Source organism: Nymphaea colorata, chromosome 5 (genome assembly GCF_008831285.2).
Source record: "Nymphaea colorata isolate Beijing-Zhang1983 chromosome 5, ASM883128v2, whole genome shotgun sequence".
Lineage (NCBI taxonomy): Eukaryota > Viridiplantae > Streptophyta > Magnoliopsida > Nymphaeales > Nymphaeaceae > Nymphaea > Nymphaea colorata.
The window spans coordinates 2,549,122-2,610,069 of NC_045142.1; the positions used below are offsets into that span (position 1 = coordinate 2,549,122).

General features: G+C 38.7%; 12 protein-coding genes across 14 annotated transcripts; 5 read left to right on the forward strand and 7 right to left on the reverse strand.

Annotated features, from left to right (window-relative positions):
* Positions 1–1,986: 1,986 nt before the first annotated feature.
* LOC116254636 (copper transporter 6-like) lies at positions 1,987–2,671 on the reverse strand. Its single transcript, XM_031630156.2, has one exon. It carries the CDS (start codon positions 2,615–2,617, stop codon positions 2,132–2,134), a length of 486 nt encoding a protein of 161 aa, XP_031486016.1. The 5' UTR covers positions 2,618–2,671; the 3' UTR covers positions 1,987–2,131.
* Positions 2,672–4,954: 2,283 nt separating this feature from the next.
* On the reverse strand, positions 4,955–14,546 carry LOC116254440 (succinate--CoA ligase [ADP-forming] subunit alpha, mitochondrial). Its single transcript, XM_031629834.2, has 7 exons — positions 14,124–14,546; positions 10,950–11,159; positions 9,942–10,112; positions 9,741–9,864; positions 7,729–7,790; positions 7,328–7,409; positions 4,955–5,314 (listed from the first exon to the last, which is right to left on the reverse strand). Exons 1-7 carry the CDS (start codon positions 14,397–14,399, stop codon positions 5,175–5,177), a joined length of 1,065 nt encoding a protein of 354 aa, XP_031485694.1. The 5' UTR covers positions 14,400–14,546; the 3' UTR covers positions 4,955–5,174.
* A 2,265-nt stretch (positions 14,547–16,811) lies between these two features.
* Positions 16,812–17,502, reverse strand: LOC116254441 (copper transporter 6-like). Its single transcript, XM_031629835.1, has one exon. It carries the CDS (start codon positions 17,486–17,488, stop codon positions 17,060–17,062), a length of 429 nt encoding a protein of 142 aa, XP_031485695.1. The 5' UTR covers positions 17,489–17,502; the 3' UTR covers positions 16,812–17,059.
* A 2,418-nt stretch (positions 17,503–19,920) lies between these two features.
* On the reverse strand, positions 19,921–20,289 carry LOC116254372 (copper transporter 6-like). The gene has a single exon (XM_031629749.1). The coding sequence runs from the start codon at positions 20,287–20,289 to the stop codon at positions 19,921–19,923; it is 369 nt and encodes a 122-aa protein (XP_031485609.1).
* A 4,510-nt stretch (positions 20,290–24,799) lies between these two features.
* LOC116255074 (copper transporter 6-like) lies at positions 24,800–25,498 on the reverse strand. Its single transcript, XM_031630819.1, has one exon. It carries the CDS (start codon positions 25,479–25,481, stop codon positions 25,053–25,055), a length of 429 nt encoding a protein of 142 aa, XP_031486679.1. The 5' UTR covers positions 25,482–25,498; the 3' UTR covers positions 24,800–25,052.
* Positions 25,499–33,633: 8,135 nt separating this feature from the next.
* Positions 33,634–34,510, reverse strand: LOC116254982 (17.8 kDa class I heat shock protein-like). Its single transcript, XM_031630668.2, has one exon. It carries the CDS (start codon positions 34,363–34,365, stop codon positions 33,874–33,876), a length of 492 nt encoding a protein of 163 aa, XP_031486528.1. The 5' UTR covers positions 34,366–34,510; the 3' UTR covers positions 33,634–33,873.
* Positions 34,511–38,276: 3,766 nt separating this feature from the next.
* On the forward strand, positions 38,277–40,294 carry LOC116254981 (UDP-glycosyltransferase 76B1-like). Its single transcript, XM_031630666.2, has 2 exons — positions 38,277–39,021; positions 39,252–40,294. Exons 1-2 carry the CDS (start codon positions 38,550–38,552, stop codon positions 40,151–40,153), a joined length of 1,374 nt encoding a protein of 457 aa, XP_031486526.1. The 5' UTR covers positions 38,277–38,549; the 3' UTR covers positions 40,154–40,294.
* A 292-nt stretch (positions 40,295–40,586) lies between these two features.
* LOC116255019 (UDP-glycosyltransferase 76F1-like) lies at positions 40,587–41,435 on the forward strand. Its single transcript, XM_031630719.2, has 2 exons — positions 40,587–41,168; positions 41,308–41,435. The coding sequence occupies exons 1-2, from the start codon at positions 40,703–40,705 to the stop codon at positions 41,355–41,357; spliced, it is 516 nt and encodes a 171-aa protein (XP_031486579.1). The 5' UTR covers positions 40,587–40,702; the 3' UTR covers positions 41,358–41,435.
* A 45-nt stretch (positions 41,436–41,480) lies between these two features.
* LOC116255018 (UDP-glycosyltransferase 76B1-like) lies at positions 41,481–43,542 on the forward strand. The gene is made up of 2 exons (XM_031630718.2): positions 41,481–41,946; positions 42,512–43,542. Exons 1-2 carry the CDS (start codon positions 41,481–41,483, stop codon positions 43,408–43,410), a joined length of 1,365 nt encoding a protein of 454 aa, XP_031486578.1. The 3' UTR covers positions 43,411–43,542.
* A 1,056-nt stretch (positions 43,543–44,598) lies between these two features.
* On the forward strand, positions 44,599–49,957 carry LOC116254373 (UDP-glycosyltransferase 76F1-like). 3 transcript variants are annotated; one of them, XM_050077708.1, is made up of 3 exons: positions 44,599–44,687; positions 45,270–45,751; positions 49,708–49,957. In XM_050077708.1, exons 1-3 carry the CDS (start codon positions 44,614–44,616, stop codon positions 49,869–49,871), a joined length of 720 nt encoding a protein of 239 aa, XP_049933665.1. In that variant the 5' UTR covers positions 44,599–44,613; the 3' UTR covers positions 49,872–49,957. The 3 variants fall into 3 exon arrangements, with proteins under 3 accessions (XP_049933665.1, XP_049933666.1, XP_049933667.1); XM_050077709.1 differs by lacking the exon at positions 49,708–49,957 and adding an exon at positions 47,173–47,237; XM_050077710.1 differs by lacking the exon at positions 49,708–49,957 and adding an exon at positions 45,920–45,939.
* A 3,191-nt stretch (positions 49,958–53,148) lies between these two features.
* LOC116253878 (UDP-glycosyltransferase 76B1-like) lies at positions 53,149–56,226 on the forward strand. Its single transcript, XM_031628854.2, has 2 exons — positions 53,149–53,783; positions 55,204–56,226. The coding sequence occupies exons 1-2, from the start codon at positions 53,318–53,320 to the stop codon at positions 56,100–56,102; spliced, it is 1,365 nt and encodes a 454-aa protein (XP_031484714.1). The 5' UTR covers positions 53,149–53,317; the 3' UTR covers positions 56,103–56,226.
* A 292-nt stretch (positions 56,227–56,518) lies between these two features.
* On the reverse strand, positions 56,519–59,305 carry LOC116254374 (7-deoxyloganetic acid glucosyltransferase-like). Its single transcript, XM_031629750.2, has 3 exons — positions 58,793–59,305; positions 57,168–57,864; positions 56,519–56,860 (listed from the first exon to the last, which is right to left on the reverse strand). Exons 1-3 carry the CDS (start codon positions 59,235–59,237, stop codon positions 56,599–56,601), a joined length of 1,404 nt encoding a protein of 467 aa, XP_031485610.2. The 5' UTR covers positions 59,238–59,305; the 3' UTR covers positions 56,519–56,598.
* Positions 59,306–60,948: the final 1,643 nt, after the last annotated feature.

Genomic DNA, 60,948 nt, shown 5'->3' on the forward strand with positions numbered 1-60,948 from the left:
CTGTCATCTCATGGAAAATGAGGTCTTTTGGCTTGTTGGCAATGGTCAGTTTCACATGCTTATGCCTCAAATTTTTTTTTGGGAAAACTATAAAGGCGCCTAATGGTTGGGTGAATAACAATTAACAACTGCTTAACTTTTGAAAGTTAATAAATTATTAGCCGCTTATAGAAGTTTTCGAAGAGCCGCCTACTAAAAACAAACGTAAACTTTAGTATAAAATACCAAAAACGCACCTTTTGAAATTCAAATTTATCTTTGATCAACCAAGAGAATAGTGATTCTTGATTATGAGAGGTATCTTTATCAGTTTATATAAAAATATAATTTTCTTTTAGAAGACTGCTGTTGGAGGATCTTTAAAAAGTTGGGTACTTGTTAGCTTGCAAAGTTGGATGCTTATTTTGTAAACTTTTTCACAAATATGAGATAAAAATTTGCGTTAGCACAAGAAAATGAACCATCATATCAAACATTGGTTTGGTTTGAAACTACCATAAAGTACATAGTTATAGAAGTCCTACGAAGATATAATCCTTCAATTGACCTATGCCATTATTCAGATTCCAAGCCCTAGAAGTACGTCAATTCTGGTTCTTCGTAGAAGTTACGTTCAATATCAATTTAACATACATAAGATGAAGAAAAAAAAAAACTTTTACATGAAACCGTTGACCCCAAAAGAGATACACTATTCATAAGGACCAGGAAACAGAGAGATCAATCATTCAAAAGAAGAAAGAACCGACTTTTTGTTTCCAAATATATAGAAGTTCTTAACCCACGAATCGATCGAACTTGAAGTAACCATAAAGTAAGCAAGCTTAATTATCAATCATTCTCTGTCCAATCATCACCGTCTTCTCAAAGCCTACGAGTGACAAAATTATGAATCACTCCTAAGACTGCCCTATATAATGCCACCAAAAAAGAAACCTGCCATTCCTTTTTTACTCAATTAATGGCGCTGATCTTCTGCAACTCTGTTTTCTTTGGCCTTTTCTGGTCAAGCTACCGATTTTTAACCTCCTCGGAATATCATTTGGTGTAGTACAACATCTCTTTCTCTTTGCAGTACAACTACGACTTCTTCTATTCTGGTATGCCTTGCGAATGAATGCGACTTGGCCGATCCCTCACGCTTACGCTGCTATAACCACACAAACAGAACGCGCTCATCTTTATCCTCAACAAACAGATCATAAGAATAGGGTACCGACCGCCATGTCCCCTCCTAATTCTGCCTTTCTGTTTTTCCTTCCAAATCATCAGAACAGCATCTGGTTTGATACCACTTTACCTCACCAGTTCTAAGTGGGAGCTTCTTTCATCTTTTCCAATAATATTCGTAAGCCGTCACTGTTGTTTTATTGCAAATGACGGATGAAAATGAACTTCAGCATGTTTATAAACAATGTTTCGAGTTTTACCAAGTCCATCTTCTTGGAGAATCTTTTACACAAGGCGAACAACAAAACATAATTTTTATCGTTGATTCACTCTTTACTGTTGGGCAGACACTAAATCCGGCAGGTTAAACAAGAACAGGGAGGTCTTTTACCTGTAAGAGCGGGATCTCTTGTTATTCTGTATAGACTTTTAACTTGCTATTCACGGTCATCTTTCTAATAATGCGTGACGATTTTGGCCCGTAACACGCCACCCGTATGAATTTTGGCAGCATATTTCTGCGTCAATGTTCATGGTCAAGTTTGAACTTTGAACTCCGACAAGCCACAAGTTGGGTTCTCACAAGAAGGCCCACATGTCTATTCAATTCTGCTAATCAACCATGCTTTCCTTCTTACACAGCACAAGAAATTAAGAAAATTGGCTGACAACCAACGAATTCATGCTCTTGCATCTCACAAACTAGAACAGGAGATTGCAGAAAGAACACGAACATGAACATGAAAGAACAAATTAACTGCACAGACTACATGCTTTTCACAAGGAACTGTAGAAGAATTTATCTGAACACAGAGCAATCTGAACAGAGACTTATTTATTTTCTCCATGTATTAACGCACATATGGTTCATTACAAGCTCTGGAACACTGGGCCAAGGAAATGGCAGACGCATAAAATCCTAGAAAGAGGGAGAGGGTTCTTTTGTGCTGCGTTGGTACATCTAGCATTTTCCATGTGGGAGAACATCTGGTGGTTGCCCATCGTCGTCCCTGGTCCGTTTACAGACTCGGCTGCCAAAGATCAAGAACCCCACAGCGTGACCAGCGACGGCGACGAGCAGCACCCCAACGTTGAAGGACATGAGGGCGAGCATCACCAGGTAACTCAAGCCCACGCGCAGCGTGTATATGGCGGTCTGAAGAAGCCCGGTGACAGGGCTCGGCTTCCTCGGCCGGGCCAGGCCGCAGAAACAGAGCCACTCGATCAAGAGGGCGACGAGGAAGACGATGACCAATGAGGCGAGGTACTTGCCGAGGCTGCCGCCGGGCCAGCCGTCGAACAATATGAGGGCATCCTTCCCCCAGAAGAAGGTCATATGCATCATCATCTTGTGGTGCTGCATGTGCATGTCACCCCCGCCGGCAGGCGCCATCGTCATGTTATCCCCTCCTCCCATCATTCCGTTCATTCCGCCACCATGCTCCATTCTCTCTCCCTCTCTCTCTCTCCCTTCCCGTTTCTGAAGTGGCGGGCGTGGAATTTATTGACAGCCGCGGGACAGGGGAGAGGAAAGAAACCGCTATGGGACCAGCCTAGACCCGAAGCGGTTTATGAACGCCCCGCGCTGCAGGACCCACTCTCGCCTAGATCCCTTCGCCGTGGTGCCCGGTTTGTGGAACCGGAAGATACAACATAATTTACCATTAAAAATATCATATAAACTGTTGTTAGACTATAAACCATAAATAGTGCATCTACTGTATGATGTTTTTACCGATATTTCTAAACATTTTGTCATCATTGAGTTTAATATAGATAAGATGCCGAAGCATCTAGATCATTTTGAGCTCTATTCAATCACCACCAAGGTGCCATGCAATGTATCTTTCTTTCTTTCTCCCCTCTCTCTCTCTCTCTCTCTCTAATATATATATATATTATATGCAAATGGATGGCTTGATTAAACTTTATTTTAGTTTCACAAACTCTACAGTGGACAGACTAGCAGTCTGCCGAAGAGAAGAAAGCTGGTGTTGGAGGTGGAAGGGACGGAGAGGTAGGCAGTCCTCTCCTTGCCATTGAAGCGGGAGAGGAAGGAGAGAGATAGAGAGAAATTAGAGGATCAAGATTGGACGGTGCAGATTTGATGTTATGTTTTTTGATGTCACTAAAAAGCTCAATGTCACCATTCAGTTTTATTTATATGTATGTATTCAGTTTTTAGTGACACAGGAGGGAGAGAGAGAGAGAACACGCTTTTTCTCTTTTGATGTGAAAAGTAACTCGCGTTTATGAAGTTTCTTAACGTAGAAGTTGCTGTTTTGAAAAATGTGAAGCTACACGACCACCAAATTCTTCGTAGGTTCGTTATTTAGATATCTTTGTCCCGTAGTACTTGCATTCAGCTACTCTTCTTTTTTATTTTTCTTTTTTGTGCCCATTCATCCTTCACTTCAGCAATGTTAAATTAGCCCAAAAAACGAGGTTACTTGGCTTGATAGTGAAGAAAAAAAAAACCACTTTCATCCGTTAACGATAGACAAAATCCGCGAGTTCTTCGTAAGCGGGAGAGTTTGTTCTTCATTTTTGAATTAAACATACAAATTTAAAACTTAGGAAATGATACAAAAAAGTTGTCTTCTTTAACGTACAAATAAAATGTATAAGTAAAATTTTTTGGCAATTGATTCTTAACTCATCGTAAAAAAATAGAAATACGACAAAACACCTCATGCCTATAGCTCGCGTGTAGTTTTGTAAGACAACGTTGACAGAAAAAAAAAATTACAAATAACTTTTGTCTACTTAGTTTCAAAATCAATTTTTGTTGTCCTACTCAAGGTAAGGCTTGTCGTTCGATCAAATTTGATCGCCTCTACCACTTAATAAACTCAAGGATGGATTTGTTTGGGTCCTTCCAAAAAAAAGATGAAAAGTGCAGTACACATTTGAAAAAACTTCTAGGAGAAATTTCTTGATCCTTTTAAATGCCGAAGAGACCATCAACAATCTTTTGGGTATAAACAACTAAAAGTACATTCATCTTCGAATCTAATTTCGTGATCTTTGAAACTGGAGCATGAATATTCTTTCAGAGTACTTCATGAAAGGCAAATGCCTATCGCATTTGTTCAGCGTCTGGAGCTTAATTTACGAGTTCAACAAGGACGCTTTAAGGGCAAAAGAGAAACCAAACCGCTGGTCCTGTTTCTGAACCCAAACTCATTATAGTACCAAAGCAGTTAAATAAGTTTAAAAGCTTGTCAACTAATGGAGGTTTGACAAACCTTCACTAAATAAAACACCAGTAGGAAGTCCCTGAACCCCTTCAAGTTCAAATTAAAGGCCTTTATTCGCCCACCCAACAAAGTGTAAGCAGTAGCTGAAGTACTATGTATAAGTAACTTATTAAATAGGTGGTTTCGACAGGATATTATCTTCTTCTGATGTTTGATATTATGGCTTTTTGTTGATCCATTAAGTATACTAACGGCTAGGCCATCTATATTCTCATGCTCCATCAATTTAGTCAAGCTGAAGGAGAATGAAAAAGGATGGCTCAAAATTAGGATTTGGCTGTAAGTTTCATATCCATCTTTGTCCGCATCTTCCAAGGTCAGCATTACCTGTCTGAACACATAGGTAGCCATGCATATTTTCTCAGTAGAGACAAAGAGGATTCCACAACAATGTCAAACAAAAATAATATAAATAATAACCATGAAAGAAAGATGTCGGAACAAAATATAAGACGTAGAATAAAAGGATGTAGTGATACACAAATACCTGATTTGAAGCTTAAATGCTCACGAAGCCAAACATGTGGCAAACATAAAAAATTTTATTTTCTTCAATTTGATTTGGTTACAATGCAAAGGTTTCTCTCGCACATAATTCATAAGGGCTGATGAAATTGGAAATATCTCGAGATAATCCATCTGGTTTCTGCCTACAGGTTCTCAGAATTCCTCTGGTGTAAAAAACCAAAAAATTTATGATCCCTTCAGGGGAAATGTTCGCATAACAGGAGATGAATAATTCACCTACTCTACAAGTCCCCGTTGCTTGAACACATCAAGCATCGCAGCACCAATCTTAGCTGGGGATTCGACAACCGTCACACCTGCTTCTCTAAGGGTCTTGATCTTGTCTTGCGCTGTGCCTTTCCCACCAGATACAATTGCTGTGTCACAAAATATAGTGTCGCTTAGAGATCACAAAGATCAATTTGTCACTAGTAGTCATTACCAAGCACACACATTTAGTCTTTCTAAGTTTTCTCCTCCCCTTAATGATCTTGTTATGGAGTATAAAATACATCCAGTACCTATGCAGTTATACATGCTAAAAGTTCTGGAAAGTAGAAAGACATCAAGAAACTCCAAGTACTTTGTGCATCTCAACACCACAATAACGTAAAAGATATGTTTGATGGGTTTCTAGTTGATATAAGAACAGAACTGATATCCATTGCAGTACGAAATAATTAAGTGAAAACAAAGAAGCATATCCTTTAAATATCAAAGTTGTTCAGACCATGGACGTGAAAAAGGTTAAAAAGAAAAAAGAGTTTTTCTGCAAAGGAGTAATAAAAAAAAGGTCCATTAAATCAACTCCTTGACTTATGGGTAGTTAGATCAGATGCTAAACATATCCACATTTGACTGACTACTCTAGTAATTAATTAACACGGGTCCTGTCTTATCAAGGGTAACTAGCAACTTTATTAGTTGGACTTGTCTTTTTCTTGTATAATTATAAGCCTACTCATGGAAGTAAAAGTTAGTTTATAGAACCACAAACATCATTTTGATAATTTTAATAGACATAAGCTTATAATGAACATGACACATGAATCTAGCACCTGAAGTTATATATGTGAAAGGATGACTCAAGAGCATAATCACAGATAAACCCATCATGACAATGTCACTGAAAAATAAAACAAAAAAGGAAATTTACTGTGATATTTTGAAAACATTTCCAATTACAAATTATCAAACAATATTGCAGATTCCCATGATTTCCAGAAAAATGTCACCTATTTGAAACTATTTTGTTTATTTAACATTTTAACAATTATTTCAAGTCCTCACTTATGTTTTTGTAAGGAAATTCGTACAACAGTCATAATTTAGTAATTTTTTCCTACAATTTTTGTATATTTTTCAATTCTTTTGAATTTTCAAGTTTTCCCCAAGGAAGACAAACTTCCCCAAATAAGACCCATGAAAAATGTCGTACCCAATAACTATATTTTTGACTGTGCTTCAAAGGAAGCCCTTGAAGTATCCACACAATTTCAGGAGAAAATGAATTCTGTCCCCAAATATGGTAGCTAAATAGAACAACTGGCACATAGCCCTGAGAGAACAACACCAGGAACTCTGGACTCTGGAGTACACAACATGGTTGCTATTTCAATGTAGAGGCCATGTTTTCCAACTGAAGCATTCCATTTCATCCATTTGCTGATCCCATTATCTTGTGACTGAAAAATAGAAAAAAGGTTCCTATTTTGAGCTGCCTTTTTGGTTGCTATCTCTGTATTGGATATGTTTTAGGTTCTTCATAATTGCTGGCAGCTAACTTCATAAGCTATTACAAGAAAGAGGGAATCGTGAAATTTTACTTGTGCAGCTAACCATCAACTACATAACCTGACCTCTACATGGCCCTCATTATCATTATCATGCATAAAATGTCTAATCTTTACTTCAATGTGAATAATCTACGAACATCAATGTCCAGGAAGGGGTCCAACTTCCACTATCCTTGTCTACATTGAGAAGCATGCTCTGGATGATGATTGACAAACAGCAATAAGAACCATTCCTGCACTCTACTTTTTAGTGATATGCTTTCTTCTAAAAGCAGATTAAATGTATCATGGAAATTTCGATTGCAAGCAATTTTGTCTGCTGTATGCTTGCATAACCACCACATGTAGAGGTACATTTCACTCACCACCCAAAGACTTGGATAAAAACATGCAACAGTATTATGGCCAACGAAGCTTTTCAGCAGATATTTCTCCATCTTATCCTATTACAAAGGAGTTTGTCCAATAAGGTGAACCACAAGCAGGATCCACCATAACTAAGACCACCTTTATACACATTGTCATGTTGGATCACTGGCAAAGCCAACCTTGTAATATCAAAAGCGAGTCCTAGAAAACAAGATAATGTCTTACCTCCAGCATGACCCATGCGGCGACCTGGAGGTGCAGTAAGCCCAGCTATAAATGCAACAATGGGCTTCTCTGTTCCACTTTCCTGTAACAGGAGGCACAGAGAGTTATTTTTTATTCCTGCAGTCCATAATTTCCACTACAGACAATACAAAAAATGTAAATCAGAACAATAAAACCTAAAATTTTGGAGAAAATGGAATTGACGAAAAGGAACATAAAATAGACATCATTCTGCGAGAAATTGACAGTAAAAGGATACTTGGCAAGGTCAATCCACACTAATGTAGGCATGAAGAAGCAGATAGAAACAGTAAGGAACCAATAGATTTCGATACATGCTATATCAAAAGTATGAAATCCAAAATTACTAGATGATTTACTTTACAAATTAGCTCGATTACCTTGATCAGTGCAGCAGCATCTTCCTCAGCAGTTCCCCCAATCTCTCCTATCAAGACTATTCCTGGTTCAAATAATACTAGTGCTATTAGGAATCGTGTACCATATCTTTGAAACATGAAAAGCTCATAGATTATACAAGCTTCAAAGTTTTAAGTAGCCAAACATTTCCAAACAACAATAAATTGATGTTTCTAAACCAAAGCTGGTAAAACAGGACATATAGAAGCACCTTGCCTTTTAGTACATTCATCTTGTAAGTACACATAAAACTGAACCAAGAAAAACATAAATATGAGAGGGGGATGACATTAATATTGCAAATTAACTCTCACGAACTAAAAATGCAAAATATAAGGATCATTTCAAATGGTACCAGAAATGAAAAAGAAGACACACTAACAAGCAACAATCATGCGCAGCCTGTACCAACACAATATGATACTTGGACAAAACATGATCATTGGGTACTTAATTTTCATAGAGCCAATTTATGCCTTTAAAACTCTAGGAACCTAACACAGTACCATGCCCCACAGGTGATGTCCTCAATATTCCAGTTCAGGTTTGTGCACAATCCAGCTTTGATTCCAGATGGATTTTTTCATCTTGGTTGTTTTTCATTCTGTTCCAATTATCTCACCTTTTACAAGCCTCAAACACAAAACATGGAGATTCTAGCGATACCAAATGCTAGGAAGATGTCCTAGGCACAAGATGGGTACCCACTTCGCAATGGAAAGCATCAATATTTTCCTTCTAAAAAGGACACAAGTAATTTTAGTTAATTAGTTGCAAATTCACTGTCACAGAAAACGCATCATATTGGAAAAAACGTGTATAATACGCCAAAACACGGTCAGCCGTATAAAACATGAAAAAACGTGTCTTTTTTTAAAAAAATGCCAGACAAAAGAAAACGTTAAAAAAAGGAGTATTATATGCATTTTATGCGTTTTATGTGTATTTTTATGATTTTTTATTTTTTTATAATTTTCAGGATTTATTAAATGTTTTAAATTTTTGAAAAATTTGCCGAGATTTTCCCGTTTTATTCCTTAGATATACAACTTTGCCATATTATACCCGAGAAATTCCTCGCTGTATAATACCCATATATGTTTTTTGTGACAATGGTTGTAATGTATTCTAAAACTTATAGCAGGTATCTAACAGAGAACACATTAAAGCCATAACTATCAATACCATTCTCAAAAGGTACATATTTCTTGCCAAAAGAATTCTACTATTTGGATAAAATCATGACATACACTCTTTTTTGTAATACTTTGATTTTTTTGCAATCAGTTATCTTCTAAAAGTTCTAAGTTGGTTATTAACCACGATATTTTCAAAATATTGCCAACACTAATGACTATGCTTAAAATTTATTTAACTAATGTCTTCATAACTGTTTCATGCCTGCAAGGCTGTAACTTTATACAGCAGAACAAGTTGCAAAACATAACGTAATCAATCTCTTATTCTTTTAGTAACATCAGCATTTAAACTTTGTGTATCTACTGGCTTCTTCCTTAACATGGCCCACAGCACTGCTTCCACTTCTTTCCCCACAAGCATATTTCAGTCCAACACAAAACATGGGTCCAGAAATTGAGCCATAACCATAAAGTATGATTATGATTAATTCAAATAATTGTATTAAGTTCTCTAAGTTAGACTCACATAACTTGTCTAAATAAAGATCAAAGTACCAACCACAATAGCTGACAAGAAGAACCGGAATGCACAGGCAGGAGAGTCAACCACGACTACAGTCGATATCAATATGCCCAATGGACATACAATCTATTGATCGGATACAAAGGAACAGATTTAGCAATCAATTTTCTCATGGAAAATTTTCTTGGTGGGGAAAGCTATGTGTTTGGAACTTGGAAGGGAGACTAAAGCACAAGTATATTAAAACAAGATCATTACAAGTGTCATCCAATTTATGAAGCTGGACACGTTTGATGCAAGAGACAGAGGAAAGGAACCTGAAACATATTACCTTCAGTCTGAGGATCATCAATGAACTTTGTAATACAATCAACAAAGTTTGTTCCATTAAAAGGGTCTCCTCCTATACCAACACATGTTGATTGTCCTAGGCCCACAGCAGTTGTTTGGAAAACCTAACAATTGTATGCTAGAGCATATGAGTTACATAAAGTAATGAAAAATGTCATCGTTACATAAAATAAAACAATACCGCTTCATAAGTTAAGGTCCCAGATCGAGAAACAATGCCCACACGCCCTGGTTTGTGAATGTAGCCAGGCATAATTCCAATTTTGCACTCTCCAGGTTTGATAATACCAGGGCAATTTGGCCCAATTAATCTTGTTTTGGATTGTTTGTTCAAAGCAGCCTTCACACGGACCTGCCATTATTATAAACCTCTCAAGTTCCATCTGGAAAAATTCCAAATAGAATGAATAGCATGACAATCAAATCAATGTAAAGTTTTGTATCTTTCTCCAAAACAACCAAAAGAAACACCAATCGATTACCATCAGATTCAATTCAACATAGAAAATGCAAGAAATGTGGAAACCAGATAAAATAGATGGATTAAAGGTTTGATGGATGCACAAACCGTCAGTTCCTTTTTGAAGATAATTAAGTTCTCAACTTCAAGGCTCCTAGCAACAATGTGGCTATGCAACATAGAGAAGCTGAAAAGCTATAGACTATGTCACTATAATTGATGTGACATAGGCAATGTAATTATCTTTTACTCTTTTAGCCATAAATGCACCATGTAAGAACTATCTGCAATAAGTAAACCAGCAAAATACTCCAAAATGCACATAAATTTTAGAAAATATTTATCTAAAAAACTATCGCAAGTTACCTAAAGAATAAAACTCAAGAAACATGAACATTTAACTTCTGTTTTTATAGATGGAGGTGCAGAGATACTCCTCTATTTTTCCAGCACATGAGATAAGACAAGTTTTCTGTAAGAATGTTGTAATCCATGATAGAAGTGGAAAAGAAAACACTCACAAAGTATCTGAGAACCATTTCACAGAAGAAAATAAAAGCCACTTATCTAAATTAATTTAATAACTTACCAATAAATGCAAGAAAGAAGATCATGTCTCAGAAAAGCTATAGTTTATATAGGCTCAAAGTTGAAATGCTTCACTTGATTGCTCTGTAATTTGCAGAGTGCACGAGGAAGCAAGCCCGTTCATATACAGAATAAACTTACCATATCATGCTGAGGGATCCCTTCCGTGATGCAGACAACAAGATCCAACTCAGCTTCCATGGACTCCATAATAGCAGCTGCAGCAAATGGTGGGGGAACATAGATAACAGAAGCATTTGCCTTCGTCTCTGCTTTTGCTTCTGCAACAGTATTGAAAACAGGAAGCCCCAGGTGCTCTGTTCCGCCTTTTTTTGGTGTCACCCCACCAACCTGTTTAAGAAAAATAAAGAGAAAATATAAAAGTTCATAAGCTATGCAACCTTGTATCTCTATGTAAAAAAAAATAACATGATGCCACCCACAAACCAGTTTAAGAACATAGAGAGGAGAAATGATGTTAATAAACTAATTAATTTTGTCTCATTAAACCATAAATGCCCAAGGTGACTGACTTACAAGAAGGAAACTGATAATCTTCAAAGAACAACATTTGAACTATGAAATGGAGATTTGAAACCAATTATCCCTTTGAAAATGAATTTTCTTGTAAAATATACATAACACCACAATGTTGATGTCAAGTGGGATTAAAGATAAAATAGAATTTAATAATTTCAAGTTCATTTTTTATATAATAGACTCGACTTGACAAAGTGCAATTAAGACCTGTACAGCGACATTGCCAACAAATTGGCATTAAGAATAATAAAAGCATAGTCACTGGCAGACTGCCCCTTGGCACTTCTTCCAAATTGTTAGGCATCTTCAGCTAGAACTCGCACTTCACAGGAATGGTTCTGCATAAGCATTGCTTCAGACATGCAGAAATCTCTATTGGGATGAATAAGACTAGCAAATAAGAAGAACATGATATCAGATGCTATGCATATAAAACTACTTTTCTAATTTTTTTTCCTATTAATCTGTAGTTTCCCAGCTTATATTTCACCTAGTTAATTGGAGATATCGTTCTTTGATTTTCCAACAGAGAATGAGAACAGGAGACAAAGGAGAGCTTACTGGTGTCTAAGAGAGAAAGTTGGATCATTTCCTTTTCCTTTCAATTTTAAAATTATAGGGTTCTAACTTCCAAATTAATTTTTAGAATTTTCTTTTATATTCCACCTTATTTTCTATTTTCTACAGCAGCATTTCTATTTTAAATTTTTCAGCCGTGGAAACCTTTTCTTTTAGAGCATTATAACACATCCATTCTTTCGCCAACCCATACAAGCAGCCTTGGGAGTGTTTGGTAATAGTGTTTGTACTTCAAAAATGAGTACGTTCATGAAACACTGCATTCCAAGGAACACAACTTCTTGCTATCGAACATCCCCTATAAGGGCATCTTTTTGTTTCCCCCAGAAGCTAGAGGCGGCATTAGTTTATCGTGAATAAATTTTTCTGGACATGATTCATCTGACTAAAAATCCACAAAGAAACTTCTTGAAGCTGAATAACCCATTCGAGAATTTCTTTAGTTCTAACCATAATGTCAATAGAGTGAATGAATCATCTGTTACTTTAAATTTCTGTTTTGATACAAAAAACCTGGTTGCAATACATCATGTTTGCAATCGATAGACATCTTTCATTGTTCTAACCATGAAATAGACAAAATAAATCACAAAACTAAATTATGTTCCTATTGTATGCATTTATAGAACCAACCACCTTCTTTTATGTGTACGTAAAACGAAAGAAGTCATCACAACTACATTTTCATGTGTTCAACAACATATAGTAGGAAAGATATCACAACTTTCACCTGGGGGACTAGCAATCCCAACCATCAAAAGCACTCTATAATAAAAAAGCTAACCTAGGTAGGTTGGTAACGCTATCAAAATTGGCCTGAGCCAATTCATTCAAATCGAATGAGTGGCTTAACCAAACCAGCTTGATTCCATGGCTGATTCAGGAGTGCCATGTGTCACGTTTCAACCAGTTTTCACCTACATAATATTTTTTCACATAAAATTCCATTTATTTTTTAATACTTTGGCTGATTTACAACCAAATTAATCCCTTGAATGACAAATTGGAGCAGCCTTGCCAATTTGATTCCTGAACCGATTTTTAATGCATTAGTTTAACGAAAGAATGCCTTGAAGACACTCTCCATCATGTTCTAGTTAGTAATTCCAGTCGAGAAAGGATGTTGCCTCCACCATTCTGACAATCCCTTGAGAACATCTTAACTGTTAAGAATCAAGTACTTAATCTTTACAATTGTAAGAGGTTTTCAGAAGGACTAGCTAAAGAGATCTGAGTTTCATGGCTGCAAATTAAATAAGCAATTATAAAAATACCTTTTATTCTATGAGTAGTAAAAAAAATAGAGTTGTTAATATTTAAATATTAAAATCATATTTATACATTAAGGGGGATTTTTAAAATTGTTTCTCTAATTTGATAAGGATTTCACATTTATACAATTGGTTTTATAATGTTTTAAAATTCATAGGGTAAAACTGATTTTCGTGAAATTTGAAGTTGCTCTCGTGAAGAGTTTAACATTTTGGTCGAGAAATCTCTGTTCCTTGTGTGAATTTGGCTCACTCGGTACGTCCAACTTGTAGCCAAAGAAAAACCAAGTCCATAAATTTGTGTATGCACAAAACTCCAATCAGTCAGCCTTCGAAAGGGATACATAGGTAGGTACAACTATGACGCTTCTAAAGGTTATTAAGCACGGGAAAAGAGTGCAGACCATAGAATGCATAAAAGAAAGACGACATACAAGAACCAGCTTGCCAAAAGAATCTGCAATACACGAATTACCTACTCCCGGAAAATAATTAACAAGCTCTCCTTTGGCCTATCCCCTAGAAACGAGAAATTTTGTTGCCATGCTTTTCTGAAGTGTTCTAATCTGAACTTTTATATTCCCGCAACTATCATGAATAGACAATAATGGAGACAGCTTTAAGCGCGAGCAAATAACACCAATAAGTTTACAAAGTAGAACACGCCACTGTCACAGCTGAAACCAATGCGGGTTCATCCAATTCATGCACAAATTGATATCCTAAAGCCCAAAATGACTCAGTCGGTTCACGTTCACTTGGATGCAAAATTCATCACACTATAAAAATCGAACTTCAAAGAGAAAACATCTTGCCACAGGTTGCAACCAAAATATAAGATCGAGATGAAAACATAAAGAATCAAACACAATCAAGAAGGCCATGACGAGAAAGAGAGAGAGAGAAAAAAGATGCATCGCCTCACCATCTTGGTGCCATACTCGATGGCTTGCTCGGTGTGAAACGTGCCATTCTTGCCGGTGATGCCCTGGCAGATGACGCGGGTGTTCTTGTCCACGAAGACGGCTGGAGGCGGAGACGGAGCGGCAGAAAAATGTCTGTTTTGGTGACGACCGACGGCGGAGGCCGCGAGACCTAGGGTTTCTTCGGATCCTGCTCCTCCTCTTCTGCAAAGTCCCGTTCCAAACCTCGACGCCGACGCCAACCCTAACCCTACAAGCCTGCTACACTGCCGCGCCATCTATCTCCCTCCACCCTCTCTCTCTCCCTGAAAGGTTCCGCGTAGTTGGGAACGGAGAAGAAGAGGAAAGCGAGGAGAAGGCCAACAGTGGAGAAGATGGAAAACCGGGAACGCTTCAAAGCCGCCAATGTTGTCTCGATCCGTGTTTGGTTAAAGTCAAAAATGTGGCAGGAAAAGTCTGATCCCAAGGAAATGGGAAAGAAGGCGTTTGGAAAGTTCACGATTTTGTTCCACAATTAAATATCCAGAACTTATCGAGGAATTCGAGATAAACTGGGATATTTGGAGAATCAGAGAGAAATGCTCCAAGAATGAACCTTCAATGTGATATAAAAACATATGCTTATATAACAAAAATATGCTCTAATTTATACTTCTTCCATTTAAGAACTTATTCTCTTATACAATTAGAAGTGGTCAAATGAGGCTTTTTTGTTTAGTTTTATTTGTGGTAAACCACCCTAGATTGCAAGCCTTTGTCATTTGCATGTAAGCTACAAAAATTCTCAAAATTAAAGAAAAATGAGAGGAAAATATAAAATCTTAAAAGCAAAATAAGAAGAAGGGAAAAATTAAAATTCAAGAAAAAAATTAAGTTTAAAAATATAAATGGTTCAGTTTTAAAATATAACCAGTCATACCATATAACTGTACCCACGTACTCGTGTCGCTGTACCCACATATCAACAAATCACACCTACCCCTACCGGTGTGATTGAATAATTGACAATTATTCATTCAAAACTTAGGCACATTAAAGAAAACTTTATAAGGTTCCAAGCCATCGAAATGACCCCACAAGACATTGGGGAAATGTCAATATTTCTTGCTGTTTGATTTGTAAGAAAAAAAAATATAGAACTCAGAGTCTTATCATTTGTCTTATAAAACAAAAGAATTTCAACCACAGTTATATCTGTTTCCATCTTAGATGGCAACTTATGGGCTTTCAGCTAGAAAGTACATTCTAAAAATTTCGCCAGCTATCAAACACACTCCTTGGTAGTAAAAACCTTTTTACTTGCTTTAAATTGGATAATATTTTTGGCTTGCAAAGGAGGTTGATGAGCATGAAAGTTAGTCCCAGAAAAATGTTAATAGTCTTAGAATGCTTGTGCTATATATATATATATATATATATATATATATATATATATATATGAAGCATAATGCTTACTTTGTGGTGTAGACTTCCTGTGATAATGAAGCATCAAGTTCTTCATTTGAGCCATTTTTTCACAATAGAAATTGTCAGGCTTAAATTCAAATTTTATTGGGAAAAAAAAAAGGTAAAATAAAGTAATAGTTTCTCTCTCTTACCCTTTTCTTTTTTGTGGTGATGAGTTTGTGATTGCCACCATGAATTGGTTTTATACAATGATTTCTAATGTAAGCTAGTGTCGAAATATGGTGTTAAAGTAAAGCAGAATCGGCTTGAAGCATTCAAATATGGACAAAGTAAATCAAGGTGGATGAATTGACTTTCTTCTGAATAAGTGAATTCAAAGTATAAATAGTCATTTTGAGCGCTTATATGTTCTTAGGAACTCATGTAAAAACCAGGATTCCAAAACTTTCTTGTTATCTAAACAAAAACCAAGTTTTGAAAAGTGAAAAACTAGTTTTTGCCTTGTCATATAAACCGGCAAACGCGGTTTTGAAAACTCCTTAAAAATCAGGTTTTAATAAAACCAGGTTTTGAGAAAACCAAGTTTTTGAGGGTGTCATCCAAACTCCCCTAAGCAATGACAAAACTCACTTTCTAAAAATGTGAACGCTTGTCTCTTCAAAAATATAGAACAAGTGCCTCAAGAAACCTGTTTTTAATGTAAAGCATGCTTTCTTTCTTTCTTTTTAGAAAGATACTAGTTTTGATGAGAAATAATTTCATCAACAAAATTTCGGCTCCTAGCCAAGCAACGAGAGAGAGTTGAATGAATGGTACTTGATGTCTCGGTTTCCTTCGAAATAAATAATCTTCAAAAAATTCGCCTTGTATATGCCAACAAGTAACAAAATGTGCACTGTAAGGAGGATTCTCTCCTCCTTATCACAAAATCAACGAATCTTGATTGAAAATGAAAGAATAACAATGGAAAATCAACAGTCTAATCTCAAGCTACTCTTTAACTCACGTATGTTTTTTTTTCTCTTAATCTCAAAAACTAACCATGATGTTTTGACGTGGGGTTTTTATACATCCACTTCAAAAAAAAAAAAAAAAAAATGGATCCGAAAATATGAGATCTGGATTCAAAATATGAACAATGTTCCAAATGCTCAAATGAAATCTCAAAATGACTAATTAGTTCTTTCTTTTTTCTTTTTCCTTTATAAATTTGTTGGAAAAGTAGCGGTTTCCCAAAGTCAGAATTGGAAGCCCTCCACCATAAAGCTCAAAAGAAGAAAATGTCAATAAATTACACTTCATTATTCTTCTTTCCCATTCATCTACAAGAATCACAACCACATAATGATTCAAACGAAAAAGACGAAGGAACCTTTTCTCGTTACAGCACAACCCACAAAGCCACACCACCCACAAGGCTGCTGGTGCAGGCGTCACACACGCATATATGCACATGAGCCCAAGAGAAAGAAAATGAAAAGAGTTAACAAAGCAGGCGCTATTATTGGGAATGAATGGATGAAGCCAGGGATCAGCAGCAGAGGCCGCCCTCCTTGAGACTCGACTTTATCGGCGTCTTCCTGAAGGATCGAGTCTCGAAGAGCCAGTGGCCGACGCCGTTGCCGATAACGGCGGCGAAGAGTATCCCGAAGTTGAAGGACATGACGGCGAGCATGACGTTGTAGGAGAAGAACATGCGGACGCCGTAGATGACGGCCTGCAGGAAGCCGTCCAGGATGTGCCTGCCCTCCAGCTTGAACCTGCAGACGTTGAGATACTCCACCAGGGCGGCGCCCAGGAAGGTGACGATGAGCGCCAGAATGTACTGGCCGACGCTGTGGCCGGGCCAGTTTGCGAACAGAACCCACACGTCCTTCCCCCAGTACAGCGCCATGTGCATCACCATCTTCTTCGGCGACGCTGTGCTGTTCCCCGTAGCCATCTGCCCCCCGTGATCCATCTGATCTGTTTCTCTCGCTACCAACAACCCCAAAACCCCTCCTCTCTCTCTCTCTCTCTCTCTCTAGATTGGTATCTCTGGTTGATAAAGGGTAGAGGAAGAGCAGGTCTATATACTCTGTGATCAGATTGGGTTTGAGGGTCAACTAGAACCAACTTGTATATATATATATATATATATATATATATATATAAAAGTATATAAGTTAACTTGAAATTTAATTTCGTTATATATAATAATAATTGGAACTGTTTTATCAAGACCTACAAGATTGGGTTGTTCTTCATCCATATGGATTGTGAAGAATATTATCAATGACACAAATCCTGCGTCGTAATTACTATCACTCAAAGTCCCACCGATGTCTTATTTTATTGCAATTTTTTTAATAAATTACGTGAACAGCTATATGTGGTTCATACTGCGACATTGCATCCACCTTTTGAGGCAATCAAACGCAGCCTATGGGTCCAAAACTGCCATTAGTTAACAATATTTGCCCGTCTGGCTCATTAAATTAAGAAATGGCCAACTTAAGGTCAAACAGTGGAAATCACCACTTGACATATGATATTGTAAGTTCCTTTCCGTCGATGACACACATACACATGCACACACACATATATGGTGATAGATAGATAAAAAAAAAGTACTCTCTGACTCCAATTGTTAAAAAGAAAAACAATGAGAAAGAAAAATGTATAATAATAGACGATGAAAATGCCAATCACCTTTTTTTTTTCTTTTTATCTCTTCTTAATTGATTATTTGGAAAAAAAGATCAAAGACTAAGATTGTTCATTATCTAGTTGGCACTTACCAGATCTCTCTCTCTCTCTCTCTCTCTCTCTATATATATATATATATATATATATATGCAACATGATTCATGCCGTTTAACAGACAGCAAGCTGACCCAAACTTATAAAGAATGAGGTGCAAAAATAGTCAATTTCTTAGTTCTGCACTCTAGAACTATTCTGACGTATGTTGTATGATTTGGCAATGAGCTGGATAGTTCTTAGCATATATAGTTTACCAATTATATATTAAGGTATTAGTAAAGTATGTATAAATGTGGGTGTATATACATGCAATGGGCTTAAACTTCTAAGTTGAAGGAGTTTGAAGTAAGGTTGGACAATAGGTGAGAGCTTGGGTTAGTCGGACGTTGACGATCTGTAGACGGCCGGGATTGACTGAGCTAGCCATAATCAGACCAGCTCTTAAACGACATAGTTCATTAACATGAACATGTTAGTTGTTGTGTATGAAACATGCTTTTGTTCAACTCCATTTTTTTTACATCTTGATTGTTTACAACCAAATTTCAGTATTATAAGAGTTGTTACAATTCTTTGATATTGGTTTTAAAAATTACAGTTAAGCCTAAAAAAGGTGAATGTACTGAACAATAACTTGTGACTATGTACCATAACACCTTGTTTACTACTATTTAAGCTAATTTAATAACTTGTACAATAGTTCATATAGAATTTCTTATATTGATAATTTATTCAGTCAAAAAATATATTCAACTAGAAAGAAACACTTTAAGAATACAGACATGACATACATGCTCAATAATGTTTCTTAATAAGCTCCTTATTATGATAATGTAAAATATATTAGTTTATTGAACAATGTTTAACTCAGAGCTTTGTTGTTCTGAACCATCGTGGACTTTTCGGATATAAACGTAGACGTGATACGCGTACTCAAGAATGTTTCTTAATGAAGTTGTAATAAGCTAAAGTTAAATCAGCACTACCCTTATTTATAAGTAAATAAATTATGTTCTTGTTGAATGTCATTGGCAGAACTGTCCATGTTACAGATATTATCATTATGATATCTGCAGGTGGCTAGATATTCAAAAATATATTTACAGTTAACGATATTACTTGAGATGACATGAAAATTTTAGCAGTTAAACGCCATTTATTTATTTTTCTCAACTTGGAGATCAGGAGTTCCTTGATGAAGGTCAACGGATTTTTGTGTGATTAATTGCAAATAATCGGCAATTATAAGGCCCAACAATTGCCAATTTATTATGATTCTGGCTGATATCCTTGAGTTTGAAAGAAAAATTCTCCGAAAGTATAACCAGGGAGAAGTCACGAGTTCTCTGTTTGTTGTTCTCCTTCTTCTTCCAATTCTCATTTATTTCAAGAGAATCTTAAGAACAACAACAACGCCAACCACGACATTGGAGACGTTAGCTGAATCAGAAACGGGACACCAACATGATCAAATATACATCGAAGACATGCAGAGCCACACAGACAGATAAACATATACACGCACTCAAAGTGCAAAATCAACAAACAAACTAAGAAAGCGCCGTTAATGAAAGAAAAAGAAACAGGACGGGTCAGATCGATGAGCAGCAGTAGTGTAGTGGTGATGGCCGGCATGGGTCAGAGTGCTTAGTTCGGAAGGGGAGGGCGATCACAGGCCTTCTTCCTGAAGGCGCAGGTGCCGAAGAGCCAGTAGCCGACGCCATGGCCGAGAACGGCGAGGATGACGACGCCGATGTTGAAGGACATGAGGGAGAGCATCATCATGTTGGCGAAGAACATGCGGATACCGTAGACGAGGGAGCTGAGGAAGCCGCTGAGGTAGGGCTTCTCCTCGACCCACTTCACCTTTAGGAAGGCGAGCCACTCGGTGATGATGCCGCCGAGGAAGATGACTATGAGCAAGAATACGTATTTGCCGACGCTGGCGCCCGGCCACCCTCCGAACAGAATCACATTCGCCGAATCCGTCCCCCAGAACAACGCAAAGTGCATCATCTTCGCTCCTCTTCTCTTTCTCCGATCACAAGCTGCAAAAAAAAAACCAAGACCTCCCTCTCTCTCTGTTGGCTGACATAAAATGACTCATGAAGACTATATAAGAGAGAGAGAGAGAGAGAGAGAGAGAAATTTGTTAAAACCAAACGGTTAGGTGAGGACAAAAATCAGACTGTTTAACTTTTGTTAAAAAAAAATATTTTAAATAAAATATAAACAACTTAATATATTTATACAAACTATTTTGATACAAAACAGTATGTCAAGGACAAATGGTTGATACTAGGCGAGCCATCCATTTTTATTATAAAAACATTCTTAAAAAATGATATATGTTTTACTTCAACTTAGCATATCAGTGGGTTATATTACAAATTGAAAAAAACACCTTAAGCATAAAATCTAAACGATTTAGTTTTTGTAATGGTATATATATATATATATGTGTGTGTGCCAAACCCCTTTAAAAAAGGGATAAGAACCAGACCTCTTAAATTTGTGTTAAAAAGTGTTTCAAAAACAAAATGTGAACTTTTTATTGTGTTTATAGATACTAATTTTATATACATCATGTCTTAGTTCAATTTATTTTTGTTAAAAAAATGATTTTTTTTTTGCTATCAGAATTTTGATGTTACAATAGTTGTTCATTATTTTTTTCAATCATTAAAAAACATTATTAAAAGTAAAAATGACTAACTTAAGATATGTTTATCTCCAAATCACCTCTTAAGATTATACTTATAAGGTTAAATTGTAGAAAAAATACTTTAATAATTAATTTTAATGGGTCCGGTTTTTCTCTCCCACTCAAATGGTCTCATTTTTACCAAACTTTCATCTCTCTCTCTCTCTCTCTCTCTCTCTCTCTATATATATATATATATATATATATATATATATATATATATAGAGAGAGAGAGAGAGAGAGAGATTTGATGGTCAACTAAAACCAAGTTGGGATATAACAAAGAAAAACGCCAGTTGGGGAGCAAGGTTTGAAGATTGTATGGTTGAACAGAGAGATTTCTCTCCATGATGCTTCTAACTTAAATGAGCTATTATTAATATTGAACCTCGTTCTTATCTTCCATCAAGTTTTTTCTAGATTTTCACTCCACTTTTTCCTAGTTTAGTTGCACTTGTAAACAAAGTCAAGGTATCAATAGCAATGTCAATGGATCCAATCCCATTTCTTAATCAGATATTACATTCTTTTTTTATATTTGATTTTTTTTTTTTGGAACAATGCGGCCGAATATCTAATCTAATCCCAATAAGATACATTGACATCCCTAGGTGACAATCTATTTTATTTTTTCCAGCTCACTATAATGGTCAGGAGAGAAGTGAGATAAAATATAACCAGATTGATTCTGCCACATTTGACACTTATTTCTTTTCTCTTTTTTTAAGTTTGTGACTTGAAGAAAGTATGATACTCTTGCTTGTTTTGTTATCTTTTTTTTTGTTCAATAGTAAATTTATGACTTTAGGAACCCCTTTACAAGATCTTATGATAAAGATTTAGTGTTCAAATATTATATCATAAAGATTGTTTTCCATACCTTTGATTCAAAGATGACTTAGAAATAAACAAAAGATAAAAACGATTTTAAACCCAAATGCAAATAAACTAAAAATGGTCTATTTAACTTGCCTTTAACTAAATTTTAAAAAAATTAGGATATAAATTGAATGGCGTGCCCGATGTTGATGTTTTGAGATAACCATTTAGGTGAAACAACTTAAATTAAAGAATTAATAATTTGGGGTCAATGGCACAAAATAGATATGAGGAGAAATATTATATCATTGCTGGCCAAGTACGCAGTACGCTCGTACATGTGCATGTCTATTGGAAAAATGGTTCGGACTCTGTTCCCTATCAGATGTACGTAGCATTTACTTAATCGGAATAGAAAAGATCCTCGTGGACCCGTATTTATATATGGTCACAAAGTTATATACTGAACCTAAACCCAACTGCTGCATGCGTTTTATTTTCTTTAATGAAATCTAACTAAGAGGGTCCGGACTCAAGTTATGGGCTATCTGCCCTTCTCCAACCTCAGTTTGGATTTCCCTCTACCATCTAAATATCTTCTTGGGTACATGACATATGAATTGAGATATCTAGGATATAAAATATTTTATTGTCTACCGATATGATCAACCTAACAATATTCAGAGATTGAGGTGCACATGATAAGGATGGGCCCGTTTCTGGGCTCCTACTCAATCTTTGTCATCATATGAAAAGGTAAAGGAAAAGTAAATGCGTTTACGAAACTATAAAATGATCTATTATATAACTCAGTAAACGCGTAAGATATTATGGCCACCACAAGTATATATATATATATATATATATATATATATATATATATAATGTCCTCAGAAGTAGTTGTTGTTGTCGATGGGTATATAATGATATCAGATGAGGTAATATGTTACTTAACCACACGTTCCGAGTAGCCAGTGATATATATACTTTAACACTTTGATGATGTGATATTTGACTTGCATATTCAAATGCCTAGCAAATATATGCAAGCAAACAACATGATTCATGCAGGCCAGCATAGATAGCGAGTTGACCCAGCTGCCGCATATACAAAATTTCATAAATATTCCATTGTTAGGAAGCATGTCTCATGACTTAGCTTGTTTAGCGCCAAAGTTCAACAATGCTCGACCTGACTATGGTTTCAAAATTTTAACAGCACCTGAAATATAATTTTTTAAATTATATATATATATATATATATATATATATATAAAACTAAAACTTTTTAAATTTACATATAAATTTTTAAAGTTTTTAAAATCTGAAAAGGGGACAAAGCCCCTTCTGGCCCGACCCCCCAAATGAATTACTTGACCAAAAGCCCCTTTTTTATGTTACACAATTTTGAATATGATTTATTATCTTTAATTGATATGTTAATTAAACTAACTTCAGTAAAGCTAACACGCAATGCAGTGACAGAGCCACATGCAGGCTTGTGTGTGCACTTGCCCACACGATCTTACAAAGCCTAGTTACCTGCATATTGCTGGTCAGAACTATTTACTCTTTATAATTATGTATCATCTTCATCTTTTCTGCTTTAAGTGGGGGGCATTTTTAAATTCTAGTAGAGATAAGCGCTTTCACGGCGCTCAATTCTCGAACACAGAACCAGCCTGAACCTGGCTATATATCGCATTAAGGTGCATGAAATTTTCGTACGGTTAATAAAAAAAGTGCCATTGTTTTGATAAAAAAAAAGTAATTTTTTTTTTTGTATAAAAAAAGGAAAACAGAAAAAATTGAAAAAAAAAAATCAAAATGACATTTTTTCCTATAATTTAAAAAATGCTCCCTTTTTTCTTTTGGCGTATGATTGTTGCGTGCACCAATCAGCGCACCTAACTCAAGTCGAACCCACCCACCTGGGCTGCATTCATCTCAAACCTGCGTCTTGACGGCACACATATAAATTGCTAGCAAATTAGATCCACAAATACTTGATTCATGCTTGCAATATAAGAGCTAATTAATTAGACCTTATTTTTTAAACTTGCAACACAGATTCTGTGCTCAAATTCAGATTCAATAAGAACATACCAAATTTAATCGGTAAGCACATCTACTTTTTCCTTTACCAGATTCGACTAACCCAAATTGAAATTGGTTTTGTTCAGCTCAGTGGCAGAAGCAGGTGTGGGCAATTGCCCGCACAGACCTACAAAAAAGTGTTTATTTTTATATTTGAAACTTCATGATAGTTTTTATCATGTACATAGAGGTGCACTTCAAAAATTTTAAATTATATAAATAGTGTTATGTAGCCAGAATTTTCTACCTCCCCCCTAGTTCAGCTTGTTTTTGCCCTCAAAACTTAAAGTCCAACACCCTGGCCAGGTGAATGGATCTTTTGTTTGTAACCGGCTCATAAAAGCTTTTTTTTGAACAATTTTAGAAAAAGTTAATCAAACAGTATTACAAAAGATATTCAAGAAGGTGCCTTTTTTTTTTTTTTTTTTTTTTTTGCAACCAACCAGACAGGGATCTGGTTGGAATTATGGATCCCATGATATTTTAAGCCTTTATTCAATTTGACTACTCTTTGAAACCTCAATATTAAGCAGATATATTTTGACATGGCAAAAACTCCAAGGTTAGCAATAGAGATGTATTTTTTTTTTCTAATGGAATTCCCATTTAAGACATTTTCATTCTTAGAATTTGATTGGCAGCCTTTTTTTTTGTTTGACTGGTTGAATCTAACTGTTCCTCTTTATCTTCTCGACTTCTCCATATCGTTTCAATTTTATCTGTTGTCTTTGAAGAGACGATCCAAATGATTCTCTTTGCCTTACATCGTTCCAATTATATATATATATTTCTTGCGAATGTAAGTCATCTGCTGTACTCAAATTAAACCAACAATTAGAATACAAATTAAACAGAAAAGAAATCACCAGTGATTAACATCCAATCTCTCTCTCTATCACTCCCTTGTTTTTTGACATGTAATAATCATGAAACCCACAAAATCAACAGCATCCATATCAGATGAAGAGGACCCAGAAGAACCCCAAATTTATGACCAGCCATGGCCAATATACACAAATTCACATGCAGCCATGTGCAAGCAACACACACACAGACAGAGACATGTACATGAAGAAGAAACTGGAAAGACAGAAAAAGAAAGATCAACTCAGGAAGGACCAGGAAAGGAAGAATGGAACGCCAACATCAGCAGACACCATCAGGAGCACTGGCCTGGACACTCCTTCAAAACTGGTTCCACGGCCGGCGACGGCTTCCTCAGAAACTGAGTACCGAACACCCAAAAGCCGACGCCGTGGCCGAGGACAGCGGCGAACAGAATCCCCAGGTTGAAGGACATGATGGCGAGCATCACCATGTAAGCGAAGAAGACGCGGACGCCGTAGAGGACGGCCTGCAGGAAGCCGGTCAGAACCGGGCTCCCCTTCATCCTCTTCACCTTGCAGAACGACAGCCACTCCACCAGGACGGCGCCGATGAAGATGACGATCAGGGAGAGAATGTACTGGCCGAGGCTGAAGCCCGGCCAGTCGGCGAACAGAACCCACACGTCCTTCCCCCAGTACAGCGCCATGTGCATCATTACCCTCTTCGCCGGTGCCATGCCTGTGCTGTTCCCCGTCGACATGTTACCGCCGTGATCCATTTCTCTTTCTCTCACTACCAACAATCTCAAAACCCCTCGTCCTCTCTCTTAGATTTTTTTCTTGGCTGAGAACACGAAGCAGAAGAGAAGAAGGGTCTGTGTATATATGTAATCTCTCTCTCTCTCTCTCTCTCTCTCTCTCTATATATATATATATATATATATATATATATATATATATATATATATATATATAAAAGAAGGGAAGTGTAAGAGAAGAAGTGGGTTATGTATATATATAATGTCAATGCACTTAGTAGATGTTATTCTGGGTCAACTGGTCACAACTTGGAATTTAAAAGGGAAACTAGCCATTCTACAAGCAAGTCATAGATTTCCCTTATCCGGCTGCATGTTGTTGGTTTGTTAATTGAAATAATGTTTTAGATTAATTACCATTGGAATTTTGTCACCCAAGCTACGAATATAATAGATCTTAATTTGCAGGGGGCATGAATGGCTAACAAACTAAACTATGTCGAGGAACCGATATATAAACAAATGAACATGTGTTGGGCAGCTGCCCACACAAACTTACACCCAGCTCCACCTTTAGAATGCATGTTCTTTTATAACTTTAAAGGGTGTTCGATGATGCCATAATTGTCGAATTATATATAACAAAAAATTCCCATTTTTTTATGAAATAGAATAACGTCATTAAACAAAGAATTTTGATTCCTAAATAAATTATATGCTCATTCTTCGATCAAAATTCTGGAATTATTATTCTAAACTGAGGGATAGAATTATGATTCAAGAATTTAAAAAAGAAAATTTTCTTTCCCTTGAGGGCACATGTCATGGTACTAATTCATGTTTATCAAAAACATCATTTTGCGTTCTTGATTTCAAACTATCAAACACAAATAAAAAATAAAACCGGAATTTTCCTTATAATTCCAATTTGATCTGCAATTTTGTTACTATAATTTGAATCTTAGAACCAAACAGTCAAAGCCATCAAACACCCACTAAAAGAATCTCTGATGCCAAAATCTAGCGATTGAGTTTATGGATCGATAAGAAAAAAAAACTGGGTTTGCTATTACTGAATGAAATTAGAATTTATATAAAAATCAACATTTTAAATACATATGCGTATAAAAATCATAAAAAAATAAAAAAAGTTAAATATTAGTTATACTTGACACGTGGCACTCTTGAATCCACCATGAAACCGAATCAATTTTCCACCAGTTTGATTCCAATAAGCCGATCCAAACCACTTTAAACTCCTAACTCTTAACACGTCTGACATAAGGCAATGAATCACAGGTCTCCATGAATCAGACCTTCTCCATGGTCAATGATATATAATATTCCAACGCCATGACTCACGCCGGTTGACGTATAATCATATATAAACTAGGGGCCGGGACGCAGTTACCAAATCCACATGCCCTAATTATATTAGAAGTTTTCTTGATTAATACAAGTTTATGATATTTAAAGTTATATAAATATATATTTCATTGTTGGTATTTAATAGTAAGCTAGGAGTAGGACCCATTAGTAAAAGATCTCAGGATGTGTATGTGTCATCTTATTATATCATGAATATATATCTGCATTAAGTAGGCAAATTGGCACCTTTAACAAATTAAATTAATGATTTCCCTTTGTCATTGAAAACTAGATCGACCATTTGACCTTGTTCAGCAAACCTCGCACACAAATAGGTGTCATATACCAACGTCGATGATTGGAAATCAGTGTGTTTAACAAATGTATATGAGATGCCGAAAGATCAGGTTCGAATCGAATATACTCTTAACCATATCCACTTTCTTGGATATTTTCATATTTGAATTCAAATATGAGTAAAGAAAAGTCTATGCCATATTCACATGTGAATCCAAACTGATTTTCAAAACGTATGGACATTGATTATAGGATACCCATTTAAATTAAACTAAATCCGATTTTGTTTCTTGATCCGAAGTTAAATTCTGTTCCAATTGAATTTTTCTTAAGGCAGTTCAGTTAGATATCGGATCCAAATCAGATTAATTGACATTCTTAAACAAAATTGATGATTCCATTGCCCTCGAAAGTTAGATGGTTTTCCTTGTAATTGAAAATTAGGTTGGAAATTCCACAGGTTCGACAAACAAGTTAGATGGTCTTACGGCACATTCCTCAACTCGAGTGTTACACATGTCACCATTTACAGTACAGAGAAATAACACTCACGGACTCATGGGAACGTTAACTGAAGACACCTCAGCAAGACATGGATCAGTATGCCCTTAGGGACAGTTCAACCCTACTTATTAACATACAAAAACATACACCCAGCAAAAACTCAATCTCAAACAAACACTAACAAGAAAAAGAGGGTTTCAAGAGATGCTAGTTTTGGCGAAAGTTGATAAGCAAAAAAATATTTTGGCATACATGATGCATCATATGGAATGTTTGACAGTTAGGCACTTGGATACATAAGCGCGGCCAATTCACATAGCAAATTATAGTCTTAAGTTTCTGTGCTGCAGAGAATAAACACCAATAAAAAACACCGATATGCTAGTTGAAGCATAATAAATGTGTCTATTTGAAGCACCCAAAGTAAACCTGTTCCCTAAGAAATGAGAGAAAGGGAAGAAATTTGGGCATCTTGTACGATGGTAAGATCAAATACCCATGATCCATTTCTCTTTCTCTCAATACCAACAATCTCAAAAACCCATCTTCCTCTCTCTTAGATCTTTTTCTTGGCAGAGAACATGAAGAAGTCTGTGTATATATGTAATGTCCATTACCTCTCCCTCTCTCCCTCTCTCTCATATATACATTAGATTTTAACAACTTGAATTTAAAAGGCAAACTAGCCATTCTACAAGCCAGTCATAGATTTCAGTCATCCGGCCGAATGTTGATGGTTTGTAAATTGAAATAATATTTTAGATATAAACAGAAGAACATGTGTGGAGCCTGTGTAGGCAACTGCCCACACAAGCTCACACCCAGCTCCACCTTAGAATGCATGTTTATCTTTAAAGGGTGTCTGATGAGGTCATAATTGTGGAATTATATAACGAAAGTCCCCATGAAATAGAGTAGCGTTATTAAACAAAAAATTTTGATTCCTATATTATATGCTCATTCTTCAATCAAAATTAATTTTGGAATTATTATTCTACACTTGGGGACAAAATTATGATTCAAGAATTTTAAAAAGGAAAATTATTCTACACATGTCATGGTATTAGTTCATGTTTATCAAAAGCAATTATTTTCAATTCTTGAATAAAACTTTCAAACTATCAAACACAAATAAAAAATAGAACTGGAATTTTCTTTCTAATTCAAATTCGATGTGCAACTTTGTTACAACGATTTTGATTTTAGAACCAAAATGTCAAAGCTATCAAACACCCACTGGAAGAACCTCTGATGCCAAAATCTAGTGATTTAGTTTGTGGAAGAACCGGGTTTGCTAATTGCTATTACTAAATGAAATTAGAATTTATATAAAAATTATCATTTTAAATAAATAAATATATATATATATATATATATGCGTATAAAAATCACAAAAAAATAAAAAGTTTTAAATATAAGTTAAACCTGACACGTGTCACTCTTGGATCCGCCATGAGTTTTCCACCGGCTTGATTCCAATAAGCCGATCCAAACCAATTGAAACTCCCAACACTTAAACACGTGTAACATAAGGCAATGAATCACAGTATCTCCATTAATCAGACCTTCTCCACGGTCAATGATATATAATATGCAAACGCCATGACTCACGCCGGTTGACGTATAATCATATATAAAATTTTTATTGATTAAGAGCAAGTTTTCTTGATTAAGAACAAGTTTATGATATTTAAAGTTTTATAAATATATATATATATATATATTTTATTGTTGGTATTTAATAGTAAGCTACGGGTAGGACCCATTAGTAAAAGATCTCAAGATGTGTATATGTCATCTTAATATATCATCAATATACATATCTACATTTTAGTAGGAGATTTGGTTGCATTTGACAAATTAACTAAAGCTTGATCGATCATTTGACCTTTTTTAGTAAATCTCACCACAAATAGGTGTCATATACCGACGTGTCTATAACGAGGATGATTGGAAATCAATGTATTTAACAAATGTATATGAGATGCCCAAAGATCAGGTTCAAATCAGATATACTCTTAATTATATCCACTTTTTTGGATATCTTCATATTTGAATTCAAATATGAGTAAAGAAATGCCTATGCCAATCCAAATCCATAAATTCGACTTTTAACTTCACAGAGTCCAAATCTGATTTTAAACTGAATCCAAGTTGATTTTCAAAATGTATGGACATTGATTATAGGATATCCATTTAAATTAAACTAAATCTGATCCACGTCTGAATCCAACCAGATATTTGTTTAAATCCATTCCCAATCCAATTGGATATCATCTTAAATCTGAATCTGATCATGTTTCTGGATCAGATGTTAAATTCTGTTTCAATTGAATTTTTCGTAGGGCAGTTCAGTTAAATAACGGATCCAAATCAAATTTGTTGACATTCTTAAACAAAATTGATGATTCCATTGCCATCGAAAGTTAGATGGTTTTCCTTGCCAATGGAAATTCCGTGGGTTCGGCAAACTTGATGATCTCTTAAATGTTTGGATCCAAAAAAAAAATGTTGTGGGCATCTATGTTTTCTAATAATATCCTCAGCCCTACTTGCAGTGAGTGGAAGGCACCACTGTCTAAGTGAGAAGCCGAAACTTCCTCTCATTTCCCCGTCCTTCGAGTCCAAAACTATTTCATTACCTGATTGGTCCTATGGTACATTCTTCAACTCGAGTGTCACATATATCACCATTTATAGTATAAAGAAATAACACTCACGGACTCATAGGAATGAAAATGAGGACACCTCAGCAAGACATCAATCAGTATGCCCTTAAGGACAGTTCAACCCTACTTATTAACATACAAATACATACACCCAGCAAAAAAACTCGATCTCAAACAAATACTAACAAGAAAAATGCTAGCATATGGAATGTTTGACAGTTAGGCACTTGGATACATAAGCGGCCAATTAACATAGCAAATTAAACACAAACAGCTATGGATAATAAGATATAAAGATGGCGTTAACATATATGAAATTTGGACATCGTGGCGGATTAGCTGCATCCTTGTGTTTATATTTTAATTTTTGCCAGTCAAGCTTGTGTTAAGCACAGTGTTCCGGGACAACATTAGTTTTTTTCCATATTAAACTCTTGACCTTCTTCAACGAAATCTGTCAAAGTTTAAAAGTTCATCTGTGTAGTTTGTATTCTAAATCGGTTCCGCTTACCATAATGGCATGGCAACATTATAGCCAGAAAGGGAAAAGAGATGAGTCGAAGTAACTGCGTGGGCCTCTCGACTTAAGCCGGCAATTGACTTTGATTTTTTTTTTTTCTCTGCCGTGGACTCGTGCAAGTTATGCCAAAGGAGATTTGTGCAATAGATGAGGTAAAAGCTGGCAGGCAGACGGTCTCTATTTCGAGTTACAAAGTTCTATAGAAAAGAAACACGAATATGCAAGTTAAAGCATAATGAAGGTACTTTCGAAGCACCGAAGGTAAGCATATACCCTATAGAATAGAATGAGAGAAATGGCACTGGTTTTGGCCCTCTTATATAGTGGTAAGATAAAATACTCTTCCTGCTCACTTAACAGAGACTTATGTAAGCTTAACAATCAAGCTCAGTCCATGGTCCAGTAAAACCAATGGACTGAACACAAACAGGTTGTAGATCATCCTCAGTTGACCCAGCTTAGCAAGCTTGTTAGACAAACGTACTGTTATCAAAACGCTTTTTGAAACAAACCACCATGTAATGTCACTTTGTGGTGTTGATGACTCTTTCTGTCGACTTGTATAGATAATCATTTGTCATTGCATTGGAAAAAGTAGGAGCACTGCAATTAGGGGATGTAACAGATCAAATATATTTGGTTGCCCATTTGATTATGCATCTGTTTAATCTGTTTTGGAAAAGAAATCTGGGGCCATTACTGATTGCGTAGACAATTTTATGAAAAATCCCTCAGCAAGAGCAGCCAAACCTATAATATCTTGCTCAATCATACAACAGCATAGCACCAATGTGTTAAAAGGTGATCAAGCAAGGCCAATTGTAAATTAAAGGGTCAGCTTATGGTCCAAATTGTAAAGAACACAAAATATCTATAAAAATAATGAGAAACTTGAAGAAAGATAAGTGAAATAACAAGTATATCAATAAGAGGGCATTTGATGGGCAGGTAGTTTTGATTCTAAAATCAATCTTCCAGAATCAAGATTCCACATCAGTTGGATCGAAAATTCCAATTCCAACGTGTTTGTATGTTTGATGGTCAGGAATTTTGATTCCAAAAAAATACAGGTGACCCACTTGGTGAAAGGAGAATTAAAATTTTTAAAATTAAAAACATGTCGTTGGGTGTTTTTAGAACTCAATTACACAATAATGTTACTTGTGAAACTTCTTCCCCCTCAAGGCCTTGCATGAATGGTCAGGATTGCGCCACATGATGTGCATCCGACGGTCCAATTACTCGTCTAGATACTAAAACATTCTCTATCAGTCTCTTGGTATTGAAAGAATGTACAAGGTGGGTGGATTAAAATCTCATCTTCTTCCCGAATCCAGCACCTTGGAGAGGTTTATATAACCTTCATAAAAGCAGAGACCATGTTCATCTACGGCACCCAACAAAGAAACTGACAATGAAAGAAACTGATAATGAAATGAAGGAAAAAAAAATGTAAAAACAACAAAATGAGACCATCAATCAAAGTCGGGAGGAAAAGCCAAAACCCTAAAGCATATCCTAAGAGTTCGCATCGTGAACCTGGTCGTTGCAGTGTCATGTCCACCAAAGATGGGATAACGAGACACGAAAGACGCATTTTAAGGCATAAACGAAATCCCCACATACTCGAAACTTTATAAGAACAACAATTGTTGCTAACAGGTTCTGCCGTTCTGTGTCAGGCTAACTCTTCCAACAAAGGGAGCAGGAAACTGTCGAATCAACGATGGGTTAGGTAACGCTTATATAGCTTTTGAAGGCAGAGGGATACATGTGATAAGCAGGATCTCTTGAGAACATCAAATTCAAGAAATACTATAAAAACTAAGAATTACAAAATCCGGAGACTCATCTTTACATTACAAGTTATATTATTTGAAATACAATTGAAGTGACAAACAAAGTGAACAATGCCAAAGATACTTAAAGTGACGAAAGGAATTCTCAGTGGCAATTCGAAGGCTTCAGTGTTTGACAAGATGAACGACTGTATATGCAAAGAGATGAACCTCCTCGTCAACCTTCAGTATCAATAATGGTGCAATAATAAGCACCAACCAACGATAAGACGGCGGATTGAAATGAAAAGATAAGAATATTAGCAACAAGGCATACTACTAGAGGATACCCAGTAGCGCTTATAATCAATTTGGATGCAGAGGAAGAGTACTAAAGCATACGATCAGGCTGCATTCTGTACTCCTACTTTCAGCTTCCTTTCAACTACTGAAGCCTGAAGGGACTATAATCTCACAAGCAAATCCCGTGTTACCAAAATGATGCTTTCTGGTTTGATGCAAATGGCAGTGGGGAAACAGAGGAACATGAGAAAATGCTCCATTCAGCAACTAAATTTTCGACTACGTATCATCCATTTCAAGAACTCATTCATTGCAGGAAAACGTTCTATCAAGAATCTTGGGAATTAAATTCAATAGATCTCATCGTGGTCTCAAACTCATCATTTTACCACCTGAGTTCGTCGGTTACACCATTTTCCCTTAGCGAAGTGCTTGGTCTTAATGCTGATCATCTACAAATGCATCCAACATATACCCTCGTTGCCTCACCCCATTCCCCTCATTTCGTCCTTTCCAAAAAGAAGTTTCTAGTGCTCTTCGGAAAAAATTGAAGCAAGTGGAGAAAAAAATAGAAGGATGGCGCCACCTAAGATTACTCCGCTGAATCGACAATTTCTGATTTAGCTCCCATCGTTGATTGAATGATTAAAGCAGCTTTGGAGCATCAAACCTAGCAAGAACAGAGCAATAAACGAGCAGAAAACGAGGAGGAACCATTAGTCCAAAACTAGATATCCATTCTTTTATTCATGTCTCCCAAACATCCTGAGCATATACAGACAACAAGATCCTACTAGGTACAAGAGAGACAAGAACAACGCAGGGGAAATCAAGAACGCAGACTCGAGTGCAACCGACACTAGAAAGAAAACAGACGGCAGAAATCCAGAAGATCAGCCACATCTAAAAGAGAAATTCCATTCTCACACGAAAATTTCAAAACCCACATTAACGCCTCAGCCGGAGATGTCAATGGACCTGACGTTGGGCTTCTTGGGCTCCACCTTGGGCACGGTCACCGTGAGCACGCCGTTCTCCATCGCGGCCTTCACCTGATCGACCTTGGCGTTCTCCGGCAGCCGGAACCGCCTGAGAAACTCCCCGCTGCTCCGCTCCACGCGGTGCCACTGGTCGTTCTTCTCCTCGACCTCCTTGTTCCTGCGGCCGCTAATCTGAAGCACGCTGCCTTCCTCGATCTCGACCTTGACCTCCTCCTTCCTCATCCCGGGGAGATCGGCCTTGAAGACGTGGGCCTCAGGCGTCTCCTTCCAGTCGACCTTGGCGTTGACGAAGGCGGACATCTCCCCGCCGCCCAGGAAAGAGGAGCGCAGGTCGGCGAGAGGCCGGTTGTTGTTGAAGGGGAAGCCCTCGAACGGATCCCAGACGTCGAGGGAGAAGGGGTCGAATACGTTGCTGCGGCGCCCGAAGAAGCTCGGAATGAGCGACATTTTCTTCGTCTAGAGAGAGAAAAGCAGGAAGAACAACAGAGAGAAAATGATCGGAAAACGATCCGCAGAGGGTTGCAGAGAGCTCAGAGAATTCCAACTCGAGAAAGAGGAAGGGCCGACGACTCTCTTATACACGGGGGAGAAGAGAACGATGGGGCGATCTAGAAAGTTCCGTAGAGAAGCGGTATATTTTTGTCTTGGAGGATAAGCAATACCACGTCGGAGAAGGATCGTGAATTTTCTGCATTCTTCTGGACCCGTCTCGGAGCTCAAACTTGAGGAAGACTCGTTGGAGCATGCACGTATCAAGGCGCCCGTCAAAGTAGACTTCAATGGGTAGTCTTGGAATAGTGGGATAGAGTTCTAGAGGCAGGCGTGCTGAAAGTACTCAGGCTTGTCTTTCGGGTGACCAAGTTTTGAGGGCTTGTTTTCTGTAATCGTCTCGGATCGAGGCTCTGAACAACCGAAGGGGCTGTGGATGTCGAGGGTTGGATCCACGACGCTTGTATGCCTGGATCCGATCCCTGTATCAGAAAAATTCAAATAACTTTTTAAAATGATCCAAACCCATTTACACCATCGACAAGCGAAGGGATACCCATCAATTTTATTTTTCCAATTTATCTAATAAGGAATTACATATGCAATCTTCCCAAGAAAATTATTTTTGGTCTGGTCTTCTAATAATTCTTGCAAATCGAAAAGGTTGATTTGGCTTTTGTTTTTAGGTTTAAAGTTTAGAGTATTTAGTTGAAGGAGTAAGTAGTAGGTTTGATTTGGCTGAGTATCTATCATTGGAACAACAAAATTAACATTAAGATTTTAATGTCTGCCAAGTGGATATATGTGGAGTTTTCGTGGGGGCATGTGCCCCACGGAGCTACTCTAAAATTTATAGTGAGATTTAGGTGGACCTGGGTCCAGTTATGTGAGGCAGCCCCACAAAACTTAGGTGACGACTCTATGGACTTAAGTGAAATGAGTTGCTAACTATGTATTTAGTGTCCTATAAAAAAAATCTAGCTTTCAAAAGGACTTGAAAAAACTTACCTCCCTATAAGTTTCTCTATTGGTATCCATCATGTACCCGACCCGAGACTCAGGTTTACTTGTCACCTTGTCATAGCCGGTCCGCATAGTATCGGCCCCTGCCAACACAAAGCATCAGCTGACTTGTGCCATATATAACCCAAGAAAAATTAAAACTTGATTTTTGAGTTCTCGTGAGATCTTATTCACAAATAAGATCTCAATAATTTTTTTTTATTTCATATAATATTCCAATACACATATAATACCTATGGACTTCGATATTATGATAAAAGTATGATACTGAATTTTACATAAAATATTCAAAAAGATTGTTTTATTTAGAAAAAGAGATGCACTCATGCACCCATGTAAATTGAGCTCGGTGCTTAGCATGATCTCTTGTCCTAAATGAATGGGCTTGAGCAAGGACAGCATGGTTTAATTTATTAACCAATCCCACTTATATATATATATATAGAGAGAGAGAGAGAGTTATGTGTCCACACCTTTGTTTTAAAAGAAATGGCTTTAATTGATCCTGGTTAATTCTAAAAATATATTAAAGGCAAGACTCGACTTGTCAATAGCAGTAAGGCATGCTTAATTCATCAATTGCCCTTAATTCAGGAATAAATTAGAAAAAGCTTCTATCAGTTGACAACATTGGATGAGTAAGTTTTGGAAAAATTGCAAAAATGGATATGAGGTTTGGGTAAATAATATCAGCTGCTCAAATTTTGAAAATTAAAAAATGTGCCCTTGATCTGTGTATGCACAAAAACATATTAATTTTCAACATAAAAGGCCAAAAATACTTCTTTCTTAAGACAAGAATATCGTTCATCAACTAAGGAAAGATGTGTGTGTGTTTTTTTTTAATAATAATAGATATTTTTGTCAGTTTATATCAGTATCAAAGCTTTGAAAAATTCTTTGAACAATTAAGCGTCTATTTGATAACTTTCAAAAGCCCAACTGCTAGGCGCCTTTACCAATTCATTTTATTTAAAGTCTTTAAATTAAACCTTATGCTTTTGTTAAACCATAATCTTTATAAATATTTTTTTCCAAAAAATGAATTTTCTAGGCGAATGACTTACGCATATATGGTAATATGATTGGTTCAAGCGCCAAATATTATGTACAAAAGAAAGGAAGGCTGCGGCTTGATCATCATACCAAAAGGCAATGGCAAACACGACAAAATGACGGCACAAAAGACAAGAGAAAAAGTGAATGAGACCATGCTTTAGAACGAGAGACTCAAGCCCGAAACGGTTCTCTTCCTCTTTTTCTTTGGGCTTATGTTGTCAAAAAGAAGTTATTATCGTCTCATTGATGCTGATGGATGAATTTATCCTAAACATTTCCACTAATATATGTCACGCAGGTAGAGTATGGTTATGAAAATCTAAAAAATTTTGATAGGGTATGACAAAATTATATATATATATATATATAAGACAATTTTTCATAGTTTCTGTTATAATTTCTACATATAATATCATAAAACATAAATAAACTAACAAAATATGATTAAAATGTAAGAAAATGAAAAAAAAAAGATTTGGACAAGTTCATACCTTGGAACTGATCCAGCAGTACCATGCGGTACCGCTGTATTGGTACTGGTACGTGCGCATATTCCATGTACCACTGTGACATAGCCACCAATTCATCTTATTTTTTCCCTTTCCCTGATATAAGAAACAAGAACAGGTTGTTGAAGTGAACATGATGAACGTTTCTAAGCAAATTAAAGTGGAATCGTGGAGAATGACTTCAAAATTTTTCGTATGGTTAGCTTCAGGCTTCAAGTAGGCAATTCATCAGCTACAAACAGCCATACAGAGATCGTTTTATAAAAAAAATACTTTGTAAGTGTTTCATAAATCTGTTACAGTTTCTATAAATTTGCCCTTCTAGTTCAAACGTTTAGTAAATCTTGAAATACTCATAAAATGTCCTAGCTACCAAACCACCTCATAAATCTGCCCTTTTCCTTATGAAAAGGAATTAGACATTTCTAAATCAGCTAGTAACAAGTGAACGTTGTTTTACAGAGTACCAAAATTTAGAATTCTGTCAGCTTATACCAAGATTTAGATTGTGTTGCATCATTAAAATCTAATTCAATCGGTCCATGATGGAAAGATCAGCCATCAAAACCATGAATTATGCTCAGCATGTACCATAGTCGCATGTACATTTTTCATGAATTATCAGAAGCTCCCAAGAGGCTGAATGGAAGCCCTCCAGCTCGGAGATTTACCGATGAACCAATTTATTACTTTCTCGGAAGATATGAACTTGATTGTTGAAATTTGAGAGATGCTCTTCTAAGATCTGATAGTTGCTGCGCCACTTTCTGCCAATTTGCCTGAACTGTAATTTTCATCAGGATTATCCATGCTGGTTGAAATCTTCCGAACACCCCAAACAAAATCCCGGACGAGAAAGACAAGAAGAAGAAGACGAAAAGAATTAGGCTGGTGGATCGGCCGGAGATGGTCGCCGGAAAACCGGACGGAAAGACAGTGTCAAGTGAAATGAGAAAATGACATTGTTTAGGCAGTTCAGTATTTTTTTTATCAAACTCATCGGTTTCCGTTCTATGGCATGTGCTTAAGAACTCAATTTCTTAAGCCAGTCCATCGTTTTCTATTTTATTGGCTCAAGAAGAAGACTCCCATATCCAAAGCAAAATGGCAGGCTCAACCATGCCTCTGCAGCCATTCGTCGCCCATTGTACAAAAACCTGAACACCCATGTGAGCAGTCTCGGTCGAACCAGAACTTTGTCGCATTTATAGTTTAAAAGTTGAATTTGGTGTTCTCTTTCCAAAAGCTTCCGCTACACATAGAATCCCCAAAACATCACAACCTGTTCATAAAATATTCGGAAAAATCTCAGTCCTTTCAATTTCGGATATTCTTAATATCATAATTATCTACTCAAAGAGTCAAGTGAACTCATTCAAGAATCCGATTTCTTGGTTCTTAACTGTACCATTAAAAAAGGGAAGATCTTAAGAAACCGGTTTTCAGAATGTAGTTCGTGCCATTACGCTGCAGAGAACTTGTGATCGCTGTGCTGAAAAGAAGCCGCAGGGGTGAACAGAGTGGAAGAAAAGAAGATCTAACTCTGAAAAAATGGAAGGAAGAAGGGCAGCAGCTCCCCACCTAGCTCTCTTCCCTTTCCCCCTACAAGGGCACATCACTCCCATGCTGCAGCTCGCTCACCTTCTCCACTCCAGAGGCTTCTCCATCACCATCGTCCACGCCCGCTACAACGCTCCGGATCACACAAAGCATCCCCAGTTCAGGTTCGAGCCCTTCGCCGACGGCATAGAGCCCGACCAATTCGGCGCCATGGGCATACTCGAAATGCTCTCTACTATTGTAGACAGCTTGAAGCAGCCATTCAGATCTGTAATGGGGAGGATTCAGAGCGGCCAAAATCGGGTCGACTGTGTCGTCTCCGATGCGCTTGCGTATTTCAGCAGGGCGGTAGCCCAAGAACTGGGGCTGCCATGGCTGGTCTTCCGGACCAGCAGCCCCACCTCCTTCATGTTCTTCGCTGCCTTCCCTTCCCTGCGCCAAATGGGCTACATTCCTGTCCAAGGTAAAATTACATGACATCCTTGACATTGCTGGGAAACGTGGTTCCGCCATCAATGGTTAATTTTTTTCCTTTTTGAGTCATGAAGGCAGTAATAGTTCAGTTCTTGAGTGTCATTTCTTATGCAAACTTTTTTTTTTTTCCAAGTATTCAAACGTTTTATATACATATCTCAATAGTGTTGAAGCCATGAGAGAGATCTTACTGTTGCTGTCAAAATTGTCACCATTCAGATAGCGAACTCGAGTCTGTGATCAAGGAGAAGCCACCGTTCAGGGTGAAGGACTTGCCTCTGGTTAAAACAGGGGAATCTGAATCATTTTTTCAGTTCATCGGTGAGATGGTGGAAGCAACTAAGAAGTCATCAGCACTTGTTCTCAACTCCATGGACAAACTGGAACAACCCACCCTAGACTCTCTCCGGTCTGAAATTCCGGCGCCGATTTACGTGCTCGGTCCCTTGTGCAATTACGCCTCCGGCGACTCTGGCAGCCTGATCCGGCAAGACAGGAGTTGTTTGAGTTGGCTCGACAAGCAGGCCAGTGGGACCGTGATGTATGTGAGCATTGGGAGCGTGGCTAGGATGGATGCAGCAAACCTGACCCAAATGGCTCAGGGCCTAAGGGACAGCCGGCAGCCCTTCTTGTGGGTGATTCGGCCCGGTTTGGTCCGGTCCGAGGACTCGGTTCAATTGTTAGACCAGTTCGTGGAGGAGAGCCAGGACATGGGTCGAGTAGTGAAGTGGGCGCCGCAGAGCGAAGTGCTGGCGCACCCAGCTGTGGGTGGGTTCATGACCCACTGTGGCTGGAACTCGACTCTAGAATGCATATGTGCAGGGAAGCCGATGATCTGTTGGCCTGCCTATGGTGATCAAATGGTGAATGCAAGGCTTGTATGCCAAGTATGGAGCAATGGGGTGGAGATGGGAGAGAAGCTTGAAAGTGAGAAGATGAAGAACAGTATAAAGGAACTACTAATGGGGGAAGAGAAAGGGAAGAAGATGAGGGAGAAGGCCAGACTGTTGCAGCAGCTTGTTCTTGAAAGCATGAAGACTGGGGGTTCATCTTATGAGTCTACCAGTAGGTTTATTGATCATATATCCTCTTTGATTCCACATAGTTCTGACTCTTTCTAGGTTTGTGTCATAAAAAACCTGTTTGATGGTTTTTTTTTTTATTTAAACAACTATATATATATATATATATATATATATATATATATATCATTGAGTTGTCCAATGACTTGAAAGATGAGATGGCTTTATGTTGGGATGCTAAAATTGAGTTGGCAAGCAAAGTCCTCTCAATTCATCTTTTATGGTTGCACTTGAATTAGACATCTACCCATCTGTCCACTGTCAAATTTGAAAGCAAGCTTTTTCTTCTTTCTCACTCTTTTCTAGAGACCTCCTCTTTTTTGCTTCCATCCTTCATCAGGTTCACCTGGCGCATATGAGAGTGGGCATTATATTCAATTTAAGTTAGAGTGGAGATGTCAATATATTCAAATTTAAGTTATAGTGACCTTATAGAAATCAGATATAGAGGCACTTTTTTGCACTTTTTGTTTTTATTCTTACTCATGTTTCTTTTTTTATTAATCATGAACTTTTTTTATACTTAAAATAACACATGAAATTATTTTATATACACCAACCGCGAAGAACACGGCAGCCACCGAAACAATGGTAAGGAGCAGAGCATCTCTGCATCTAGCTCTATTCCCGTTCCCTTTGCAGGGGCACATCACCCCCATGATGCAACTCGCGTCTCTCCTCCACTCCAGAGGCTTCTCCATCACCATCGTTCATGCCCACTTCAACGCTCCCGACCCCAGAAACCATCCCCACTTCCGCTTCGAGTCCTTCGCCGACGGCATAGACCCCGACCTCGTCGCCGGCATGGGCATAATAGACCAGGTCTACACCATCATCGCTCATTGCGAGCAGCCGTTGGTGTCTCTGATGAAGCGAATCCAGAGCGGCGACGAGTTCGTGGACTGTATTGTGTCGGATTCCTTGTATTCCGGCGGGCGCGTTGCCGGGGAACTGGGGCTGCCGTGGGTGGTCCTGCGGACGAACAGCCCCACCTCCTTCATGCTTTCTGGTTCCTTCGTTTTGCTGCATCAGCTCGGCTACCTTCCAGTCAAAGGTAACCTGCTCTGCTCTTCAAACCCCAGCTTCTTTGTCATTATGTCCTCTCACCATGGAAAATTGCTCGACCATCTCAACCATTCTTTTATACGGCATACGGATAATCCCATAAACATTCATGGCCTCTATTTGTTAAGGTGAAGCTGGAATTTTCTCCTTGTTTTGCGGCCAACTCAAAACACTCTAGAGGATGTTTGTTCCTCCTCAATAGTGCACGGTCGATCCGCCGGATCTCCCGGCAGGCTTTGCACAGGAAAAGCCATTACATTAATAGGATTTGGGAACACGACGTCCAGGGACACGGACAAGAATGGGAAGGAGCAGAGCATCTCTGCATCTAGCGCTGTTCCCGTTCCCTTTGCAGGGGCACATCACCCCCATGATGCAACTCGCGTCTCTCCTCCACTCCAGAGGCTTCTCCATCACCATCGTTCATGCCCACTTCAACGCTCCCGACCCCAGAAACCATCCCCACTTCCGGTTCGAGTCCTTCTCCGACGGCATAGACCCCGACCTCGTCGCCGACATGGGCATAATGGACCTGGTCTACACCATCATCGCTCACTGCGAGCAGCCGTTGGTGTCTCTGATGAAGCGAATCCAGAGCAGCGACGAGTTCGTGGACTGTATTGTGTCGGATTCCATGTATTCCAGCTGGCGCGTCGCCGGAGAACTGGGGCTGCCGTGGGTCGTTCTGCGGACGAACAGCCTCAACTCCATGATGGTTTTTGGTTCCTTCGCTTTGCTGCATCAGCTGGGCTACCTTCCTCTCAAAGGTAACCTGCTCTGCTCTTCAAACTCTTCGTTGGCAGCAGCTTCCATGATTTTACGTCACATCCCACAAAAAAGTTTCTCTGTCATCTCAACCATTCATTTAATATTAATTTGTAATCTTATGGATAATCCCATGAATACATTCTTAGCTCTTTTTTTTTTTTGGTTGGTCTTTTTGCCGTAAAGCTGGGATTTTCTGTTTGTCTTGTTGTTGTGAACCTGAAGCACTGTAGAAAGATGTTTGATTCTCCTGTTCCTTGGATTACTCCTAAACAGTGCGCAGTCGATGCTCGAAAAAATTGTACACAAGGTGTGCAATGATCAAAATACTCCTATTAAAATAACAAAATACGGTGCTGAAATCGATGATTTTGTCAAACTTTAGATTTTCAAACCGTGGATCTAAAATCCCTAGTATTATTACTCAGAATATATAGAGTGAGTAAAGGATTTATTGTCCCTGTCCAAGACCACGGATCAAAGATCTCAAGATCATGAGAAGTTTGCCAATGCATTCAGTAGTGATCCTTGATCCGATTAAAGAGACTTTATTATGTTCAAACTCAGATCCAGAAGCCATGATCAAGGAGCTGCCGCCATTCCGAGTGAAGGACCTGCCGCTAGTCGGAAATGATCAATCTGAACGCTTTTTCAAGACCGTAGCCGCCCTGATAGACTCGACCTTGAAGTCATCGGCCATACTGATGAACTCCTTTGACAAATTGGAAGAGCCAGCCCTTGACTGGATCCGGTCCAGAACACAGGCGCCTGTGTTCCTGTTGGGTCCTCTGTGCGCTGCCTCCTCTTCAATCAACCCAGGCAGCCTCTTCCGGCAGGACCGGAGCTGTTTGACTTGGCTCGACCGGCACGCCCATGGTTCCGTGATCTACATCAGCATTGGGAGCTTGGCTACGATGGGTCCGGCCGAGCTGGTCGAGATGGCTCAAGGCTTAGGAGACTGCCAACATCCTTTCTTGTGGGTGATACGGCCCGGTTCGGTCAAGTCGGAGGAGTTGGTTCGATTTCTCAACCGGTTCGCACTCGAGACTGAAGATAGAGGGTGCATGGTCAAGTGGGCGCCGCAGACCGAGGTGCTGGCGCACCCGGCGGTCGGCGCTTTCATGTCGCACTGCGGCTGGAACTCGACACTGGAGAGCATGTGTGCAGGGAAGCCCATGTTGTGTTGGCCAGCCTTTGGTGACCAGAAGGTGAATGCAAGGATGATTTGCCATGTATGGGGCAATGGTATGGAGATGGGAGAGAAGCTTGAGAGTGAGAGGATCAAGAACAGTGTAAAGGAATTGATGATGGGGGAGAAGGAAGGGAAGGAGATCAGGGAAAAGGCTAGGCTTTTGCAAGAACTTGCCCTTAGTAGCTTGAAGGTTGGAGGACCATCCTACACTGCTGTCAATGAGTTGAAGGCTTATATCTCCTCTTTCAACTCAAGTAGTTTGGAGTCTAATTAACGGTATCTGCATCTTTTCTTACTGTTTGATTCACATTGACGCGCAATGCTGCTCACAATTCCATATGTAATATTTCAGCATATCCAATGCAGAATTCTTGATTCTGCAATATAAATATATATTTCCTGTGTATTTTTTTCCATAGTTTTAATAATGAGCAGAGGGAATCACACTGCTCGAGTGAGATGTCGAAGCTCCCTTGTTTTTCTGTGCCCTTAAGGCCTAGAGCTGCTTGAAAACTTGAGTAGTTCTACTGTATATCATTCAATTCAACTTGAGTGTCAAGCATTGTCACTCCAGAGGAACCACATCTATGAAATCAAACTCATGTTACGTCAACAGCTTTTTGAGTACTTGAACCATACAATAAATAAAAATTATAAATCACGACCTCCATAGTGTTTCAAATCTAAGCTATTACATATAGGGTTGGCTGCATTGGTTGGTAGATGATCTGTTTTTGCTTCGAATTTTCAGACTTTCAACTCTCTTTGCTGTAAAAAAGGGGCCACTAGCATGCAAATTGATGTGTGGTGAGGGCCGCACCCCAATGCATTGGAAGCATGTCTTTTACCTAGGTGGATAATTGTTGGATGAGAGCTTGGGCTCTTGTTTGAACGGTAAGATGAAATACTCATCATGCTTGCACAAGCAAATTCAACTCTAGATGACCTTTTAATGTCAAGAACTATTAATTATAAAGCAAACAGATCATGACTCATAAATCTGATCATATATAATCTGCATAGGCACTTAGCCTAGGAAATCTATTGTTCTGCTGTTGTGCATATAGAGATAGAGATGTCAATGGATCATACTCATATACTATTAACCAAATCTGCTTTTTAGGACGTTCACATATTGGATTCAAATGCAAATGAAAAAGATTCATACCATGTTTGAATCCAAACACAATCAGAATGCAATTTTTAAATACACATTTGAATCCAAATGCATTTTTTAAACCAAGCTAAAACCACCCTGCAATATGTTATGAACAGACTTCAAAAGTATATGGACATTGTATGTAAGGTGTTTATTTGAAACTAAATCTAATATTAGTATGAACCCAAATCTGAGTATAATTGGATATTTATTTAAATCTGAATTCAATTGGATATCATTTCGTGAATCCTAATCCCGTCCGTTTTTCTTAATCCAACATTAATTTTTCCCATATCCAACTTGAAGCAGTTTTGTTGGATGTTAGATCCAAATAGGAAGAAGAAGTTGAGGTTGCAGCTATTGAGATCTTCGACCTGGAAAAAGCTAGGGAGGTATGTAAACCGATCCTGACCCTCCTTCCCTGGAATTTGTACCTATGTTCTATGGAACATATTGTTCTTTCAATGTGTCACAATCTCTATGCAACACACTTTGCATCTTCTTGCTATCAAACACGCAGATGTACACTTTGCCTTTCTTAATAGTGCACCTCGCTTCTCTCAATTGGTCTAAGTCATAGCTGACTTTTTTTTTTGTCTTGCCGTTTCTGTTTTTTCTGGTTGCTCTTGATTCATCAACTGTCGGTGAAAAATAGGAACACAACTACTCATGTCACTGTGATTCGACTATAGATGTGCATCTTGCTCTTTGCATTTGCATTTGCTCTAAATCAATTACCAGTGACTGACCTTTCTTTAGTTTTTTTAAGTTGTTTTCTATTGTTTTTGAAACTTCTTGACAAAATTGTTGATGAATTGTCCACTCTCACTGTCTCTCTGGTCAAATTTTAGAACCAAGTTTCTAATTAGTCTCTGTTGAGGTGGGTGTGCCTGTTTCCTCTTTACTCTTACAGTTTTTCTTTGTGTCCCTTCTTTCTTCTTTATAAATAAATGTCGGGAGCCCTTTCCCAGCAGGCTTTGCACCGGAAAAGCTAGTAGATTAATAGGATTTGGGAACACGACGTCCAGGGACACGGACAAGAATGGGAAGGAGCAGAGCATGATGCAACTCGCGTCTCTCCTCCACTCCAGAGGCTTCTCCATCACCATCGTTCATGCCCACTTCAACGCTCCCGACCCAAGAAACCATCCCCACTTCCGGTTCGAGTCCTTCGCCGACGGCATAGACCCCGTCCTCGTCGCCGGCATGGGCATCATGGACCAGGTCTACACCATCATCGCTCATTGCGAGCAGCCGTTGGTGTCTCTGATGAAGCGAATCCAGAGCGGCGACGAGTTCGTGGACTGTATTGTGTCGGATTCCTTGTATTCCGGCGGGCGCGTCGCCGGAGAACTGGGGCTGCCGTGGGTGGTCCTGCGGACGAACAGCCCCACCTCCTTCATGCTTTTTGGTTCCTTCGTTTTGCTGCATCAGCTCGGTCACCTTCCGGTCAAAGGTAACCTGCTCTGCTCTTCAAACCCTTGGTTGGCAGCAGCTTCTTTGTTACTATGTCATCTCACCATGGAAAATTGCTGGACCATCTCAATCATTCATTTATAAGCATACGGATAATCCCATAAACATTAATGGCCTCCATTTGTTTTTTCTTTGGCCCTTTTGTTAGGGTGAAGCTGGAATTTTCTCCTTGTCTTGCTGTCAAATCAACAAACTCTAGAGGATGTTTGTTCTTCCCATTCCTTGGGTTCCTCCTCAGTAGTGCACGGCCGATCCGCCGGATCTCGATCGGACGTAGGGTCGGTCCGCCGGATCTCGACCGGACAACGGTCATGACACGATGCCCCTTGCAATAGATTTTCATCTGCTTGGTCCCATATTTTCTGATGAGCAAGAAGGGTATTTCATAATGCAGCCTTACTCAGACACGTCCTTCTCCTTCTCACACTTCTTCTTTCTCACACTTCTTCTTTTATGTCTAGCGTCACATGTTCAGTAAGAGAGACTAGCATATGTACATATGATACTTAACTAACCAATGCCTCACAACTTAAGTTGTCATCTTTCATACAAAAACCATACTTCTACTTTTGTGCAAATCAGAATACATAAAACTTAACCATCTGTTTTGGTTCATTTAGTTAACATTGTCAGGCACCTAACAAGGGGAATCTGCCTTACATTAGGATTCCAGATCAAAATTCTCTTTTTCTTAACCACTTTTTTTGTTTTGGAATAATATTGGATTTGGACTCAATGCCTAGGAAATCTAGCATGATCAAATACATCAGTTTGATTTTGTTCAGATTTTTGCTTTTGGGCTATTGATGCCGGGGCATTATATATTTTTCAAAATGTTTACAAGGGCCAAAAAGAGATTTTTAAAATTGTTAACATGTAATTTTGGATTTTTAAAATCTAGGGTGGATCCTTGGATCTAAAGTACCAAATATTAGTCCTCGAAATCCATAAATCCATAATTGCCTACCATTGTCACTGACGGTGGGCAAGGGGAGGACTGGAACTCATGGTCCTCTCCCCACCAATTAACGCCTTCATTACTTTGCTGATCTTCATAAATCCTTTGGTTGTAATCTTAAATCTTCTCTAAAAGGAAGATGCCATGAGAATCAATATATAAATGGAACCATCTATTTGTTTCCACTGTGGATGTTGAAATTGAACTAATATACAAGGATTTTTTTTTATCCTAACTACCAGTCCTAATCCAATATATAGTGAATGAACCAAATTAATGTGTAAAAGGCAATGAACTTACATAAAATTGACGATTGATAATTTTGCATCTATAATTGCTTTATTTTGTGCGATTTTCTTACGATAATATTGTATCCGTAATTTCTTTATTGGGCTAATTTCTCTACTATAAATTGGATTGTCAACCATCTCTACACAACAAAGTCTCCGCTTCTCGCTTTTACGATATGAAGCAGCTTTTGATCAGCATGTGAAAGCGAAAGCTTAGTGAGGTGCTTCTCTTTGTTCCACTTTTTCCTTTTCTTCTTTCGTATTAGTTGAAACCATTGCTTGATAAATGATTCTTTATTATTTTTTCTCACGGTGAAAAGTTCAACCCTGAAAGCTCTTGGATACGTGAGAGAGATGCAAACATATAAAAGCCATTTATGGGGAGATTTGGAAAGACCAACAACCATGAATGGAAGGAAGAGGCAGCCATGGCTTCTCTGTCCATTAAATGCCAAGATAGTGTCCTCTGCTGTGAAGCTCAACTGAAGCAGCAATGGTGGTTTCAGTTTTTAGTAAGTTGTCTTAGTGAGAATTTGATTGCAGTAAAGATGGTGTATGAAGAAACACTTGCATGGCTTTTAAACATGTCAAACTCATCTTGGCCAATGATTCTTTATGAGCTTTAAATTCAAAAATGGGATATCAATTTTAGAAGGATATATGCTTTCATATGGCAATCAAGGTTTGGAATTTTGAATCTTATATAACCAAATATAAATGCACTATCAATTGAAAATAGAAGAAAATAAGTAAAAGAGAAAGAGAAAATATCTCTTGGTCTAAATTCTACATCTAAAGCAATTATGCATGAGACGGAAGCCTTGATTCATTCTAAATTTGCTTATGCTATAGATCCAATATTCGAGCAGATGCAATATGAAAGAGCCATGTGAAGGTTTATGCCGTTCAATGATTGGGCAATAGTTTTCTTTATCACTAGATGCATCCCCTGATATATATATATATATATATATATATATATATATATATATATATATATATATATATATATATATATATATATATATATCAGGGGATTTATCCAGTGCTAAAGAAAACTATTGCCCAATCATTGAACAGCAACATGGCTCTTTCATATTGCACCTGCTTGAATATTGGATCTATAGCATAAGCAAATTTATAATGAATCAAGGCTTCTGTTTCGTGCATAATTGCTTTAGATGTAGAATTTAGACCAAGAGTTATTTTCTCTCTCTCTCTTTTAGTTATTTTCTTCTATTTTCAATTGATGGTGCATTTATATTTGGTTATATATGATTCAAAATTCCAAACCTTGATTGCCATATGAAAGCATATATACTTCTAAAATTGGTATCCCATTTTTGAATTTAAAGCTCATAAAGAATCATTGGTCATTTGAGGCAAGATGAGTTTGTCATGTTTACAAGCAATGCAAGTGTTTCTTCATACACCATCTTTACTGCAATCAAATTATCACTAAGACAACTTACTAAAAACTGAAACCACCATTGCGTCAGTTGAGCTTCACAGCAGAGGACACTATCTTGGCATTTAATGGACAGAGAAGCCATGGCTGCCTTTTGTTTCCATTCATGGTTGTTGGTCTTGAGAGATGCGAATTCCTTTCGCGAAGATGGACAAACAGGGACAACCCTGTTGAACAGTCGTTACGGGAAGGTGACGGCCTCCCCCTGTCGTCGAACAGTCCCCACACCCTTTAAAACTTTTAAAGGTCATTATATCTATGCAATTTGTGTATATAGAGGATGAAAAGTTCTAAGATATCTAGAATGCATCAGGTTTAATCTTTGATCTAATGCATCCGACAACCATAATTGAACGATTAATGCATTGGACAGCCATAATTGAACATAGGTTCGAATGGCCGAAGGATTTTATTTACCTATCATATGCAAATAAATATCTTCTCTTTATAAATATCTTCTCTTTAAGCGTTCCATGTAGGGATGGGTTGACTGCAAATAAATATCTTCTCTTTATAAATATCTTCTCTTTAAGCGTTCCATGTAGGGATGGGTTGACTGCAAATAAATATCTTCTCTTTATAAATATCTTCTCTTTAAGCGTTCCATGTAGGGATGGCCGAAGGTACTCATATGCAAATAAATATCTTCTCTTTATAAATATCTTCTCTTTAAGCGTTCCATGTAGGGATGGCCGAAGGTACTCATATGCAAATAAATATCTTCTCTTTATAAATATCTTCTCTTTAAGCGTTCCATGTAGGGATGGGTTGACTGCAGTAGCAGAGTCTAATGTGGGCCTGCGTGGACAATTGCCCACACAGACCCATTTCTTATTTCTATGTTCATACCTTATGGATGATATTTTTTTATTTTGCATAAAGGTGGCCCTTAATTTGAGTAACAGTAGTCGTCAGTCGAATATTAATTCTACCGCTTTCATCCATAGAATCTTAGGAGAAAGTCCATCTTCAAAACATATGTAAGGTTGAAATAAGAAGGACTAGTGTTTTGCATTGTTAATTAAAGTTATTCAGGTTATGAAACATGATTTGATCGCCCTATAGATTTACTTGATTTTCATGCATGAAATGGCCTTAGTCCCAAATAGATAGCAATAATAAAATACATAACAAGATAAAATAAGACTATGGCGGGGGTGGCGGACTCGACCCTGAAGTCATCGGCCATACTGATGAACTCCTTTGACAAATTGGAACAGCCGGCCCTCCATTGGATCCGGTCCAGAACACAGGCACCTGTATACCTGTTGGGTCCTCTGTGCGCTACCTACTCTTCGAGCAACCCCGGCACCATGTTCCCGCAGGACCGGAGCTGTTTGACATGGCTCGACCAACACGCCCATGGTTCAGTGATCTACATTAGCATTGGGAGCGTGGCTACGATGGGCCCGGCCGAGCTGGCTCAAGGTTTAGGAGACTGCCAACATCCTTTCTTGGGGGTGATAAGGCCCGGTTCAGTCAAGTCGGAGGCGTCGATTCGATTTCTCGACCGGTTCGCCGACGAGACTAAAGACAGGAGGTGCATGGTCAAGTGGGCGCCACAGACGGAGGTGCTGGCGCACCCGGCGGCGGCACCTTCATGTCGCACTGCGGCTGGAACTCAACACTGGAGAGCATATGTGCAGGGAAGCCCATGTTATGTTGGCCAGCCTATGGTGATCAGAAGGTGAATGCTAGGATGATTTGGCATGTATGGGGCAATGGTATGGAGATGGGAGAGAAGCTTGAGAGTGAGAAGGTCAAGAACAGTGTAAGGGAATTGATCATGGGGGAGAAGGAAGGGAAGGAGATAAGAGAGAAGGCTAGGCTTTTGCAAGAACTTGCCCTTAATAGCTTGAAGGTTGGAGGATCATCCTACACTGCTGTCAATGAGTTGAAGGCTTACATCTCCTCACTCAAGTAGTTTGGAGTCTAATTAACAGTATCTGCATCTTTTCTTACTGTTTGATTCACATTGACGCAGCAATGCTGCTCAAAATTCCATATGTAATATATCAGCATATCCAATGCAGAATTCTTGATTATACAACATAAATGTATATCTCGTGTGTAATTTTGTCCATAGTTTTTTTAATGAGCGGATGAAATTTTACTGTATCCTTAGGGCCTAGAGATGCTTCAAGACTTGAGTGGTCCTGCTGTATATCGTTCAAATTGAGTGTGTCACACATTGCCACTCTATAGGAATCATGTCCATGGAATCAAACTCATGATACATCAAAAACTTTTTAAGTACTTGAAGTATACAATAAATAAAAATTATAAATCACACTTTCATAATGTTTCAAATCTAAGCCATTACATATAGTATCCCCAAGGGGTTGGTGCAACTGTCAAAACAGGGTTGAGAGACGGCTAGTTTTACTTTGAATTTTTGGAGTGTCAACTCTCTACGTTGTAAAAAAAAAGGAACCACTAAAATGCAAGTTGAAGCATAGTGAGAGCAACACTTCGATGCACTGAAAGCATGTTTTTTATCATAGGAGAATAAGAGGTTGGATGAGAGCTTCATCCCTCTTTCGGGCAGTAAGATGCAACCAACAAGCTATTACATATATTGCACAAGCAAATTTAGCTATGGATGACCTTTTAATGTCAAGAACTATTAATTATCAAGCTGAACATATCATGACTCATAAATCCGGCCATATAATTTTCATAGGCACTTAGGCTAGGGAATATTGTCTTGTGCTGCTGTGCAGGGACGGAGCCAGGATTTTTTTCAGGGGCGGGCTGACAGTTCGATCTCTGGATCTGGGTAGAGCCAAATTGAATTCAAATTCAAAAAATACATGGCTTCATTAAAAAAAATTATTTTTTTCAATGTAATTTTTGTTTCATTGGTCAGGGTGGGGCTATGGCCTAGGCAGGGCCCCCCTCCCTCCGCCCCTACTGCTGTGCAACTAGGAATGCCAATGGATTGGATTCAAATAAGATATACTATTAACCAAATTTGCTTTTTAGGGCGTTCATATATTGGATTCAAATACAAATGAAAAAAATTCAAACCATATTTGGATCCAAATTCACAATCAGAATGCAATTTCAAATACACGTTTGTATTCCAAATTCACTTTTTAAACCAAACTAAAACCACCCTGCAATATCTTATGAACCGACTTAAAAAATATATGGACATTGGATGTAAGTTGTTTATTTGAAACCAAGTCTAATCTAAATATGACCCGGAATCTGAGTCTAATTGGATATTTATTTAAATCTGAATTCAACTGGATATCATTTCATGAATCGGAATCCCGTCCGCTTTTCTTAATCAAACATTAATTTTTCCCATATCTAACTTGAAGCAGTTCGGTTGGATGTTAGCTCCAAATAGGAAGAAGAAGTTGAGGTTGTAGCAATTGAGATCTTTGTCCTGGAAAAAGCTGGGGAGATGTTAGCTCCTTCCCTGGGATGTGTACTTGTGTTCTGTGGAACGTATTGTTCTTTGAATGTGTCACAATCTCTACGCAACACACTTTGCATCTTCTTGTTATCAAACACGCATATGGACCAATAAGAAGCCTGGCTCGCCTACTTTAATTTGCTTCATTTGTACCAACTTTTATTAAATTGAGTCATTGGATCGACCGATCAGGATCAAATTTAATCATGTAAATGTGGTCTACATGGTTGGTTACGTAAGATTCCAAGGCTTTGGATCGTCGAAATCAAATTGGTTTAGCATTTCGAACAATTTCAGTGTCAAAAATGCCAAAATTTTAGATTTGCGTTTTAAAAACTGAGAACGAAATAGAGACATTGGTTTGGTCGAATGACCAATGTCCGGAAAAGCTGAATTTGATGAAATCAACTTGTTTTCAAGTTGTTTTGGCATTCACAAAGAGCATAATTTATTTGATGTACCAATGATCTAGACGGTCTCATTTGTAAATCCAACGATTGTAGAAAGTATAAAAATCATCTAAGAAGCCAGTTAAAAAAAAGTAACAACCATCTAACATTATTCTCGTGTTTTTATATAGGTAAATAAATATTTTAACTTTTTTTTTTATTAAAATTGAATCGGGTTAGGCTGGGCCCAAGCTGGACAATACCCAGACCCCGGCTCAAGCCCAATCAGTGATGGTAAGACCTGGCTCGATGCCCACACCTGCTTGGGCTCTTGACTCATGAAGAGTTGATGGAGAATAGATACACAACCACTCATCTCACTTTTGCGGCAGCCATCAGGCAGATGTACACCTTGCCTTCTTAATTGGTCTAACTGCGAGTTGTTGACCTTTCTTTTGTTTTGCGTGGTTCAGGCAGATGTACACTTTGCTCACTTTGCTCTTTGCTCTTTTCAATTGGCGTAAGTCAATTGTCACTTGCTGAATGGCTGACCCTTTTTTTGTTTTACCTCTCTTTCAATTTTTTTTTTTTTTTTTTTTTATATGTTGCTCTTGACTCATCAACTGTTGGTGAAAAAATAGGAACACAACTACTCATGTCAGTGTGATTCTACTAGAGATGTGCATCTTGCTTTTTTTTTAAGTTGTTTTGAAACTTCTTGTCAAAATTGTTAATGAATTTTCTATTTTTTCCACTCTTACTGTCGCTCTGGTCAAATTTCTAAAACCAAGTTTCTAAGTAGCCAAGGGAAGTGAAGACGTGTTCCCATTTGCCTCTGTTGGAGTGGGTGTCCCTGTTTCCTTTTTACTCCACAGTTTTTCTTCTTTTGTTCTTTCTTTGTGTTCCCTCTTTATAAATAAAGGTCGGAAGCCCTCTCTCCCGGCAGGCTTTGCACCGGAAAAGCCATTACATTAATAGGATTTGGGAACACGACGTCCAGGGACACGGACAAAAATGGGAAGGAGCAGAGCATCTCTGCATCTAGCGCTGTTCCCGTTCCCTTTGCAGGGGCACATCACCCCCATGATGCAACTCGCGTCTCTCCTCCACTCCAGAGGCTTCTCCATCACCATCGTTCATGCCCACTTCAACGCCCCCGACCCCAGAAACCATCCCCACTTCCGCTTCGAGTCCTTCGCCGACGGCATAGACCCCGACCTCGTCGCCGGCATGGGCATAATGGACCAGGTCTACACCATCATCGCACATTGCGAGCAGCCGTTGGTGTCTCTGATGAAGCGAATCCAGAGCGGCGACGAGTTCGTGGACTGTATTGTGTCGGATTCCTTGTATTCCGGCGGGCGCGTCGCCGGGGAACTGGGGCTGCCGTGGGTGGTCCTGCGGACGAACAGCCCCACCTCCTTCATGCTTTTTGGTTCCTTCGTTTTGCTGCATCAGCTCGGCTACCTTCCGGTCAAAGGTAACCTGCTCTGCTCTCCAAACCCCAGCTTCTTTGTCATTATGTCATCTCACCATGGAAAATTGCTCGACCATCTCAACCATCCATTTATACGGCATACGGATAATCCCATAAACATTCACGGCCTCTATTTGTTAAGGTGACGCTGGAATTTTCTCCTTGTGTTGCTGTCAACTCAAAACACTCTAGGGGATGTTTGTTCCTCCGATTCCTTGGGTTCCTCCTCATTGGTGCACGGTCGATCCGCCGGATCTCGATCGGACGTAAATCGGCCCGCCGGATGTCGATCGGACAACGGTCGTGACACGATGCCCCTTGCAATAGATTTAATCTGCTTGGCCTTCTAAAAGGCCCATGTTTTCTGGTATGTAAGAAGAATATTTCATCTTGAACGAAGCTCCCATCATTTTCTTCATCCTTTCAAGGTAATAATAGGCTTTGGTGCCTCAGATTTTTTTAAACAAAAAGCCTCTACAAAATTTACATGTTTAATTAGACTCTACTTAGTTGTAGAACACCCGGGATCTCTCCCCCCTCTTTCTTCCTGTTTGCTGCCACCATGGTCAATAGTTTTTGCCTACTAGGGTTTGAGCGAAAATCTTTTTCCGGGGACTATTTCTGGGGCTTCCGGTTCTTCTCCTTCTCACGCTTCTTCTTTATGTCTAGTATCATATGTTCAGTGAGGGGGACTAATACATGCATATATGATACTTAACTACAAAATGCCTCTCATCTTAAGTTCTCATCTTTCGTATGAAAACCATACTTCTACTTTTGTGCAAATCAGAGTACATGAAACTGATACATTTGCTTTGGTTCACTTACTTTATATTGTGAGGCACTTAACAGGAGGAATCTGCCCTACATTAGGATTCCAGATCAAAATTCTCTTTTTCTTAATAAAAAAAACCACTTTTTTGTTTTGGAATAATATCGGATTTGGACTCAGTGCCTAGGAAATACACCATGATGAAATACATCAGTCTTATTGATTTTGTTCAGAGCCAGGATTTTTGCTTTTGGCCTATTGTTGTCGGGGCGATTATATATTTTTCAAAATGCTTACAAGGGCCAATAGAAAGTTTTTTGAAATTGTTAACATGTAATTTTGGGTGGGCCATGGCCCCTGCCAGCCCCTGCTCAGATCGATGGTTTGATCAAACTTTAGATTTCCAAACCTTGGATCTAAAATCCCGGATATTAGTCCTCGAAATCTACGAATCCATAATTAGACATGGGAGGGTCTGATTTCAAATCCATAGATTAAAGATGCGGGAAGAAATGTAATCCATTGCGATCTTTCAGCAAACAACCCATAATCCCTGTTGAAGAGCACAGATCTAAGCTCCCGAGATCATGAGAACTTTGCCATTAGAGATCCTTGGTCCTGTTAAAGAAACTCTGGTATTTTCAATCTCAGATCCAGAAGCCATGATCAAGGAGCTGCCACCATTCCGAGTGAAGGACCTGCCGATAGTCGAGGACAATCAAACTGAACGCTTTTTCAAGACAATGACGGAGGTGGTGGACTCGACCTTGAAGTCATCGGCCATACTGATGAACTCCTTTGACAAATTGGAACAGCCGGCCCTCGATTGGATCCGGTCCAGAACACAGGCGCCTGTATACCTGTTGGGTCCTCTGTGCGCTACTTACTCTGCAGCCAACCCCGGCACCATGTTCCAGCAGGACCGGAGCTGTTTGACTTGGCTCGACCGGCACGCCCACGGATCCGTGATCTACATCAGCATTGGGAGTGTGGCCACGATGAGCCCGGCCGAGTTGGTCGAGCTGGCTCAAGGCTTAGGAGACTGCCAACATCCTTTCTTGTGGGTGATACGGCCCGGTTCGGTCAAGTCGGAGGAGTCGGTTCGATTTCTTGACCGGTTCGCGGACGAGACTAAAGACAGAGGGTGCATGGTCAAGTGGGCGCCACAGACCGAGGTGCTGGCGCACCCGGCGGTCGGCGTGTTCATGTCGCACTGCGGCTGGAACTCAACACTGGAGAGCATATGTGCAGGGAAGCCCATGTTATGTTGGCCTGCTTTTGGTGACCAGAAGGTGAATACTAGGATGATTTGTCATGTATGGGGCAATGGTATGGAGATGGGAGAGAAGCTTGAGAGTGAGAAGGTCAAGAACAGTGTAAGGGAATTGATCATGGGGGAGAAGGAAGGGAAGAAGATAAGAGAGAAGGCTAGGCTTTTGCAAGAACTTGCCCTTGATAGTTTGAAGGTTGGAGGATCATCCCACACTGCGGTCAATGAGTTGAAGGCTCACATCTCCTCTTTGAACTCACCTAACTGTGAGTCCAATTAACAGTATCCCGAGGCACCAAGCAGACTTCCTGATTTTACAATATAAATATATATCTCGTGTATACATTTTTTCCCCCAGTTTTTTAAGTAGTTGAAGTACACAATAAATAAAACATTATAAGCAATCCCCTCCATAATGTTTATACATATATTGCAGAATCAAATTCAGATCTACATAAATCATTCACTTAGCCCAGAAAATTTTGTCTTATGTACTTAATAATGCCAATGGATCGGATTCAAATAGAATATACTTTTGACTGAATCTTCTTTTTTGGATGTTCAAATGTTTGTATTTGAATAAGAATAAAAGAGATTCATACTTTATCTGGATCTGAATTCACGATATGAATCTGATTTTTAAATTCACATCTAATTCCAAATCCATTTTTTATACTAAGTTCAAACCACCCTGCAAAATATGTTAAGAACTGACTTAAAAAATATAAGGATATCGAGTGTAGATTGTTTATATAAAACTAAATCTAATCTATATATCAATCTGTATTATCAAAGGGACTTAACTCGATCTTCTTGGGTGCCGTCATAGATCTTATGTCATCGACTAGTTTGTGGAAATCATTGATTGAGGAGCCTCCATCTTGAATGCTCTTCCATGCTCTCTCCTTCATCCTCGTCGCAGACTCCCACAACTCCTCCCTCTTCTCCGCCATCAACTCCCTCACCAACCTCTCGATCATAGTTCTCGAGCACATTCTCTGCATATCCAGGCCTATTTTCCAGACATGGCTCACAAACCTACCACCACAAGACCGCAGAACTTAGCAAACAAAAATATCGGTAAAAATTCAAAAATCAAACTTAAAGGTTTCAAGTTTATTAATTAATTTCACTTTTGGAAAAGAAGAAATTTATCATCTATACATAGGAGCGGAGCCAAAGGGGGGCCTCACGGGCCCTGCCCCGCTCTAAATTTTTCTTTTTTAAAATTTACCTGTAAATTTTAAAAAATTTCACTTGTCTTTTTGAAAAATGATATTTCGACTATGTCAAAATTTAAAAACTTTGATTCAACTTCCTTGGCTCCTCCCTTGTTTATACATGCCTGCAGTTGAGGGGCTGGTCAGCAAAGGAAGGCCAACAAAGCATCGGCACTCCTGAGCAGATGCTCTCCATAGTTGAGTTCCAGCCATTGTGAGTAAAGAAGCCACCTACTGATGGGTGGGCCAGCACCTCCTCCTGTGGGGCCCACTCAACTACGCACCCCCTCGTTTGAAGTGCTTCGAGCAATTCCTTTGGGACCGAACCCAGTTCGCCGGTGACTAGGTCCGTCCGTATGACCCATAAAAATGGAAAACCGGCATTGACCAGGCCATGAAAGAACTCGAGCAGCTCGTCGCCATTGATCTGAGTGTGGCTGCCGAAGCTCACATAGAGGACACAACCCCTGCCCCACCTTCCTAACCAGTCGATGCAGCTCAGGTCCTCCTTCCTTAGGCTGCTCGTCCCGGAGGTGACCGAATGGTCAAGATTTTGGGATCTTACTAAAGAATGCAGTGGGCCAACCGCATAGACATTGGCAAACCGAGTCGACACCTGGTTGAGCACCGTGTGCTCGAGGTCGTAGAAGCTGTTGAAGATGAGTCCAGAGGCCCGAGACGATCGCTCAAACTCGGAGAGGAAGAAGTTGAGCCTGTGGCTGTTGAGATCTTTGACCTGGCAAAAGCTAGGGAGGTCTCTCGGCCGGAGCTGACCCTCCATCCCGGGAATGCAGTTGATGGCATGATCTAGGTCTGTTGCTTCTGCTAGCCAAACAATATAATAGATCAAGCATGAAAACTTTCTTGTGAATATGACCCAAAAATTAGAATAGATTCATCAAATAATTACAAACTGTTCCATTTGCCAAACGGATTTCAAAGGAGTGTTTAGTAACAAAAACACATATTGTTCTTTAAACATGTTGTTCTATGAATGTGACCTAATCTCTATGAAACAAACACACATCTTTTTGTTACCCAAAAAAATCTAATAAGAAGCCTAAATCACACCTACTTTAATTTTCTTTCCCTTTGCCTCAATTTTGATTAAACTGACTCATTGGATCTACTCACTTTAATCAAATTTAACAATGTAAATGTGATCTACATGTTGGTTTGGTAAGAATCCAAGACTTTGAATCGTCAAAATCAATTTTTTTAGCCATTGGGACAATTTTGTGATCCAAAACTGATAACGAAATGGAAACATTGCTTTTATCGATCCACCAGATGTTGAATGACGTCCATAAAAGCTAAATTTGGCGGAATGAAATTGCTTTCATTTTGTTTTGGCAATATTTAGAAAGGGAATTTATTTGGTGTACTAATGATCTAGACCATCTGATTTGTAAATCGAATGATTGTACAAAGTATTGAAAGCATCTAAGAAGCTGATTAAAAAAAGTATCGACCATCTAACTTTTTTTCACATGTTTTCATAAGAAAGTGAAGATCTAGCACTATTTATTTTTTCTACTCTCCAGTTCAAGTTTGTCCTGGGAACCATTGTTTTCCTGCTTCCCATTTCTCTTGCCTCTCGGATCCTGGATTGTATCGGAGTCTAGGGAAGGTAGTGGGCTCATCGGTCAAAGCAAGCGGCACTCATGAAAATTCTACCTTCTGCGGTTAAGGGAAGTAGCATCCATGAAAATCAAACGGGATATAGAGTGTGTTTGTACATTGATCTTACCTCCAAAGGGAAGCTCCCCAGCTTCTACCAACTTGGGTACACATAAGCAAACCCAGAAGCACGCTGCGCCGGATGTTCGGAACAACAAGCTGGGGATGCCGAACTCTCCGGCGACATCGATGGCAAACGACATAATCCCGTCAGCAATCAAGCAAGAAATTCTCGGCCAATTCTCGTTGTCCCCTTCCACTTGGCCAGCCTGCATCTCCCTGATCAATTGTTTGGTCTTCTCCTTCAATGAAGCATGCAACTCCAGTATCTGGCCTACTGATCGCAGATGATCGGCGGGCTGACCGTCGGAAATGGTGCGGAACCGGATGTTCTTGCGGGAGCCTAGGCGCGCATGCAAGTCGGTGCAACGACGAAGCCTCCGGTCGATTTGGTCTGAGTTGAGGAATGTAACATAGAGGCCTGCAAGGGAGAGGAGCTCACCTAGGTTGAACATGCCATTTATGTGGCCCTGTGCTGGGAAAGGGAAGAGCAGCACATGGGGGATGGTTCCTGCGTCCGCCATTAATGGAGGAAAAAGTTTGCAAGTTTGGGGATGACTCCACTTGTGTACATACATATATTGTTTTTAAGCTGCTTCGGTGCAATAAATGTCCTTTGTCACAAGCTTTCACTATAATTTTTTTATGGCCTTCTGCTTGACTTACGTTGTACCATTTATAGCTTGCACCTAGGAAGATGCATTATAAAAAAAACTTGAACTTAAGGATTCATATGCACATATTTTCATTATCCCTCGTGTATCTCCTGGCTCTTAAGTGCATTGGATGCTGCTTTTCACTTGTCCATTATGCAAGTAAAAGTACACATTAAAATTTATAAGATCTGAAAACCATACATAAATTAGAAATGGGTATGTATAAAGAAAAATATATCATATATCTTTCTTTTCATAAGGGTAAGCTTATAAACACCTGTATATGATCGTATCAACGTAGTTACATGGGATGTTCTGAGACTCTTGAACTTCAACAATTGAATGTTTCGGGCAGTGGGGTAGGACTAATCGCCCATCCTCACCTGAATGTTACTGAGAATTGATATGGCATATGTATATTATCGATACAGAAGCGCCCACAAATTGGGCCGAGTCAAGCAGCCCTTGTTCATACATATACTCTTTTCATTTACATTTGCAAACAAGCCGAGCCCAGGTGAGTCGAGCCATGCCAAGCGTTGCTTGATGACTCCATTGTTGGATCAAGACCTGGTTATTCTCTGAGCTAAACAGTTGAACCATGAGAAGCGAGATAAACAGTTGAGCACGTCCTTTTTAATCAGTACCTTGAAAGTGAAGCAAACGAAAAGAAAATTATGTTGGGATCAGTATTTTGTCAACAACCATTTTTGGATCTCTCTCTCTCTCTTGTTATATACCTTGGATCTTAGGCCGAAAGATTTGAAGTGACAAGATAATCAACAGTAAAGTCCATGATTCTTGTTCTGGATGGTGTCGGTGCAATAGTCCGGGTGGGAGCTGATAGGTAGCCAATTCATGTTTCAAAGCTCTTTGTGTTCCAAAAAAAGGGGTTACTGATGCACAGGTTGAAATGCGGTGGCAGGACCCTAAGGCACCCAGACAAATTCTATACTCTAGCAGGACAAGAGGTTGGGTGAAAGCTTCAGCTATCTTCTAAGCAGTAGGATGAACCCAAAAAGACTAGAGTTGAAAAGGTCTGATGTTAAATCCATGGATTTTAAATCTTAAGGACCTCAAACCACCTACCCTGCAGGGATGTTTGAATGTCTCTACTCTCCATTCAGGGGTGGTTGGAGATTGAAAAATATAAGATCTTATGATATTGTATCTCAGGATTATATATCACTTACTCAAAAAGATGCATTGTTTGTGATAAGAACTTGTAATGAAATCACATTCAGTTCCGCATCAAACCTGCTGGGGAAGATCAATGAAGGGGAAACAAAACAACCATGTACTCAAGATCACAAAAAATAGCCGCAGCAAGTCCTAGTCAGAAGGAGCCAAACCGCTGCAAACCAAAAGTGGGGGAGCATATGCAAAAGATACAAAGCAGTGTTTTCCTGAGCAATGTGGATCTTAATGACAAACTGTCTAATTCAAGAACATGCAAGAGATATTTGATATTAACAGATCCTGGATCTCAAAAACTTGTTTTTACCAACTA

Coding starts and splice junctions, on each gene's coding strand:
- LOC116254636 (XM_031630156.2), bottom strand. CDS start 2,617: ATGGAGCATGGTGGCGGAATGAACGGAATGATGGGAGGAGGGGATAAC.
- LOC116254440 (XM_031629834.2), bottom strand. CDS start 14,399: ATGGCGCGGCAGTGTAGCAGGCTTGTAGGGTTAGGGTTGGCGTCGGCG. Junction 10,113..10,949: donor GGATCCCTCAGCATGATATG/GTAAGTTTATTC, acceptor TAATAATGGCAG/GTCCGTGTGAAGGCTGCTTT. Junction 5,315..7,327: donor CCGCATGGGTCATGCTGGAG/GTAAGACATTAT, acceptor TTTGTGACACAG/CAATTGTATCTGGTGGGAAA.
- LOC116254441 (XM_031629835.1), bottom strand. CDS start 17,488: ATGGATCACGGGGGGCAGATGGCTACGGGGAACAGCACAGCGTCGCCG.
- LOC116254372 (XM_031629749.1), bottom strand. CDS start 20,289: ATGATGCACTTTGCGTTGTTCTGGGGGACGGATTCGGCGAATGTGATT.
- LOC116255074 (XM_031630819.1), bottom strand. CDS start 25,481: ATGTCGACGGGGAACAGCACAGGCATGGCACCGGCGAAGAGGGTAATG.
- LOC116254982 (XM_031630668.2), bottom strand. CDS start 34,365: ATGTCGCTCATTCCGAGCTTCTTCGGGCGCCGCAGCAACGTATTCGAC.
- LOC116254981 (XM_031630666.2), top strand. CDS start 38,550: ATGGAAGGAAGAAGGGCAGCAGCTCCCCACCTAGCTCTCTTCCCTTTC. Junction 39,022..39,251: donor GGGCTACATTCCTGTCCAAG/GTAAAATTACAT, acceptor GTCACCATTCAG/ATAGCGAACTCGAGTCTGTG.
- LOC116255019 (XM_031630719.2), top strand. CDS start 40,703: ATGGTAAGGAGCAGAGCATCTCTGCATCTAGCTCTATTCCCGTTCCCT. Junction 41,169..41,307: donor CGGCTACCTTCCAGTCAAAG/GTAACCTGCTCT, acceptor CTATTTGTTAAG/GTGAAGCTGGAATTTTCTCC.
- LOC116255018 (XM_031630718.2), top strand. CDS start 41,481: ATGGGAAGGAGCAGAGCATCTCTGCATCTAGCGCTGTTCCCGTTCCCT. Junction 41,947..42,511: donor GGGCTACCTTCCTCTCAAAG/GTAACCTGCTCT, acceptor GTTCAAACTCAG/ATCCAGAAGCCATGATCAAG.
- LOC116254373 (XM_050077708.1), top strand. CDS start 44,614: ATGTTAGATCCAAATAGGAAGAAGAAGTTGAGGTTGCAGCTATTGAGA. Junction 44,688..45,269: donor ACCTGGAAAAAGCTAGGGAG/GTATGTAAACCG, acceptor CTTTCCCAGCAG/GCTTTGCACCGGAAAAGCTA. Junction 45,752..49,707: donor CGGTCACCTTCCGGTCAAAG/GTAACCTGCTCT, acceptor AAATTGGAACAG/CCGGCCCTCCATTGGATCCG.
- LOC116253878 (XM_031628854.2), top strand. CDS start 53,318: ATGGGAAGGAGCAGAGCATCTCTGCATCTAGCGCTGTTCCCGTTCCCT. Junction 53,784..55,203: donor CGGCTACCTTCCGGTCAAAG/GTAACCTGCTCT, acceptor TTTCAATCTCAG/ATCCAGAAGCCATGATCAAG.
- LOC116254374 (XM_031629750.2), bottom strand. CDS start 59,237: ATGTTCAACCTAGGTGAGCTCCTCTCCCTTGCAGGCCTCTATGTTACA. Junction 57,865..58,792: donor TGGGGAGCTTCCCTTTGGAG/GTAAGATCAATG, acceptor TTTGGCTAGCAG/AAGCAACAGACCTAGATCAT. Junction 56,861..57,167: donor GACCAGCCCCTCAACTGCAG/GCATGTATAAAC, acceptor TTGTGGTGGTAG/GTTTGTGAGCCATGTCTGGA.